This window comes from Sapajus apella, unplaced genomic scaffold (genome assembly GCF_009761245.1).
Source record: "Sapajus apella isolate SASKATOON/1434 unplaced genomic scaffold, GSC_monkey_1.0 scaffold75, whole genome shotgun sequence".
NCBI lineage: Eukaryota > Metazoa > Chordata > Mammalia > Primates > Cebidae > Sapajus > Sapajus apella.
In genome coordinates this window covers 7988392-8060480 of record NW_022437015.1, presented here as the reverse complement: position 1 = coordinate 8060480, position 72089 = coordinate 7988392, and the positions used below count along the sequence as shown (strand labels likewise).

General features: G+C 35.3%; 1 long non-coding RNA gene and 1 other non-coding gene across 2 annotated transcripts; one reads left to right on the top strand and one right to left on the bottom strand.

Moving 5' to 3' along the window:
- Positions 1-40845: 40845 nt before the first annotated feature.
- On the bottom strand, positions 40846-63956 carry LOC116532334. Its single transcript, XR_004260824.1, has 4 exons — positions 63944-63956; positions 62192-62201; positions 53810-53815; positions 40846-41017 (listed from the first exon to the last, which is right to left on the bottom strand). It is a non-coding gene; the product is annotated as an uncharacterized LOC116532334 (long non-coding RNA).
- LOC116532345 lies at positions 41026-41184 on the top strand. The gene has a single exon (XR_004260832.1). It is a non-coding gene; the product is annotated as a U1 spliceosomal RNA (small nuclear RNA).
- Positions 63957-72089: the final 8133 nt, after the last annotated feature.

Genomic DNA, 72089 nt, shown 5'->3' with positions numbered 1-72089 from the left:
GGTTTTTTTTCCCAGAGATATATGCATATAAATCAACATAAAGCAATAGAATCTAAAAACAGTTATGTCAGCCTATGTATGTATGTATGTATGTATGTATGCATGTATCTACATACATACCTACCTACCTGTCTACATACATACTAATCACTTTTCTGTGTATGTATCCAAAGGAAATAAAATCAGCACCTTTTAGAAATATCTGTGCCCCCATGTTCATTACAGCATTATTCAGAATAACCAATATATGAAAATATCCTTAGTGTCTGTGGAATTATGACTGGATAAAGATATTGTGTTATACATACAATTGAATATCATTCAACTTTTTAAAGGTAGATCCTGCCATTTCTGGCAAAAGAGATGAACCTGGAGGACATTATGCTAAGTTAAATAAACTAGACACAGAAAAAAAAATACTACGTGATTTCTCTATGCAGAATTTTAAAACAATCTAATAGAGAGTAGGACTGTTGTTATTATAGGTAGAGAGAAAATGGGGAGATGCACATCAAAGTGTATAAAGCTGCAGGCACATAGCATAAGTCTAGACAGATAACATACAGCATGAGGACTATAGTAAATACTATTGTATATTGACAATTTGCAAAAAGAATATATTGCAGGTTCTTTTACCACACAGAAGAAGATGACTATATGAGATAATGAATATGGTAAATGGCTTGACTGTAGTAATCAAGAATGTTTTGAATGCCACACTAAATGGCAGTCCCTAATCCTTGCAAAATAGTTCAGTTTTTTATCTCCTTGAGCAGATTTCTTTTAGGTGGCTCTAAAAATGTAGTCTTTTCTATTCGTCAACAGAACAGTTTATATTTTCAACAATTTTTAGATCCAGACGTTAGCTAGGGTTTCCTCAAACCAAGATGGTCTTATTTTCAATACTTGAGAGATTGTGCTGTTTTCTTTTAAAAGAAAATCTTCAGCTGAAATAAATTTAAAGGTGTTTCCTTGAGTAATGAATGATTTGTTAATCAGGCAAATTAATGCTCCTCCCAGAATCACAGTAGATTCAGAGAGATTCCAGGGATGCCTCATAGTCAAAACATATTTATAGACAAACAAAAGGGAGGTGACATACAGAAAGCAGAAGTGAGGTACAGAAACTGCTGGATTGTTAGTTACAGGTTGGTGTTTGCCTTATTTGAGCACAGTTGGAACACTCAGCAGTTTATGAGTGGTTAAAGTATGGTTGCTAGGATTGGCCAAGGCTGAACTATTGTTACAAGCACATGCTCTTAAGTTAAATTTTTGATATTATCTACCTATTAAGTTAGATTACAGATAACCCACAGGGACTCAAAAATAGAAGTAAGGAGTCCTTCCCAAGCCATATTTAATTCACTTAAACAATTCCCCCCTTTGGTCATTTTCTTAATTGTGAGACATTGACCAAAACTTTAGTCATTGATGTCACTATTATCATTGGTTTTGTAACCCACTGGGATACAGCAAAACAATTTTGGAAAAGTAGGAACAAGGACTGAGTAGAGGTACCTCCTTATGCTTGAATGTTCTTTTTAAAAGAGGAAAACAAAACCTGGTCTGTTCTAGAACCTGTGTGTTTCCTTAAAATCTTAGTTTCATTATTTTACTTTAGCACAAGTGATTCTATTTGTTTGTTTAGTCTGTTGGGACCTAGTGCTTCAGCTCAGTCCAAGAAAATAATCTCCTATATTTTTCTTTTAAAAAATTTCATGTTTTTGGTAAAGCTCTCACCTAATTGAAAGTGTGACAAAACTCAGGGCCTTAGCACTGCTGTCAGTTACCATTACTTTGGATTTCCATTCTTAGCATGTCATTAATAGGTTATGGTGTCCACAAGGTTGCATATTTCTTTCAGTTCTTGTCATTCCAGTTAAAGAGAGACCATTTTACATTCTAGAGTTGGCTGCATGCAAACATTTAAAACATTTGAGAGAATGCAGGACAACAGTGAGACTACTATTATGACTATTCAGAGGATAATACCAGGAGTTTGGAGTATGCTTCTTGCCCAGAATCCCCATAAACCAAACCACCTAAAATTAAATAGACCAAATAATGAGCTGATAAAGAGTCTACTCACTTAACTAAGCAGTCTTTTTATTGATCCCCTACAACTGAATCTCTATAACGCCCAATGTTTTCTCCATAGGCCATAAATGCAAGTAGCTACACATATCCTGCTATTTAGCCAGTAAGTAATCTAGAGCAACTCTATTATTTAGCACAACTTTCACAAGAGAATGTAAAGTATGTCATGTAGTCATAGATTTTACAGTAGAATTTGATATAGAGCCTATCATGAGGGATACATCTATAATCATTGCCTGTTTTATTCCAAACCATAGAAAAATGGCATAACAAATAATGCCCTTATAGGAGAGTGAACACCTTCTGGCAATGTTCAATTTAACACATGACGTGAGTTAAGAGGAGTAAACTAATATTCTGTTTCTCACCTTTGGGCCTTCTTTTTTGATCTATCAAAGAATAAAATTATCCACGAATAAAGCTGGCTGCAAAATCTTTCTCAAATAAAAGTATACCAAATAAGCATACCTAACAGACCCCTTTTTCACTTCTATTGTTCATTGAGGCATAAGCAAGAAAAAATATTCAAAGTGTCTCATGATGGTAGGGGAGTCTTGATCTGGCATCTTGAAAAAAGCTGTTCACATCAAGGATGCCATATTCTTCTGGGGAGAAATTTCTCTGGTTAGCTTTACTTTAAGAGTTCCAATGGGTATACAGTTCCAAAAGTGTGGAGAGAGCTTTCTTAGTTGTGAGATTATGAATGCAAGGCTAAAGGTCCCAAAGTTTTGTTGTAGTGTGGCTGGCAAAAGCAGTCTTTTTTTGATATTCACAGAAGATCCAATCTTCAGATTCTACATTGTGAAGAGGTTGATTGCTCTCAGTGAACCATGAAGAACTTTTCTTCACCTAAAGAAAATGCACTGTGGCATAATAATTTACTGTTATAACGGCACACCTCTGGCATGGGAGAGTTTTATACAACCAGAAAACGTGTTAAAAATGACAATCTAATAAAATCTCTTTATTTGGCTCCAGCCAAATGTACCTGGAGCTTTGATAGGAATTTGACAAACTAAAAATTGGTCATAAACTATTTTAGCAATTTATAACTTGCCACACCAATATATTTAATTTGAATTTTTTTCCATGATAAGCCTTGGAATACTGAACCTTTAATAACATAGGTTTGAAGGACTCAAGAAGGACAAGATAGCCAGCCTGGTTATCCAAGAGTCTATGCTTAGTTAACATTAGACTTATATCTTCTTGTATACCAGTTGTTTTTCCAATTTAGGTGCATAGTGCTGATAACTAATGGGTTATCATAGGTAATTTGACTTAGACCATAGATTTCATTCAAATTGTATATCTAAACAATTTTGGTATTGGCTGATTTAGCATGTAAACCTGGCAAAATGTTTCTTTGGTATTCAATTCATTTTTGTTCCACTTGGGTTAGCAGTTTTTTAACCCAGGCAGTCTTCTCAATAAAGTTCCAGGAATGCTTACCCAGTTCAAATGATAAGATTCTAAAATTATTAGAAACCTGCATTTAAGAGTGCTTTTTCAGGACCCTTTCTATCCTTTCATGAACCTCCTAAAAGACATCTTCTAGGATTTGAAGTGCTTGTGAAGTTTTCAGAAACTGCATCAACATTAAACAATTAAGTTAATATGCAAATGAGTTTACATGGTAATAAAGACAAAATTGACAAGAAAATTTGATTATTCCTGTAGTCTGCAATTACAACACAATAGCCTTAATTATGATTGATAGCATATACTTAGACATATTAGAATTTTAGAAACCCCATACAATTTTGAAACATATTTTAATAGTATCCACTAAAATGTAATCGGAAGGTGGTTAAACATTCTCTTTTATTTTCACAATGCTTCCTATGTAACTAAAAATGTCAAATAATTCTGTTTACCTATCTTTTGGATGCCTCATGGGCCCTCGGTCATCACAAAGTTAGAGGTCAGAAAAGACAATTAGGAAGCTAAAATTTGATTTTGGGAAACCTATCAAACATGTTAAAAGTTTAAAACTTGATATTATGAAATAAAATTCCAGTTTATCATAAGTCATTCATTTAGCCAAAATGACCACTCAAAAAGTTTTTAAAAGGCAAAAACATTTACTCATTGATAGAGAGAAGACAACTTTTCAAACAATCTGTCTCTTGTTCCCCCTCTTACCCCTTTCTTTGGTAGTTTATTCAAAAGGCAAATAAAAATCTTTCATTATCTTTAATATTACATGAATATCTTGTTCAGGAGAGAAAGTCACATTTCACCCTTGCATTAGTATACTATTAATGTCAATCCCAATTTTTAATAAAACCTTATAGACAAATCTATCAAATTTTTATCAGTTTGATCATAAAGTGAGATTCTCATAAACATTTTATACCCTTTTACAATTTTTTTTTTAAAGAGAAGATCAGGCTTCAAAGAAAATCTTGTTGTGCTTTTATTCCAATGTTCAATTTCAACTAAGATTAATCTTTACAAATCTTATATAACTTGTTCGAATCATTATCTTTGTCTTATCTAATTAAAAATAATCCTTTAACACACTAAGCTAGGCAAAAATTTACATTTCCATGCCTTTTTACAATTTTTTACTAAAAACAGATTTTAGTTTTCTTCCATACCTTGAATATAAAACTGCTCTTTTTTTTTTTAGTAGTTTCAATTGCATGTGACAATCGGAACTCTTAGCAATTTTCAGTTTTGGTGAAAAGCCTGGTAAGTTATTTTAACTATGTAGTAGTTTGGACCCTAGGTCACCAGACAGATAAGGTCCAGCTCTTTTCACCACAGCTAGGGGTGTGGCTAACTCCAACTGTCTCCAGGCCTTACCTAGCTGTAAAGTACGGCAGTTGAACAATGTTGAAAAATTGACCTTAAAGCATTTAGTAAATCTAATATCTGACTGCCTAATTGTCTTTATTTTACCAATAATCTTTAAAGCTCTTGTTATTTTCCAAAAACTACTAAAGTCACATGGAATAAAAGACAAAACAGTTTTTATGTTCTTTTAAATATTTTATTTAAGTGCTTTTAAAAAAATAAAACAATTAATTAGAGCTCTTTTACATAAACATCTCACATATAACACATATATAACTACAAACATAGACAGACAGAATAGGATCTGGTAGTTGTAAGATTTTCTGTTTACCAGTTTTTAAGTTTTTTAAATTTGATTACTGGCATTATATTGGAGTCCTTGGAGGAACAGAGCCAGGAAAGCATGTAGTTCCTAGAGCCTAATAAGCAGGCGCATCTGAAAGACAAAAATTGATCTCCAAAATTAAGGGTCCCATTTTTTACATCAAATCTTAAATCCCCCTATAAAAGAGAAATGGTTTTATCATATATTTTATTGCATGGAAACCCAGAACCAATTAACTAATTTTGAATTTAATCCATATCCCATGGGAGTCTTATTTATCAGCCAGGGACAAGAACAATGCCGTAAGTTCAAGGTGCCTAAAAGAATGCTTTGCTGGTCCAAATAGTCTTTGCCATTAGCCATTTGATTTTTTTTTTCTCTCATTTTAAAATTTTATTTTAAGTTCTGGGATACATGTGCAGAATATGCAGTTTTGTTACATAGGTATACATGTGTCATGATGTTTTGTTTCACTCATCAAGCTGTCATCTAGGCTTTTTGCCCCACATATATTAGGTGTTTGTCCTAATGCTCTCCTTTCTCTTCTCCCCCACTTGCCAGCAGACCACAGTGTGTGATGGCACTTTCCCTGTGTCCATGTATTCTCATTGTTCAAGTCTCATATATGAGTGAGAACATGTGGTGTTTCCTGTGTTAGGTTGCTGAGAATGATGGTTTCCAGCTTCATCCATGCCACTGCAAAGGACATGCATTCTTTTTTATGGCTGCATAGCATTCCACAGTGTATATGTGCCACATTTTCTTTATCCAGTCTATCGTGGATTGGCATTTGGTTGGTTCCAAGTCTTTGCTATTGTAAATAGTGCTGAAATACACATGTGTTCATGTGTCTTTATTGTAGAATAATTTATGATCCTTTGGGTATATAACCAGTAATGAGATTGCTGTATCAAATGGTATTTCTGGTTCTAAATCCTAGAGGCATCGTCACACTGTCTTCCACAATGGTTGAACTAATTTGCAATCCCACCAACAGTGTAAAGGCATTCCTATTTCTCCACATTCTCTCCAGCATCTGTTGTTTCCTGACTTTTTAATAATTGCCATTCTAACTGGAGTGAGATAGCATCTCATTGAGGTTTTGATTTGCATTTCTCTAATGACCAGTGATAATAAGCATTTTTTAATGTTTTTTTTTTTTGGCCACATAATTGTCTTCTTTTGATAAGCGTCTGTTCTTAGGCTTCTCCCAATTTTTTTTAGGATTTTTTTTTCTTGTAAATTTCTTTAAGTCCTTTGTAGATTCTAGATATTAGCCTTTGTCAGATGGATAGATTGCAAAAATTTTCTCCCAATCTGTAGGTTGCCTGTTCACTCTGAAGATACTTTCTTTTCCTGTGCAGAAGTTCTTTAGTTTGATTAGATTCCACTTGTCAATTTTGGCTATTGTTGCAATTTCTTTTGGTGTTTTTGCCATGATGCCTTTGTCCATGCCTATGTCCTAAATGGTATTGCCTAGGTTTTCTTCTAGGGTGTTTATGATTTTAGGTTTTAGGTTTAAGTCTTTAACATATCTTGAGTTAATTTTTGTATAAGACCTAAGGAAATGGTCCAGTTTTAGTTTTCTGCATATGGCTAGCCAGTTTTCACAGCACTGTTTATTAAATAGGGAATCCTTTCCCCATTGCTTGTCTTTGTCAGATTTATTGAAAAGCAGGTGGTTATTGATGCCTGGTGTTATTTCTGAGGCCTCTGTTTTGTTCAATTGGTCTATATGTCTATTTTAGTACCAATACCATGCTGTTTTGGTTATTGGAGACTTATAGTATAGTTTGAAGTAAAGTAGCATGATGCCTCCAGCTTTGTTCCTTTTACTTAGGATTGTCTTGGCTATACAGGCTCCTCTGTGGTTCCACATGAAGTTTAAAGTAGTTTTTTTCTAATTCTGTGAAGAAAGTCAATGGTATCTTGATTGGAGTACCATTGAATCTATAAATCACTTTGGGTAGTCTGGCCATTTTCATGATATTGATTATTCTTATCATTGAGCATGATTTTTTCTTTATTTGTGTGTGTCTTCTCTTATTTTCCTTTTTTATTTTTTTAATTTTATTTTATATGTATTATTGCACTTTAGGTTCTGGGGTACATGTGCAGAACATGCAGGATCGTTACACAGGTACGTACATGGCAATGTGGCTTGCTGCCTCCATCCTCTTGTCACATATATCTGACATTTCTCCCCATGTCATTCCTCCCCAACCTTCCTACCCCCTGCTGTCCCTCCCTTATTCCTCCCCAACAGACTCCACTGTGTGATGCTCCTCTCCCTGTGTCCATGTGTTCTCACTGTTCAACACCCGCCTGTGAGTGAGAACATGCAGTGTTTGATTTTCTGTTCTTGTGACAGTTTGCCAAGGATGATGGTTTCCAGATTCATCCATGTCCCTACAAAGGACACAAACTCATCTTTTTTATAGCTGCATAGTATTCCATGGTGTATATGTGCCATATTTTCCTTGCCCAGTCTATCATCAATGGGCATTTGTGTTGGTTCCAGGTCTTTTCTATTATAAACAGGGCCACAGTGAACATACGTGTGCATGTGTCTTTATGATAGAACAACTTATAATCCTTTGGATTTATATCTAGTAATGGGATTGCTGAGTCAATTGGAATTTCTATTTCTAGAACCTTGAGGTTTTGCCACACTGTATTCCACAACGATTGAATTAATTTATACTTCCACCAACAGTGTAGAAGTATCCCACTTCCTCTACATCCTCTTCAGCATCTGTTGTCTCCTGATTTTTTAATGATCACTATTCTAACTGATGTGAGATGTTATCACCTTGTGGTTTTGTTTTGCATTTCTCTAATGACCAGTGACGATGAGCTTTTTATCATGTGTTTGTTGACTGCATAAATGCCTTCTTTGGAGAATTGTCTGTTCATATCCTTTGCCCACTTTTTGGTGGGGCTGTTTATTTTTTTCTTGTAAATTTGTTTAAGTTCTTTGTAGATTCTGTATATCAGCCCTTTGTCAGATGAATAAATTACAAAAATTTTCTCCCATAAAAGAACTAGAGAAGCAAGAGAAAACAAATTCAAAAGCTAGCAGAAGACAAAAGATAACTAAGATTAGAGTAGAACTGAAGGAGATAGAGACACAAAAAACACTTCAAAAAATCAATGAACCCCGAAGCTCGTTTTTTGAAAAGATTAACAAAATAGATAGACCACTAACCAAACTAATAAAGAAGAGAGAAGAATCAAATAGACCCCATAATAAAAATGATAAAAGAGGATATCACCACAAATCCCACAGAAATACAAAGTACCATCAGAGAATACTATAAACACCTCTACACAAATAACTAAAAAAATCTAGAATAAATGGTTAAATTTCTGGATACACACACCCTCCCAAGACTAAACCAGGAAGAAGTAGAATTCCTGGATGGACCAATAATAAGTTCTGAAATTGAGGCAGTAATTAATAGCCTACCAACCAAAAAATCCCAGAACCAGATAGATTCACAGTCAAACTCTACCAGCAGTACAAAGTGGAGCTGGTACCATTCCTTTTGAAACTACTCCAAACAATAGAAAAAGAGGGACTTCCCCCAACTCATTTTATGAGAACATAACATCCTGATGCCAAAACCTGGCAGACGCACACACAGAAAAGAAAATTTCAGGCCAATATTCCTGATGAACATCATTGCAAAAATCCTCAATAAAATACTGGCAAACTGAATCCAGCAGCACATCAAAAAGCTTATCCACCATGATCAAGTCAGCTTCATCCCTAGGATGTAAGGCTGGTTTAATATAGGCAGACCAACCAACGTAATCTATCACATAAATAGAACCAATGACAAAAACCACATGATTATCCCAATAAATGAAGAAAAGGCCTTCAATAAAATTCAACATCACTTCATGCTGAAGTGACTTTTTTTTTTTTTTTTTTAGAATTCATATTGCTCTGTCATGGACTCTTTTCAAACTGATGTCTTATCCTTTTTAGTGCCTGAAACTAGAACCTGTTTGGACATTTTTTTTTTTTTTGACACGGAGTCTCACTCTGTGAGCCCAAGGTGGAGTGCAGTGGCATGACTTTGGCTCACTGCAACCTCTGCCTCTCAGGCTCAAGCAATTCTCCTCCCTCAGCCTCCTGAGTAGCTGGGACTAGAGGCAGGTGCCACCATGCCCAACTAATTTTTGTATTTTAGTAGAGACAGGGATTCACCATGTTGACTCATTGTGTCTTGAATTCCTGAGCTCAGGTGATCCACCCACCTCAACCTTCCAAAGTGCTGGGATTTTTTTTTTTTTTTAGAAAAAAAAAAAAAGAAAGAAAGAGAGAGAGAGAGAAAGAAAGAAAGAAAGAAAGAAAGAAAGAAAGAAAGAAAGAAAGAAAGAAAGAAGAAAGAGAGGAAGAGAAAGAGGGAGAGAGAACGATAATCTTGCTCTATTGCCCAGGCTAGAATGCAGTCTAAAAATGGGTATTGAAAACCTCTTTTATGCCAATAATTGTGTTTAACAATGGAGACAGGAAGGAATAAGGGAGGAAAATAAGAAACAAGCAGCCAACCAATATTTCATTTAAACCTGTGAAATGCTATGCAATTACTGAGGAATGATTTACTTCCAAATTCATAGTCACTTTTAGAGTAGGTGTGGTGTGGTACTGAGAAGAATGTATGTTTTGTGGATTTGGAGTGGAGAGTTCTATAAATGTTTATTAAGTTTACTTGTTCCAGGCCTGAGTTCAAGTCCTCGATATCCTTGTTAATTTTCTTCTCATTAATCTGTCTAATATTGACAATGTGATGTTAAAGTCTCCCACTATTATTATGTGGGAGTCTAAGTCACTTTGTAAGTCATTAAGAACTTGCCTTATGTATCTGGGTGCTCCTGTATTGGGTGCATATATATTTAGGATCGTTAGCTCTTCTTGTTGCATTGATCCTTTTACCATTATGTAATGTCTTTCTTTGCCTCTTTTGATCTTTGTTGCTTTAAAGTCTATTTTATCAGAGGCAAGAATTACAACTCCTGATTTTTCTTTCTTTTTTTTTTTTCCTCTCCATTTGGTTGGTAAATCTTCCTCCATCCCTTTGTTTTGAGTCTTTGTGTATCCTTGTATGTGAGATGGGCCTGGATGCAGCATACTGATGGATTTTGGCTTTTTATCCAATTTGCCGATCTATGTCTTTTGATTGGGGCATTCAGTTGATTTAAATTTAGAATTAATATTAATATATGTGAGTGTAATACTGCCATTTAATGCTAGCTGGCTGTTTTGCCCATTAGTTTATGTAGATTCTTCGTTATGTTGATGCTCTTTACCATTTGGTATATTTTTGGAATGGCTGATACTGGTTGTTCCTTTCTATGTGTAGTGCTTCTTTCAGAAGCTCTTGTAAAGCAGGACTGGCAGTGATGAAATCCCTGAGTACTTGCTTGTTCACAAAAGATTTTATTTTTCCTTCACTTATGAAGCTTACTTTGGTTGGATATGAAATTCTGGGTTGAAAGTTCTTTTCTTTAAGGATGTTGAATAGTAGCCCCCACTCTCTTCTGGCTTATAGGGTTTCTGCTGAGAGATCTGCTGTGAGTCTGATGGGCTTCCCTTTGTGGGTAACCTGACCTTTCTCTTTGGCTGCCCTTAGCATTTTCTCCTTCATTTCAACCCTGGTGAATCTGACAACTATGTGCCTTGGGGTTGCTCTTCTTGAGGAATATCTTTGTGGTGTTCTCTGTATTACCTGGAGTTGAATATTGTCCTGCCTTGCTAGGTTGGGGAAGTTTTCCTGGATAATATCCTGAATAGTATTTTCCAGCTTGGATTCATTCTCTTCGTCACATTCAGGTACACCTATCAAATGTAGATTAGGTCTTTTCACATAGTCCCATATTTCTTGGAGACTTTGCTCATTCCTTTTTACCCTTTTTTCTCTAGTCTTGTCTTCTCATTTTATTTCATTGAGTTGGTCTTCGACCTCTGATATCCTTTCTTCTGCTCGGTCAATTCAACTGTTAAAACTTGTGCATGCTTTGTGAAGTTCTCGTATTGCGTTTTTCAGCTGCATTAATTCGCTTATATTCCTCTCTAAATTGTCTATGCTCATTAACATCTCATCAAACCTTTTTTCAAGGTTCTTAGTTTCTTTGCATTGGGTTAGAACATGTTCTTTTAGCTCGCAGAAGTTTCTTATTATCCACCTTCTGAAGCCTAATTCTGTCAATTCCTCACACTCATTCTTCATCAGGCCTTGTTCCCTTGCTGATGAGGGGCTGCGATCCCCTGAAGGAGGAGAGGCATTCTGATTTCAGGTGTTTCCAGCCTTTTTGTGCTGTTTTTTTCACATCTTTGTGGATTTATCCACCTGCCATCTTTGTAATTGCTGACTTTCAGATTGGGTCTCTGAGTGGATGTCCAGCTTGTTGGTAACGATGTTATTTCTGTTTCTTTGTTTTCCTTTGGTGGATGCCCCTCCCCCACAGAGCTGGACCTTCCTGTGTTCAGCTGTGCTTGCTGTGAAACTCTCAACCATCAGCGTTTCCAATTGCTGTTTTTTTTTTGTGGGGGTGGGACCAGCCAAACCCAATCACCTGCTCCCCACCTCGGAGCCCCCTTTTTTTCTTTTCCTAATTGAACGGTCAATTCTCTCCCAGGTGCCCCAGTCGCCTTCCAAAAAGGCACCGGGATCTATGCAATTTCCTGTGGGGCGACCACGCTAGCTGAAACAGCAGCACTGAGATTCATGGTGCTTTCTTGTCCGGGAATCTCTTGGTCTGGCTCCCCATTGCAGTCCCCTTTTCAGTAAGCTGAATGGGTGACTCTGCCTTCCCGGAGCTCCAAATGCCAACTAAAAGGGCACCCAGTCCCGCATACTCCACACTGAGAACCGCCATGCTGGAACACCTGCAAAATAGCCACTCAGGCCAAAAGAGTAGCGCTGGCAATCCGTGGACCTCCTCCACCGGGAATCTCCTGGTCCATGGGCAACAAAAATTCATCTGGAAGTCTGGCATCCACTCACTCCCTGTGCCTTCACTGGGAGCTACAATCCTGAGCTGCTGCTAATTGCCCATCTTGGATCTCTCTCTTTTTTTTTTTTTTTTTTTTTTTGAGATGGAGTTTTACTTTTGTTGCCCAGGCTGGAGTACAGTGGTGTGATCTTGGCTCACTACATCTTCCACCTCCTGAGTTCAAGCTATTCTCCTGTCTCAACCTCCCAAGTAGCTGGGACTACAGGGGTGTGTCACCACAGCCAGCTACATTTGTATTTTTACTAAAGACAGGGTTTTTCCATGTTGGTCATGCTGGTCTTGAACTCTCGACCTCAGGTGATCCACCCACCTTGGCCTCCCAAAGTGCTGGGATTACAGAAGTGAGCCACTATACCAGGAATGCAGTGACTTTTTAAAGGTCCTTCTTTAAGTTAGTCTCACCAGATTCCTCTCTCTTGGCTGTAAAACCTTTCCATCTGGTAGGTTTGTTAATGAGAAATTTCACTTTGTATCTACTTTCAAATCTACACTTCCCCTCAGTTTTCTCCTTCATTCAGCAAAAAGTAAAGAGAATAATGCCTCACAAATAAGGCCGTGACCACCTGAATATAGACTACTAGTCCCAACTCTAACTCTACTAACTTCCATTTTCTGAGATTTATTCCTAGTAATCTGCAATGGCAAACAAGCACTCCAGGTTATTCTTATGTATCTCATACATTTCTAGAATATGTGATAGTGTTTCAAATTAGTTAGAAGATATTTCTTAATATAAAAAATTAAGCTATTTTTTCTGATTATGGTGATTTAAACTTGTTTTCAGAGCATCAAGTAGTGTTTCTTAAAATATGATACAAATGCTAATAACCCCAGAAACATCTTGAGGTGTCCTGAAAAATAAATGCCTAAATTTCACTGTAGACTTACTATCAGCCAAAATATCTGGCATTGAAACTTAGTGATCTGAACTTTTTATAATCAACAATGGAAATTTCTTAAAAATCTAATATTCAAGAACCCTTCTTGTGGACATTTTGACTATAATACTATGATCTAAGATAATTCCATTCACTTAGGTCTGATTATTTGTGTTGCTTTTTCATGATTAGATTTCTGACCATGCAAATAACTCCTTGAAGAACCTTTCTTATAATAACTACAGGACTTAAATCTTGCAATAAAATGAACAGTTTTATCCTGTTTTTGTAAAACACTATACTTTATAAATGTGAGCTGTAAAACTGTGGAACTAAATCATCAAAGGAATATTGGCTTTTCATTAGTTTCCTTATATTTTTACCTACATATTTTTAAAAATTGACACTGTGCTGGATTATAATTAGAGGTACAGAAAAATAAAAAGCCATAACCAGCAAGATAAGCTTCCTTTTAAGGACTGTTGTGAATCACTTGATGAGAAAACCATGGAAGAGCAGTTGGTCCACCTCTCTGTAACTCCAATTCTGTCTCTGTAGTCATTCTGTCCTTATATACATACAAACAGCTCAATTTAATAGATTGGCACAGGAAGCATTTACCAAAACCTCTTATGGCTTCTGTTAAGATTTGAATTTTTAAAACTGATTTGAGACTGGCAGATTAAATGTAAGAAAGGAATTTTTCATGGGATTTGAAGCTTTTGTTTACTGACTTTATAGACAAACGTAAATTCTACTGCAAATTGCATCAACCATTTTCTAGTAGATTTGCACTAAGTAGGCAGTTAGATCTCCATATGGCCAATCTAATTACGATGATAATTTTGGTCTCAACAAACAAATTGGATTGAGCATGAGTCTTATGTAATTGATTTCCTGGTTATCAGATATTCCAAAGGACACTATAAAAATAACACAACCAGTTATTTTCTTCCTAAGGCAATATTGACAAGTTAAAGCTTTGTAAAAATATGTGTATGCTCGTAATTATTTATACATATTTCACCCATACAATTTGTTTCCACTTTATATAATTTATACCAGCCAGAAATAAAAGCAAAAGTCCTTAACTAGTTAAAAAAAATTCCCTGATCCTAAACTCAAATTAAGCAGAAAATATTGGGGTAGGCTGCACAATGACACTTACCCTTAAATATTCCTTTTCTGAGAATAGTCTATAAAAATAAAACCCTGGAGAAAATATGGCAATTGTGAATAATCTACTTATATAATTAGTTATAAAGTAAAACTCAAAAATTAAAAGGGGTTGTGATTTATTTAGCCACACTAGAAGTAGACTGAAGAAAACCTACACGGGTGATATGTATCTGCTGACCATACCTCAGGGGAAAGGGGCTTCTTTCATAGATGTTTTACTTCACTTCTCATGATGCTAAAGACTTTTCTGGAAACATTAGTGATTGAGATTCATTAATATAATAAGAAAATTTTGTGAAACAGAAAAAGCCAGTTTAAGAAACAGCAAGATAACAGTAGCAGTCAATTTCATTTTAACACTGAATTGTTACAAATAGTTATCAATCAAGGATAAAAGATTTTTTGAAAAAATGAATATATACATATATATATATATATATATATATATATATATATGTCACCAGTGAAAGTGGCTGCAATATACTTCTCATTTCATGATGTTTTGCATATATGTTAGCATCAAGTATGGGTAGTGTGTCAATGACCAAGCTAAGGAGATGGACCTGGGCAGTGAAGGTATATTCCTAGTGATAACAGACAGAGAGTAGGGTACACATGGATGCCTGGCATAAGAGCAGGCCAGAGTGTGAAGTAAATGGCAAGCATGCATCAGGATTATGAAAACTATAGTAGTTCAGCAGTCAGGGAAGATGGAAGAGTTAGAGGCCAAGGAGTTATAGAATGCTAGTTCTGGCAGTTACCTAAAAACAACTTCTATTGGTATTACGTACTACCTTCACTATAAAGTGAAGAAAAAGGCAGAACTGAAGCTCAGAGATAGAAAGTAACTTTTCTAGGGTCACACAACAAATTGGAAACACAAAGATGACTGCAATCCATATATTTTGTTTTGTTTCTCAGGCCAGTGCTATTGTCAACACATGGCGCTATTTTCTATAGTTGATTAAAATGTAATTTTGCTCAGTGCCTGCTGGTTACAAACATACTGTGCTATAATCCAGCACAGTCAATAATAGCTAATGGCTCATATTTACTGAGCACATAACATTTGTTAGGCACTGGGCTAATTGCTCAATGCACCTAGTATTATTTAATCTTCACAAATACCCTGTATGTATGGCTATTTGTGATACATATTGGATGTATCACATATACATATGGAATAGTCCCATTCCACAGATGAAAAAATTGGAGCATAGGGAATAAAAGTGATTTTCCCTCGACTTCATGGATAATCAATGCTAAAGCTGGGCTTGCGAGGCTTCCTGACTTTCTACCCTTAACACCTAACTTCTTTTGTTTTTTGAAGTTAACCTCTACTACTGCATATAGATTATTCTGTGGCTACTAATGTAGAATATTAAAATTGGAGTCTGCATCCAAAATGAAGAAATGATGCCAGTAAGCACAGGGACAAAGAGCAGTAGAAGTTTCTGATGAGTAAACCCTGAAACTACGTGAAGTGAATTCTGTATGTTATACCTTTGTTTTAAAGTTGTTGTTTTTTTATTGTTGAAGATAATATATACTTAGAGTAGAAAATGTCAAATACAGAGAAAGGTGCATAAATAAAATATCCCTGAAATCCTTAATAATCTCAGCACATAGATGTAGATGTGAAAGTCGTTATCAGTGCAGAATTCATTTCCAGTGTGTGTGAGTGTATTTAAAAATAAACAAATGTGTATATGACCTTTCTTTATTTTTTCTAAACCCAGAATTATATATACAGGTTTATAACTTTTGTACACAACAATATGAGCATTTTCTGTATCTGCAAATATTCAAAATCATGATATTAAAGCTATTTGTTTTATTATATTAATAAATGTTACATTATTTAATTAATTATTCTATTGTAAATATTTAGATTGTTTAAATGATTTTTTTGGATTTTTAAAACCTGGGTTGTTGGTATATTTCTGATCATTTTCTTTTTTTTTTTTTTTTTATTATAGGCCTTCAGTGCTGTGATCCATGTGCAGAACATGCAGGTTTGTTATATAAGTATACAGGTGCCATGGTGGTTTGCTGCATCCATCAACCCATCATCTACATTAGGTATTTCTCCTAATGCTACCTCTCCCCCAGCACCATACCCACTGACAAGCCCCAGTGTGTGATGGCCTTCTCCCTGTGTCCATGTGATCTCATTTTTCAACTCCCACTTATGAGTGAGAACGTGGTGTTTGGTTTTCTGTTTCTCTGTTAGTTTGCTGAGAATGATGGCTTCCAGCCTCATCCATGTCCCTGCAAAGAAAATGAACTCATCCTTTTTTACTGCTGCATAGTATTCCATGGTATATATGTGCCACATTTTCTTTATCCAGTTTATCAGTGGTGGGCATTTGGGTTGGTTTCAAGTCTTTGTTATTATGAAAAGTACTGAAATAAACATATGTGTACATGTGTCTTTATAGTGGAATGATTTATAAACCTTTGGGTATATACTCAGTAATGAGATTGCTCGGTCAAATGATATTTCTTGTTCTAGATTCTGGAGGCATCGCTACACTGTCATCCACAGTGGTTGAACTCATTTACACTTCCACCAACAGTGCAAAAGCATTCCTATTTCTCCACATTCTCTCCAGCATCTGTTGTCTCCTGATGTTTTCATGATCGCCATTCTAACTGGCATGAGATGCTATCTCCTTGTGGTTTTGTTTTGCATTTCTCTAATAATCTGTGACGATTAGTTTTTTTCTCTAATGATTAGTGACGTATGTTTGTTGGCTGCAAAAATGTCTTCTTTTGAGAAGTGTCTGTTCATATCGTTCACACACTTTTTGATGGGGTTGTTTTTTCTTATAAATTTGTTTAGGTTCTTTGTAGATTCTGGATATTAGCTCTTTGTCAGATGGGTAGATTACAAAAATTTTCTCTCATTCTGTAAGTTGCCTGCTCACTTTGATAATAGTTTAATTAGATCCCATTTGTCTATTTTGGCTTTTGTTGCCATTGCTTTTGATATTTTAGTTATAAAGTCTTTGCCCATGCCTATGTACTAAATGGTATTGCCTAGGATTTCTTCTAGGCTTTTTAGGGTTTTAGATCTTATGTTTAAGTCTTTAATCCATCTTGAGGTAATTTTTGTGTACAGTATAAGGAAGGGGTTCGGTTCTGGTTTTCTGCATATGGCTAGCCAGTTTCTCTAACACCGTTTATTAAATAAGAAATTATTTTCCCATTTCCTCTTTTTGTCAAGTTTGTCAAAGATCAGATTGTTGTAGATGTGTGGCATTATTTCTGAGGCCTCTGTTCTGTTCCATTGGCCTATATGTTTGTTTTGGTAACAGTACCATGCTGCTTTTGTTATTGGAGCCTTGTAGTATAGTTTGAAGTCAGCATGATGGCTCCAGCTTTGTTCTTTTTGCTTAGCATTGTCTTGTCTATATGAGCTTTTCTGTGGTTCCATATGAAATTTAAAGTAGTTTTTCTAATTCTGTCAAGAAAGTCAATGGTAACTTGATGGGGATAGCATTGAATCTATAAATTACTTTAGGCAATATGATCATTTTTAGGATATTGATTAAAGCAGAAAAGATCTAAAATCGGCATCCTAACATCACAATTAAAAGAACTAGAGAAGCAAGAGCAAAAAAATTCAAAACCTAGCAAAAGACAAGAAATAACTAAGATCAGAGCAAAACTGAAGGAGATAGGGACATGAGAAACGCATCAAAAAAATCAATGAATCCAGGAAGTCATTTTTTGAAAAGATTAAAAAAATAGGAAGACCACTAGCCAGACTAATAAAGAAGAGAAGAGACAGGAATCAAATAGACACAATAAAAATGATAAAGGGGTTATCACCACTGATCCCACAGAAATACAAAGTACCAGCAAAGAATACTATAATCACCTCTATGCAAATAAACTAGAAAATCTAGAAGAAACAGATACATTGCTGGACACATATACCTTCTGCAGACTAGACCAGGAGGAAGTCAAATTCCTGAATAGGCCAATAACAAGCTCTGAAATTGAGGCAGTAATTAATAGCCTACCAACCAAGAAAAGCCCAGGATCAGATGGATTCACAGCCAAATTCTACCAGCGGTATGAAGAAGAACTAGTACCATTCCTTCTGAAACTATTCCAAACAATAGAAAAAGAGGAAATCCTCCCTACCTCATTTTATCAGGCCAGTGTCATCCTGATACCAAAACATGGCAGAGACATAACAAAAAAAAAAAAAAAAAAAAAAAAAAATCAGGTAAATATACCTGATGATAATTGGTGTGAAAATCCTCAGTAAAATGCTGGCAAACTGAATCCAGCAGCACATCAAAAATCTTATCCACCACGATCAAGTCAGTTTCATCCCTGGGATGCACAGCTGGTTCAACACACACAAATCAATAAACGTAATCCATCACATAAATGGAACCCACGATAAAAACCACACAATTGTCTCAATAGATGCAGAAAAGGCCTTTGATCATATTCAACAACCCATCATGATAAAAACTCTCAATAAGCTAGTTATTGGTGAAACGTATCTCAAAATAATAAGAGCTATTTATGACAAACCCACATCCAATATGATATTGAATGGGCAAAACTGGAAGCATTTCCTTTGAAAACCAGCACAAGACAAGGATGCCCTCTCTCACCACTCTTATTCAACATAGTATTAGAAGTTCTGGCCAGGGCAATCAGGCAAAAAAAAAGCAATAAAGCATATCAAAATAGCAAGAGAGGAATCCAAATTGTCTCTGTTTGCAGATGACATGGTTGTATATTTAGAAAACCCCATCGTCTCAGCCCAAAAACTCCTTAAGCTGTTAAACAACTTCAACAAAGCCTCAAGATACAAAATCAATGTGCAAAAATCACAAACATTCTTATACACCAGTAATAGACAAACAGAGAGTCAAATCATGAGTGAACTCTGGTTCACAATTACTACAAAGGGAATAAAATACTGGGAATACAGCTTACAAGGGATGTGAAGGATTTCGTCAAAGAGAACTACAAACCACTGCTCAAGGAAATAAGAGAGGACACGAACAAATGAAAAAAAAAAATCCATGTGCATGGACAGAAAGATCATTTTCTTCAGATAAGGTTCAAGAGAGAAAATCAGTGGGACAAAATGTATAAACATTAAGACTCTTGATTTATATTGTCAAACTGCTTTGTAAAACTGCTATACCATTTTAAATTCAAAAACTATTATTTGATAGCACGAATTTTTTGCTTTTACGCCATGTTTTACCTCTTGAATAATTGAATGGTACTCTGTTTGAGGGATTTACTTTATAAATATTAAAATAATAATTTCATTACACGATCATATTCATTTTCTCAAATATGTATTTAAAATCAAACATCCAAATGGAGAATAGTGAGTGTATTTGAGCCTCTAAGGCCACCATATTTTCTAATGAGAATAAAAATGTAGCTGATGATGAAGTGGATGATGATGATGATGATGATTCAGGTGAGTACTACTATTATTCATCCTGCAGCTAGGAAAACTAAAGATTATACAACTTATTTGTCAAAGAGGTGGGGATGAAACCATCATCAATTTTTTCTCCAGAGTATGTGAGCTGAAGCAATAAGTATTACTTCTCTCTTCATTGGTTTGCACATAAAAAGTCCTACATTGTCTTTCTACCCTTTTTCTGGATGCTGAATAGACAAAAAGGTAAAACGGACCCGTCAATCTAGAATAATTTCAGTTTTGAAAGTAGAGAACACTAGCCTTTTTTTCCCCATCAATCCTCAAGTTACGTCTACAACATGAATATTCTCTACTCAGTAATGCTACAAAATATGTCAACTAACGACCTCCATTAAACCAAATTACCCTAGTAAGATAAGACTGGGGATGTTTGATGTGGAGAGAAGAGTGGTAATTTGGTTACTTGAGAAATTCTGAGACAGGCTCAGGTTTACCTGCCTGCAGTGGGGGCAATAGTGAGCAACCAGAGGCAGTTTTTAGAATTTAAATTTTTATTTTTATTGATACATAATATTTATACATAGTTATGGGTTGCATGTGCTATTTTGTTACATACATAAAATTTGTAATAATTAAGGCAGGGCAATTAGGTTATCCATCACCTCAAGTATTTATCATTTATATGTATTGAGAATATTTAAAATCCTCTCTTGCAGATATTTTGAAATATATAATACATTATTTTAAACTATAGCCACTCTATTCTGTTATTGAACATTAGAATTCCTTCCTTCTATCTAACTGTATGTTTGTATACATTAACTAACCTCTCTTTTCCCCCAACTTCACCCAACACCCTTCCAAGACTATAATAAATGTCATCTTACTCTTTACCTTCAAGAGATAAATTTTTTAGTTTCCACATATGAGTGAGAACATGTGGTATTCATCTTTCCATGTCTGTCTTATTTTATTTAACATAATGACATCAAGTTCTCTCCACATTACTACAAATGGCAGTATTTTTTTTTTTTATGGCTGAATAGTATTACGTTCTGTTTATATGCCATATTTTCTTTATCCATTTGTTCACTGATGAAGGTTTACATTGATTCCATATTTTGGCTATTGTGAATAGTGCTGCAATAAACAGGAACGTGCAGGTGTCCTTTTAACACATTAATTTCTCCTTTTTGAATATATATCCAAGAGTGGAATTGCTGGATTGTATGATAGCTCTCTTTTCAGTTTCAAAACTAATCTTCATATTGTTTTCTATAGAGGTAGAGACCATTTTGAGGGCACTGACAATATAGCTGGCTAAGGGGGAAAGGCAAGTGGAAAAGGGACAGAAAGAAAAACGGAAGAGCACATAAATACATCTTGACAGTTTTCCCTGACACCTAAATAGTCACCTTCAAGTATCTATCTGTGGGCACACTATTTCCATTTCAATATCAAATGTTACATCAAATTTTATTTCTTATATTATTTTATTGTTATGATACAACCTACTTTGTTTTCCTACGCTTAGAAATTAGTAGGATGAATAAATGATATTATCTTTATTCACACACCACTCAATATTACTTGAATTCTTTTAACTTTAGCGTCCCTTAGCTCTGCTAAACCAGTAAAATATATATAGGGGGAAACATACTTTTTGAATAAGGGCATTGACATAACATCAATTGTAAACCACAATTATATTTCAGAGAGATAAGTAAATTATAACTTTAATAAATGCTTTTAACTAAGATCCTAAACAAACTGGAGGTTTTGCAAGTAAATATGTGACTCTGTGTGGAAAAAAAAAAATATGTAGGGAGTAAAGAAAACTATTGATTTCTGTTAAAGTGATTCAGTCACTGGTAAGTGACTCAGTGTGCTAAAACATGCCTGATGTTATGGTGTATGTAATGCTTTAACATTTCTTTTCATCATACCTTGGGAAGTAACACACATTAGGCTCTGTTGGTATGAGGAGTAAGACAAATTTTGTCTTCACATATAGATTACTTGGCACAACTAAGATGAATAAAGTGATAAGAATTTTATAACATCTGATACTTCAGGCACTAAGTTAGAATTCACTTTAGGCATTTTAGGAAGAATTCATATTATTGACAGTGATAGAATTTTATAACATCTGAAACACAATCACTTTAAGATGGATTCATATTATTGACCTTAGGTAACTCTACCCTTGAATGATAACTGAATTATCTGAAACTCCTTAATAAAATTGCCATTAACTATGTAGAAAATACAAATTGTTATTTTCTAATTAAACTTATTGTCAACTTATGAATTTATCATTAATGATTATGCACTTTTCAATGTTCTGATTAATGTGATGAATATTCTCATGTTAATAGTCTGAGAACATCACCTTCTGACAAGGTGCTACTTCTTAATGATATCATTCTGAAAACAACATTCATCCTTGGTAAGTTTATGAATCAGGGCAAAGAAGGCAACTCAATGAAAGCAAGGTTTTTAAAACTTAATGAAAGTGACAAAAATTCAATATTTGATTATTGGGTAGGTATTTTCTCAGATTTTCTGCTGATTATGCCTCTGTTATACTAAAAATAATTTCTGCAAAATAGACGTGAACCTCTCTAAATGAGCCACTTAAAAGGCAGGAAAAATAGTCTATGTCAAGTAACCACACATAGAAATGAAATGAATTAAACAACAGCTGTCTGTACAAAAAAGGACACAATTTTAAATATAAGTTTAGGGAAAGATAAACAAAATTATAATTTTACACCACTCTGGGATATTTCACTTTGTTTTTTAATTGTTTGTTCTACTTTTTTAAAAAAAATACAAAACCTATGGCAGAATATTATAGTTTTGGAGGCTTTAGAAGTAGATAATAGTATCATTCTCAAATTTTTAACTGACCTGCCAGAGGAAAATTTAGAGGGATTTTACTCCACAGGCAATCAGCACAGAAGTAGTTATTCATTTGGGAATTTACAGCACCACTGTAACTTTCAATAAGCAAAACATACATTAAAAGCTGCTGTAAACCACTCCAGGAGGCCTGCCGATGGCTATGATTAATTGCTGTGCATCTACATCTATTGCACATAGGTCTTAACAGAGCTATTTGTAAATTGTCAACACAAACTCATGCAACCTCAGGTTATCAATCAGAAAGGTATGCATTGGAGTTTGTTAATTATAGCCCCTCTGCTGTGGCACTAGGAAGTGTGTAATATTTTTCAATGGCTAAAAACTGTTGAACACTAGTGTTGAAATTAATTTGAAAGCAAAATGTTACAACGGAAGCTTACTTGTTTCTTTCTGTGTGTTAGGTCTCCCAAAGAAAAAAGAAGACTTACTTAAGTGTCTAAAGCTTCTTCTCTTACAATTTCCATAGCCCTTCCTTTGTTATACATGTCCTCATAAATTATTTTGTTGCAACAGTCATATTTTCAATGTTGTAGAAGCAAATTTAGCAAGAATGCTATTTGTAGAACTCACACTCATCCCAGGCTATATTCTTACTAACTAATCTCAAAGGTGTCTATCACACAATATTGGATCCAAATGAAAATGTTTTGTGTATTTTTCTTTTTCCTAAAAGATTGGCTACCTTTTATAATCGTTGGCTCATTGACAAACTATTCCAAGCCTCAACAGAAACAATAATCTTTGTATGTGGTATAGTAACTTTATTTGTAAGTATATTCAGATTCATTCTTTCATGTGACACCATGATATCTCAGTGAGAAAGGTAGGATAGGTAACACAGTTTATAAAAATAGTAACAATATCAAAATTAATAATATAGCAATTTACATAGCATTCTAATCATTATGACCATTCATTTACTCTGTATATAATGTCATTTATATAGCATTTACTTACATTTCAACAATATTTAAAAGCCTTATTGAAATCAGAAATGACCTGTTGAGGTTAAAATTCTTTACTCAGAAATGTACCATAATTGTAATCATTGTTAATCACCTAAGTTTCATAAAATCTAAATTTTAGAGATATGTAAGAGAAACATGAGAAAAATGTCTTAAGATTAGTAAGTCAATAAGCTTCTTTAATAATTGTTAAGATGCTGAAATTGCTTTTCTTAAAATACTTCCTATAATTTTACATTTTAAATGTAAAAAGTAATTGTTTAAGTTTGAGCTAAGTATCTTAACCCCTTCTAAGTATATGCTAAGGAATTTATCTCAACAAATACTTCTTTTTCTTTTTTTAATTGTATTTGGTCTCTGGGGTACATGTGCACACCCTCCATCCTGCAGGATTGTTGCATAGGTACATATATACCATGGCGGTTTGCTGTCTCTATCCCTGCCACCCCCCACCCGTCACCTACATCAGGTATTTCTCCCAGTGTTATCCCTCCCCAAACTCCCTGCCCCCCTACTGTACCTCCCCTCTCCTCCCTTCCAACTCCCCCACCTACCCCTGTGAGTTTTGTTCCCTTCCCTGTGCCCAAATGTTCTCATTGTTCATCACCAGCCTATGAGTGAAAACATGTGGTGTTTGCTTTTCTGTTTTTGTGTCAGTTATCTGAGAATGATGGTTTCTAGGTTCATCCATGTCTCTACAAAAGACATGAACTCATCGTTTTTTATGGCTGCATAGTATTCCATGGTGTATATGTGCCACATTTTATTTGTCCAGTCTATCATTGATGGACATTTGGGTTGGTTCCAAGCCTTTGCTATTGTAAACAGTGCTGCAATGAACATTCATGTGCATGTGTCTTTATGACAGGATGATTTATAATCCTTTCGGTATATACCCAGTAATGGGATTGCTGGGTCAAATGAAATTTCTATTTCTAGATTCTTGAGGAATTGCCACACTGTCTTCCATAATGCTTGCACTAAATTACACTCCCACCAACAGTATAAAAGTGTTCCTTTTTCTCCACATCCTCTCCAGCATCTGTTGTCTCCAGATTTTTAAATGATCGCCATTCTAACTGGCATGAGATGGTATCTTAATGTGGTTTTGATTTGAATTTCTCTAATGACCAATCATGATGAGCATTTTTTCATATGTTCATTGGCTGCATATTTCTCTTCTTTTGAAAAGTGCCTGTTCATGTCCTTCACCCACTTTTGAATGGGTTTGGTTTTTTTTCTTGAAAATCTGCTTTAGTTCTTTGTAGATTCTGGAAATTAGCCCTTTGTCTGTTGGGTAGATTGCAGAATTTTTTTCCCATTCTGTTGGTTGTCAGTTTACTCTAACGATTGTTTCTTTTGCTGTGCAGAAGCTCTTAAGTTAAATTAGGTCCCATTTGTCTATTTTAGCTTTTGTTGCCATTGCTTTTGGTGTTGTAGTCATGAAGTCCTTGCCTGTGACTATGTCCTGAATGGTTTTACCTAGGTTTTCTGCTAGGGTTTTTATGGTGTTAGTTCTTATGTTTAAATCTTTAATCCATCTGGAGTCAATTTTTATATAAGGTGTAAGGAAGGGGCCTAGATTCAGCTTCCTGCATTTGGCTAGCCAGTTTTCCCAACACCATTTATTAAACAGGGAATCCTTTCCCCAATGCTTCTTTTCGTCCAGTTTGTCAAAGATCAGCTGGTTGTACATGTGTGTCATTGCTTCTGAGGTCTCTTTACTGTTCCACTGGTCTATGTCTCTGTTTTGGTACCAGTACTATGCTGTTTTGATTACTGTAGCCTCGTAGTGTAGTTTGAGGTTAGGTAGCATGATGCCTCCCACTTTGTTCTGTTTGCTTAGGATTGTCTTGGCTATGCAGGCTCTCTTTTGGTTCCATATGAAGTTTAAAGTGTTTTTTCCAGTTCTGTGAAGAAGATCAATCGTAGCTTGATGGGGATAGCATTGAATCTATAATTTACTTTGGGCACTGTGGCCATTTTCACCATATTGATTCTTCCTAACGATGAGCATGGAATGTTTTTCCATCTGATTGTGTCCTCTCTTATTCCCTTGAGCAGTGGTTTGTAGTTCTCCTTGAAGATATCTTTTTCTCCTTTCTTAGTTGTATTCCTAGGTATTTTATTATCTTTGTAGCAATTGTGAATGGGAGTTTGCTCATGATTTGGCTGTCTCTGTCTGTTATTGGTGTATAGGAATGCTTGTGATTCCTGCACATTGATTTTGTATCCTGAGACTTTGCTGAAGTTGCTTATCAGCTTAAGGAGGTTTTAGGCTGAGTCGATGGACTCTTGTAAATATATGATCATGTCATCTGCAAATAGGGACAATTTGTCTTCTTCTTTCCTAATTGAATGCCCTTTATTTCTTTTTCTTGCCTAATTGCTCTGGCTAGAACTTACCATACTATATTGAATAGGAGTGATGAGAGAGGACATCCTTGTCTAGCGCCAGTTTTTAAAGGGAATGCTTCTAATTTTTGCCCATTCAGTATGATATTGACTGTGGGTTTGTCCTAAATAACTTTTATTGTTTTGAGATACATTCCACTGATACCTAGTTTATTGAAAGTTTTTAGCATAAAGGCTGTTGAATTTTTTTGAAGGCCTTTTCTGTGTCTATTGAGATAATCATGTGGTTTTTGCATTTGTTTCTGTTTATGTGGTGAATTACGTCTATAGACTTGCATATGTTGAACCAGCCTTGCAACCCCAGGATGAAGCTTACTTCATTGTGATGGATAAGCTTTTTGATGTGCTTTTGCAATCGGTTTGCCAGTATTTTATTGAAGATTTTTGCATCAATGTTTGTCATAGATATTGGCTTGTAGTTTTCTTTTTTAGTTGAGTCTCTGCCAGATTTTGGTATAGGGTGATATTGGTCTCATAAAATGATTTGGGAAGAATTCCCTCCTTTTGTGTTGTTTGGAATAATTTCAGAAGGACTAGTGCCAACTCCTGTTTGTATGTCTGGTAGAATTCAGCTGCGAACCCAACTGGGCCTGGACTTTTTTTAGTTGGTAGGCTATTAATTGCTGCCTTGACTTCAGACTTGTTATTGATCTATTCAGGGTTTCAACTTCTTCTTGGCTTAGTCTTGGGAGTGTGCAAGTGTCCAAAAATTTATTCATTTCTTCTAGATTTACTGATTTATGTGCATAATGTTGTTTGCAGTAATCTCTGATGGTGGTTTGTATTTCAGAGGAATTGGTGTTGATCTCCCCTTTATCATTTTTAATTGCATCTATTCAATTCTTCTTTTCTTTCTTTTCTGTTAGTCTAGTCTAGGTATTTGTCTATTTTCTTTTTGATCTTTTCCAAAAAACCAGTTCCTGGATTTATTGATTTTTGGAAGGATTTTTTGTGTCTCTATCTCCTTCAGTTCTGCTCTGATCTTAGTTATTTCTTGTCTTCTGTTAGCTTTTGAGGTTTTTTTTTTTTTTTGTCTTTCTCATCTAGCTCTCTCAATTTTGATTATAGGGCGTTGATTTTAGATCTCTTTTTGTTTCTCATGTGGACATTTACTGCTATAAATTTCCCCCTAGGCACTGCTTTAAATGTGTCCCATAGATTTTGGTACATTGTGTCTTTATTCTCAGTTTCAAAGAATGTTTTTTTTATTTCTGCCTTCATGTCATTGTTTACCCATTTGTCACTCTGGAGCAAGTTGTTCAGTTTCCATGTGATTGTGTGGTTTTGAGTGCTTTTCTTAATCCTGAATTCTAACTTGATTGTGCTTTGGTCTGAGAGACTGTTATGATTTCCATTCTTTTGCATTTGCTGAGGAGTGATTTACTTTCAATTATGTGGTAGTTTTGGAGTAAGAGTAATATGGTGCTGAGAAGAATTTGTATTCTGTGGATTTGGGGTGGAGTGTCCTGTAAATGTCTGTTAGGTATGCTTGGTCCAAATCTGCATTTAAATCCTGGATATCCTTGTTGATTTTCTGTCTTGTTGATCTGTCCAGTATTGTCAGTGGAATGTTAAAGTTTTCCACTATTACTGTGCAAGGGTCTAAGTCTCTTTGTAGGTCTTTAAGAACTCACTTTATATAACTGGGTGCTCCTGCATTGGGTGCATATATATTTAGGATAGTTAGCTCTTCTTGTTGCATTGATTTTTTTACCATTATGTAATGCCCTTCTTTGTCTCTTTTGATCTTTGCTGGCTTAAAGTCCATTTTACCAGAGACTAGGATTGCTACCCCTGCTTTTTTTTTCTCTCCATTTGTTTGGTAAGTCTTCTTCCATCCCATTATTTTGAGTCTATGTGAGTCTTTGCATGTGAGATGGGTGTCCTGAATACAGCACACTGATGGGTCTTGACTTTTTATCCAGTTTGCCAGTCTGTGTCTTTTGATTGGCATGCTTAGGCCATTTGCATTCAATGTTAATATTGCTGTTTCACCTTGATTTTGCCATTTTGTTACTGGCTGGTTGTTTTGCCCTTTAGTTGACATCAACATTGCATCATTGTTCATCATTGTTCTTTACCATTTACCATGTAGTATGTTTTTGCAGTGGCTGGTACTGGTTGTTCCTTTCCCTGTTTAGTACTTACTTCATTAGCTCTTGTAAGGCAGGTCTTTTAGTGACAAAATCTCTCAGCAATTGCTTGTCTGTAAAGGATTTTGTTTCTCCTTCACTTATGAAGCTTAGTTTGGCTGGATATGAGATTCTGGGTTGAAAGTTCTTTTCTTTAAGGATGTTGAATATTGGCCCCCAGTCCGTTCTAGCTTTCAGGGTTTCTGCCAAGAGATCTGCTGTGAATCTGATGGTCTTTCCTTTGTGGGTGACTCAATCTTTCTCTCTGGCTGCCCTTAGGATTTTTTCCTTCATTTCAACCCTGGCAAATCTGACAACTGTATGCCTTGGGGTTGCTCTTCTTGAAGAATATCTTTGTGGTGTTCTCTGTAATTCCTGGATTTGAATGTTGGCCTGCCTTGTTAGGTTGGGAAAGTTCTCTTGGATAATATCTTGAAGAATGTTTTCAAACTTGGATTCATTCTCCCCATTATATTCAGGTATGCTAATCAAGCATAGATTAGATCTTTTCACATAATCCCATAGGTCTTGGAGGCTTTGTTAAATTTTTTCACTCTTTTTTTTCAAATCTTGCCTTATCATTTTATTTTATTGATTTGATCTTCTATCTCTGATATCCTTTCTTCTGCTTGATGAGTTCAGCTGTTGAAACTTGTCTATGCCTTGTGTTTTTCAGCTCCATCAAGTCATTTATGTTCTTCTCTAAGTGGTTATTTTAGTTAGCATTTCATCTAATCTTTTCTCAAGGTTCTTAGTTTCTTTTCGTTGGGTGATAACATGGCCTTTTAACTCAGAGAAATTTGTTATTACCCACCTTCTGAAGCCTGCTTCTGTCAATTCATCAAATTCATTCTCCAACTTTTTTTGTTCCCTTGATGATGAGGAATTGTGATCCCTCGTAGGAGAAGAGGTGTTCTGTTCTTTGATGGTTTCATCCTTTTTTGCGCTGGTTTTTTCCCATCTTCATGGATCTATCTCCCTTTGATCTTTAAAGTTGGTGATTTCAGAAGGAGTCTCTGAGTGGACGTTTTTCTTTTGAGGTTGGAGCTATATCTTGTTTGGCCTGTAGAGGGCATTGCTGGGCTCTCTCATCTTCAGTCAGGTTGTTGGGTGGGTGGTCCTTCCCTGGAGTTTGTTTGCAGGTGAGATTGGCCCTGCCTTCCCAATGAAGTCTCTTCTTCTGCAGCTGGACCTTCCTGGTTGGGGTCGAGCTGGTGTATTTGCTGCCACGCTCTCTAGAGGGCTTCAGTTTGAGTTCTGTGGAGTTGGGGCCTGCTAGGCCTTATGGTCTGTTTCCCTGCTTTCAACTCTGCCTCCTCTGTGGGCCAGTCCATCTCACCGGCATTAGTCCAAACTTCTGCCCAGGTCCTTGTGACAACTTGCTGCACCCGGCAGTAGCCACTGCTCAGATTTGCATTGACTTCTCACAGTGCCCCATCATATGGTAGGGCTGTCATGGGCTGTGGGTTGGAGGAGGGATGAGATAAGCACAGGATCTGAATCGGAGCACCCAGGGAGTTAAGTCCCCTGACCCTCTAACACAACTGCATGTTTCAGGTGGGGATGCGCCACCTCTGTCTTGATTTGCCCCTCTTGGAAGCTCTCGCCCTATAGCTCCTTCCCCAGGCCTATTTTCAATGCCCTATCAGTCCCACCAAAATGAACCTGGCGCCTCATTTAGAATCATGAAGTCCTCTAGCCCTCTGCATCTCATTCACTGGGAGATGCATTCTGGTGATATCTTCTCCCGGCCATATTGGCACACCCCTCCTCAACAAATACCTCTAAAGTACTGTTTTATACAGAATCAAAGTTAAATATATTAGAATTAGCAGAATAAGTAGAAAAAATAATATATATATATATATTTCTTCTTCATCACAAATTAAACAAAATGGAAAGTTGTGTTTATGTCATATTTGAGACAAATAACATTTAGGAAAGCAACTTTAAAATGTTGATACAACTGTCAAAACTATCTCCAACCGTAAAATTATATCACAACAAATATAAATGTGACAGATGAAAAAATGCATTGGACAGTATCCAAAAAGTGGTACTGTATAAGAGTAGTTGTGGAGGAAGCCTGAACAAGTACAGAATGAACAAAATTTATCTTGGACTTTCTCCTGACCAATACCTCAGATCTATCACAAGGCCCAAATATTCCCCTGCTACATCAGGCTGTCTAGAATCTAGTAAACCTCCTAGGCCTTATGACTCCATGCAGTGTTTTGTTCTCCAAACTCATTCCCTTCTGCATTTCCCCACAAAAAAAAAAAAAAAAAAAAAAAAAAAAAAAAAAAAAAAAGTATCTTTGGTTAACTATTTGGTTAACTAAAATGATAATATATTTCTTCTGAGTCAACTATTAGCATTTTTACAGGAAAATTTTGGAGAAAGAGTTCCCTTAAGGGGTGATTTTAACAAGAAGAAGAAATGTACAATGTTTTTGCCCCATGAATTTCACCAACTGACCATTTGCTTGCTATACATACACCCTGTGTTGACCCTAATAATTCTTCATTGTCTGAAATGAAAGAATCTTCCCATTGGGTTAATGGTAGCAATCAAATAGAGCACATTCTGATTTTGGCACCCATTTGGAAACATGGTGATAAGCAATAAGTTTAACATCTGAAGCACATAAGGGTGATTTTTTTAAAGCAAAATCACAGCTCTTTCTCACCTTTTAAGTTCGCTGCTGAGTCTAAAAAGTGGTTATCTGAACCAAGACCAGTAACTCCAAATAACCATGAATTAAGAAAAGAAAATCACTGCAGATAAATACTCAGAGCATGCATAATATTTCAGGACTTAAGATTTATTTTCTTTCTAAAGTATTTTGTTCCATTTTGCCATTTAGTCCAGCTAAGACAAGATTTCCCAGACATTTTTTTCAATCCCTGCCAAACATGGCACAATGTCAGGAAGCAGCTGAGATCTAATCTGATTTCTACTATAGCAAATGTGTAGATGGCTGAGTTCTTAATGAGTCAAGCAAAAGGTCTTCCTTATAATTGACACACATAAGTATTGTTAATGGCTTCCTAGCTCATCACAAGTTCCTCTGTTAAGCTATTCACATGTGTAAATAAATCTAAGTTTCACAACACCATAAAAGTAGCTAGAGTGCGAGAAATGAAGAAAACACCTCTCTCTAAATTCTCTTAGCTCTCATCCTAGAGCTGCTGACTCAAGAACCACCAGTGCCCTCTCCTGGTCAGAAGGAAGACAATCTTTGTCCTATCTATCCATAAGAGAGCAGTCAACAAAGAATTATCAAATACTTTATGACATCGTCTCAACAAACATTTCATATATAGAAACAATATTAGGAAACAAGATTTTCATGAACTGTGCTGCTTATCTGAAAAGCAATACTACTGGCTACAAATCCTAGACACAAATAAAAGATAATTATTTTTAAAGAGTGCCTATATTTCAGCACTACAAAATTGTTCAAATACAAGATATTGAGAAATGATATGTACATGAAATTATTTATGTCATTTTGTATATGCCTATGTAGAGAAAAGTTAATAAGAAAGGAAATTTAAAACTGTGGATATCTTGAAAAAAGTTTTCTCATAACGGAGTTCATTCCTTCCATGCACAGTGTCTTTTCTTGTCTGCAGATGCTCAAGGCCTTGGTGCAACGAAGAAACTAGCAAGGAAACTGCAAATGTGTAGTAAAGGAGCTTAACACACTCACACAGACACACACAGACACACACCCCCACAAAGAAAAGGAACACTGTCCTCTTTGAAGTAGTTGTATTGAAAAGCTACATTCATGTGATGTGAAGCTTTGCAAAATTTATTTTTTGAAAGTAAAGTCAGAGCCAAAAATCCATTATTATTATTTTCTGGTCAAACCATGTTTTTAATCTATGGATGCATTATTCAGCTTGAGCTCCTATATGATTTAGCATGTTGAACACTAATTCCCATCTTGCAATTTCTAAATATTCAAATATAGTTTCTAGGATAAATATTTATAAACACAAAGGATATTCAAAAAGATTTATCCATTTGTCTGTTGATGGAAACTTTATTAAAACAATAAAATAAAAAAAAATGATTTATCACTTGTTCACAAGATAATTGTAAAACATGAAAAGAAATTTCAAGGGTGACTGAAGAGTTGCCAGTAACATGAGAACAAGTTGAGGGGCTAGCCATATTGGTTACCTGGAAGAGAGTGAAATTTAGATGTCTGAATTTTGTTGCATTTTTCAAAAATCATTCATATCTCTTCTCTGTCACAGCAAAGGAAATGTATTGTTGAACTTCAAATTGGAACCTGGGGCTCGAACCACAGAAAGCATGAGTGTTTGGCTACACACCTGGAGAGATTCAAGAGAATATTAGACAAGTTCTTTCTCATTCTCCATCAGTGTGTTAGGGAGCCTCATTGTATTCTCCTGAGGATTGAAGTCTAAGGTCCTCACGTAAACTTTGCTTGAGTGGATAGGGTGGGGCCACAGGATTTTCTTGTGACATTTGCCTAAAATAGAATGAATATTACATAAATCTTTTCTATCTTGCTGGGCTGTCATTTTCCCAGGCCTTTTATTAGAGAGGACAGACTTCTGTTAGAACATTTTTTGTTGTTGTTTGCTTCTGTTGTTGTTTCAAGGTATCACCTCTTCACATTCCGAGGTTCCTAATAGCTCTGCCTTCTTTTCTCTACCTTTTAGAGTCTTTTTAAGTCTCTCTCTCTCTCTCTCTCTCTGTGTGTGTGTGTGTGTGTGTGTGTGTGTGTGTGTGTGTGTAATGACAAGGGTTTTTAGCTCCACTTAGTGTAATGAATAATGAAAATTATGGGCAGTCCATATTGCTGAAAGTGAAAAAACACATTACTTTTGATATATCTAAGACATGCGTTTGGAGATGCTCAGTAAACAGCTGAATACATGAGTCATGAGTTCAGAGCAAGGTCTTGACAAGAGATATAAATCTAAAAGGCATAATATATATGACATGTAAGACCATGATCCTGGATGAGGTCACTAAGGGAGTTACTGTAAGTAGAAAAGAGACACCCAAAACTTAGTGCTGGGGCACTTCAATGCTTACAAGATGGAGAGTTGAGGATAATTCAAAAAGATCCTGTGAAGGAGCAATCAGAAAATGAGAGGAAGTCCAGGAGACAGTGGTTTCCCAGAAGTCAGGTGAATGTAGTATTTTGGGCATTAGAGAGTGATCAACTGTGTCCACTGATCTTGAAAAATCAAACAACAAGAGGACTGAAAATGGACTATGGCTGTAGAAACATGGATGCACTTTCGTGTAGTGCAATAACCACTAAAGTTATTTCATTGATGCCTTATTGGGTCCATTGTGTTGTTATTACTTTCATCAGGCATATTCCTCAAAATTGTATTCTTAGAGTAAAAAGGATATATCATATGGTTTGAATTTCTGTCCTCATCCAAATCTCATGTCAAATTTTAAAACCCATTGCCAGAGGTGGGGCCTGATGGGAAGCGATTGAATCTTGGGGGTTATTATTAATGATTTACCACCATCTTCCCTTGGTACTGTATAGTGAGTGAATTCTCAGGAGATCTGGTTATTTAAAAGTATGCGCCACCTCCCTGCCCTTCCTTCTGCTCCAACCATGTAAGACAAGCCTGCTTCCCCTTCACGTTCCAGGATGATTCTATATTTCTTGAGGCCTCTCCAGAAGCTAAGCAGATGCCAGCATTATGCATTCTGTACAGCATGAAGAACCATGAGCCAATTGTTTAATTGGCTTATAAATTACCCAGTCTCAGTTATTTATTTATAGCAGTGTGAGAACAAACTAATAAAGCCATCCACTCAACCATTCAATAAATCAATAGCATCACTGATAATGATAGTTTTTGCTTAAGTACTTTTAGTGACAGTTAGCTCACAACTGTGTAAAGTAGTCATTTCCATTTTTGGAGTAACTTACTGTTTCTTGTTTTGGATATGTATTTACTTTTCATTTCTATGCATTATTCACAGCTCTATTTTTGCACTTATACAACATAAAGAAATGTTGCCAGGTATTCACAGACACTTTCTCTCTCTTTTTTTTTCTCTCTGTGATTTCAACTTCCACCAGCTGTCACAAGGGTGGAAACTTAAAGAATGCCTACAGCCTCACAAGTAGTTTCAGGAAGACCCTGTTTTCTTCTCACCTTATCACCCCATCCTCACAAAGACTCTCCAAAACACACATGATAACTAAGCATCATTCCCCACTTACACATTCATACATGGTTTCTTTCCTCTAGGTCATAGTTCTGTCATTGGCTATCTATCACTCATCCTCCCTATACCCTATCCACTAACAAGCAATTGAGAGTCCCTACTCTGAACCTGTGGGAAGGCTTATGTTTCCAACTCTGTGATTACTTTATTTAATATGATGTTCTTAACCCAAGTGTACACTTGTAACAAACAGACAATTTCCCAGGTACGCCTAACAGTATCCTCTAAATGTCATGTTGTTCCAAATCCCATTCCAGGAGTCAGGACATAATGTCATAAAATGTTGCCACCTAACTCTAAAATAATATTGCTACAAGCTTACTCCAATGGGAATAATATGATTTCATCCTGGTTACCAAGCCTACCTGTCACCTATGGGTGAAACAATGTTCATAAAAAAAAGACACTTATGGAGGGAGAGTCAAGATAATGTGAGTGGAAAAATGTAACCAGATATCTGATTTTTCAAACTTTCAGAGAAACTTATCCAACAGTTATTAAGATGACACCTAAACCAGTCACACTTGAGTAGGGAATAACCAACTCTGATTTGGTTAATCAGCAGACCACAATCCTTTTAATAATCTCTTTATTCTAATAACATGATTAGAATGTCTTGAATCATTTTTATTTTTGCCTAATTGATCCCAAGTAGAGTGTACACAGATAACACAATTAAAGGTGGTTCCATGAAGAGAGAGAGAGTTTATATGGAATAAACTTTTTGTTCTTATCTACTGCCCACTCCTCATTGTTAGCTACTAAAAATATTTTAACTATTATATATATATATATATACACATATATGTACACACATACATATATTCCTCAGCCCAGAAAGGCATTAGAAAAAAAATGGGGCTGAGGAATATATATATATATAGTCAAAAGTTTTTAGTAGCTAACTGAAGTATTCCTCAGCCCAGAAAGGTATATATACACACCCCCAACTATTACACTATTACACTCATGCACTTGACCAATAAGCTGTCATGTTGAACTCTGTCAACTAGGTTTTTTTCCTAAAATTATCAGTCACTTATTATCTCTTACCCAGAGATGTTACTGGACACTTGGAATGTGAAGGTCTTAACCAATCAGGAACTACAGGTCAGCTACCTTGTTTTTTGATTTACCCAGAGAGCATCCATCACAGCAGCAGCCCCTATCTAAAGAACATAATTCTTAAAGAAAGACTGTGATAGTCTACATAATGGGCCCCAAAGATGTCCATACCCTAGTGAATCCCCAAAATTGGAGACAGGTCTCAGTTAATTTAGAAAGTTTATTTTGTCAAGGTTGAGGATGTGTGCCTATGACACAGCCTCAGATGACACAGCTTCAGGAGGTCCTGATGACATCTGCCCACGGTGATCCAGACACAGTTTGGTTTTATACATTTTAGGGAGATATAAGACATCAATCAACATATGTTAGATAAACATTTGTTTTGTCTGGAAAGGTGGGACAAATGGAAGTGGGAAGGGGTTGTCCGGGTCATAGGTAGATAAGAGACAAATGGCTGCATTCTTTTTGAGTTTCTGATTAGCCACTCCAAAGGAAGCATATACATTTATCTCAGTGAGCAGGGGGTTCACTAAATAGAATGGGAGGCAAGTTGGTACTAAGCAATTCCCAGCTTGACTTTTCTCTTTAGTTTTGTGATTTGGGGTCCCAATATATTTTCCTTTCATGTTTTCCTCATTTTATTTTTTACAACCTTTTGGAGAAAGCATTTTAGAAGGAAATAAGTGTCTTGTCTCAGGTTTCATCTGATCTCTAATGGCTAGGATGGTTTATTCCTAGACGAGTAGGTCCCAAATTATTAGAAAAGCTCATTTTTAGCAGGTTGTGAAGTCTAATGCCCTATGAAGAGAAAATAGGGGAAGAAAGGAACAAGGGCAAAAAAAAATAAATGAACAATCCTGGAAAATAAGTGTAGGCCACATTACTCTAAAGTCTACAAATCAGTACGCAGGCATGAAAGTGATTTATGTAAGTAAACGTGCTACTGATATTTTCTTCTGAAGTTTAAGTTGTCTACCTTCAATTCACAGGGCTTTATGAAAGCACGGCTTAAATTTCAGCAATTTTAAATTAGAAAAAAATGGGGAAGGAAAGAAGAAAAAAATGAAAACATTATTTTGAAGACTTGTGGCCAAGGAAAATTTGAACTTAGTCCAAACTATGGAAAATGATAAATATTGAAAAATACTAGGCAAGACTAGAATCTAACAACAGAGGTACTACAGTTTTGTGAAATGTAATTTTTTCTCTCTTCAGTTTTCTATTTTTACTAAAGATAAATCATAGTAGTACTGATATGCCTTATTATACTTGACCTGATTATTTGTACACATTGCAGCAAGAATAATCATTTTTTACATAGGCTTTTAAATTGGCTTTGATGAAACTTTGTTCCATAGAAGCAATCTTACATAGGACATTTTTAAAGCCGAGCCAAACCATGAATTTGTATCATCAGATAGTTGTGGGTTGGGTGATCCTCTCCTCTTAAGGTTCCAATATAAACTTGGAGCTCATGGGCCTCTCAGACAGCGACATTCTTTACTTAACACAGGTCAGGAGCTCTGTGCAGGGACTATAGATAAATATTCCTTCAGTTAGGGACTTTTCAATGTCTCTTAAGTTCAGAGATGTATTTTGTCAGTGTGGGGAGCAGGACAGGAATGAAGGAAAGGAGAAAACACCCTGTGCTTCCCTTTCAAGGTTCTACACATTTCATCAAGGCCATGTTAAAACCTCACTTCCTCCAAGAAGGCTTTCTAGATTGCTTAAGGTAAGGATATATGTCTCCTAGTACAATGTTTTTTTTTTTTCTTTAATATATAGGTCTAGTGTAAGACTGAATACATTCTAGTAATGCCAGCATTAACATCTCTATCTGTGTAGTTTTTCTCATTGGATGATGTGCTTGAAGAACAGAAACATATGCTTTATTATTTTTTCAATATACTAGAGCATGGAAGCAGTTTTAAAGTGCTAAGAAATGTCATACTTATAAAATCAGTTAAAATTAAGTTCACTAATAATAAAATATCAACATTTAACATGGCATATTTTGTTTTGATATATGTGTTTGTATCATCTTAGATTCCACCAAAAGTATCATCACCTCTTATTGTATTCTGATATACCCTCATTAGTTCATTGCATGTGTATTTTAATATCAGATGAAGAAAATGTAATATCACAAAGATTAACTTTCATTCCTCATATATCTGTGTAGCTCCAATACTTGAATTGAAGAAAAAAAAATCTATCACAGCTTAATAGCCATGAATTGTTCTAGAAAATAAGCATATTGGATAGTAATAAGCAGAATATGTCCAATATCTATAGTAAACACACGCCTCCTACCACATCTTGGGAATGGAGACTGAATATGTTATTTGTGTTGCTAATAAAAATAATTACTAATAAAAAGAAAAGACAAATGAAAAGACCATCTGCACTGCACAGAATATTATGTTGGAAGAAAACATTGCTTCACACCTTTAAAAAAACATTGTTATCATCAGGCCACAACAAACAAAACTCAAGAAAGAAAACTTATATGAGCTAAAAATGAGTTGAAGAAGAGCATTATTATTTTGTGCCCTTTACAAGGGGAAAGAAATCAGAAAAGCACAAGATGTAATAAAAGTTGAACTTTCGGTTAAAAAGATAAAATCTCTTACAATTTATTAAGATTAAATTAATTACTTGATAAAATTTTATTTTTCTAGCCAATTTAGTGTATGTGATTTTTTCTTTTTACATCAAGTCCAATCTCTAGAAAGACCGTTATAATTTTTTGAATTTATAAAACTAGATTATATAAAAGTTTTTTTCCATAAATCCTTTATTGTTTCTTACACAGACTATTCATTATATGCCTGAATTTTCTTGTTTTTCCTGAAACTCCCTCTTTCTTAAAAAATAAATAAATAAATAAATAAATCATTTTATTCTAGGACTAAGTTTACCATGCAAGATCCTTTCTCACATAAAATTATTTCTCTTTAACCTTCCTTACCAAAAAAATACATTTTCATTTTTATAACTTCCTTTATATCTCTCTTATTTCCTGGTTCCTTTTACCTGGCCTTATATATAACCTTTAAACAAGCTTTGAATTGGAAAAAAATTGTTCACCTTTATAAAAAGGACACATATTTTTGAAAGAATGTTTTCCTATAATAGATTTTTATTGGAAAATACTCAAAAAATAGAATATCTATTGTTTAGTTTATTATCTTTATATTCTAAGTTATGAGTTTACCTACAAGTATTTATCCCATTACATTTGCCTAATTATTTTATTTTAATCATTTACCTAAATTATTTATGCAAACTGCAATAGTCATAATTTAATGTTATGGAATCACCACTGCAAAATTATAACTGAGAAAGTAAAAAAATCGGATCTAATGACTCCATCTTGCTTCTAACCTCCAAGCTGTCTTTGTTCATTTCTGAACATAGGCTGAACTGACTTTGGGAAGAACTTAGTTTATAGTTCAGCTTTGAAACAAAGATAACAAGAGTCCTTTCCTAAAACAAACCTTTCTTCCTGTGGACTAGACTGCCTAAAGCCATAAGTTTAGAAGTTATGGTAATCTTACTGAATTCAAGATGTAGCTTTGTTCATTAAGCCAATATCAGTATTTATTAAAATTACATGAGCAAAGATCATTCTGTCTTGGTCTGAGTTTATAGTTTTGTAACCCCTATGCCAAATTTTGACACTTTAGGGTATTTGACAGGGCTAAGTATAAAATTGCTTTATTAATAAGTGCAAAGAAAACTGTATGCTGGCAATTCTTAAGACATTTATAATATTACTTTACCAATAATTTAAAATCTAACTTGTTCATTAAAGATAATACTTAACTTATGTAAACCTGAAAAAGCGTTTAAGCAGACTTTTTTCCTGATAAAGTATTTAATTCAAGTGTTTTTATTTTCTTAAGCCAATTCATTAGAACTCTTTTACGTATTTTCAGAAGTGAAACATTGTGTAGACAACATATACATAAATGCATTAGGCATGCCAATACAAGTACATCTTATAGCTTCATAAAACCTTTTTTTTTCCTATCTTAGAATTTAAAGTTCTTGATAACCTGTTTTACTACACTAGGTAGCTGTCAGCTAAATAGCCTTAAATCTACATATTAAAAATTTTCAAGTGAAAATAAAATAGCAAAATTTACATCATCAAGTATGGAGATAAATAGTCTGGTGTGCTAAAAAGAAATTAAAACAATAATTTCCAATTAAACATAAAATTATAGAAATTATAAAGACCTTTAAAATATATGCACATACATACAAAGATCCTATAGTTTTTATTTCAGAACTTTAACCATGAGATACATACAAATTCATCATCTTGCAAACAACCCATTGGATTTAAATGGTGGTTTTTACCTTAATGGAAAAATAACAGCAGATTTAAAGCAGGCAGAAAAGAAAATAGAGAAAAAAGAGAACGTCAGAATTTTTCAGTTTGCAGGTCAACCTTAGGGCTCTTTTTCCTTAATGGAAATGTGCACAAAGACCATTTTACTGCCATTTTACACTCTGGCAAGTAGAACTGCTATAAAACCTATGAAGTGCTCGATAAGGAGTCATTTTTCTTGTTTTCCTTTCATTCCTAGATTCTTTATTGCCCATTTTTTTTCTTAAAAGGAGGAAATGAGCTGTAGCCTAGGGGCCTAGGGTTTTCGTGTGGTGGATCAATATTCGCTTCTTGTGGCAGGACTCCACAATGTGTCATCACTGAGTTGTTTCCACCTTCTTACTTGTCTCACACTCTCTCCAGAGGTCTATGACCTCTGAGAGGTCTCAAAAAGCCCGTATCATCCCTTCTGTGTATTTCCTGGATACGGCTTTTTAAAATTAATTTTTGCTGGAGATTTTTCTACAAGGCCACTGCACATCATGGTGGTCAACCTCCAGACATCCCCATGAGATCGCCCATCACCCAGGGCACCTTTTGTCTGGTAGGAGCAAATGCTCTTTCTTTTTGGAGCTGAGAAAACTCAGTCACTCATTTACCTATAAAAACAACAATTCAGTTCCTTACACAAATGCACACAGACAAGCCAAATCTAGATGAATTTTGGGAGAAAAAGCAATAAAGATGACCCTTTAGAATGCATTTCTGAACTAGAATTTGACTCCTTTAATAACTTTTTAGGAGAGAAAAATAAAAACAGCAGCCAAGATCATGTCCTGTAAACTGTGTTCAGCCACCCCTACTTTGTAGCTCTTGTCTGGTATTACACACACCAAGATCAGAACCTCTCACAGTACAAGGTAATCTCTAGTACCCACAAAGCCAAAGAGGTCAGGTCATGCAATACAAGAAAGCAGAGCTTAAACCTAAGAAAAATCTGCCTATGACATTTGAAACTCTACAATGAAAACAGAACACCCCAAAAGGGGCAAGTGACACATTTGTTCTGAATTCTTTAAAGCGGTTTAAATCATTAGAAGCCTTTTCTAGATTTTTTGGTACTGCAGATGGCAAAGGGGGAAGAAGGTATAGGGTGGAAGAACAGTAAATTAAAGAACTTTTCCTATACCTACCTGGCAGGGGAGATACCATGATCACGAAGGTGGTTTTCCCAGGGGGAAGCTTATCCATTGCACTCTGGATGTGCTGACCCCTGCAATTTCCGCAAATGTGGGAAACTCGGCTGCATAATTTGTGGTAGTGGGGGACTGCATTTGTGCTTTAAAAAAAAAAAAAAAAAACTTTTCTTTTCTTTAACACAGCAAGCAAACACAGAAACCAAGCACTTGGCTTTATGTTTTGTTGTTTTTTGTTCTTGATTTTTTTTTCTCTTTTTCAGCTGCAAAAAATTTAGCCAAATTAGAGGGGCTTTGCTACCACTAATTTGGAATTCTCACTTGAATTTGACAAAGTCAGGCAGAGTTGGTCAAATTTGATGGAGAAAGACCAGAACAAACAATAAATAAATGCCAACAATATGATCACTGGGTGCTCTAATGGTAAGAAGAGACTAAGACCAGGTGGTTGTTAAACTTAAGCAAAAATGAAACCCAAATTCAACTACTTGCCTAGCGATTGACCTCAGGCTGAATAGTGCTTTCTGCCATACTAGCAGCAGGATAAAAAGAAAAAACAAACCAAAAAAAAAAAAAAAAGAAAAAAGAAAAAAGAAAAAAACTTAAGCTCGTCTTTCCTGCTGGAAGAGCGCTCAAACTATCTTAAGATGATATCTGCCTTCTATCATCACAAGAGCAGGAAATCTTGCCTTCCTTGTTGTAAGCAATAAAAATCCAAAATTTATGGGAGTTATACATCAAAAGAAACTTTAAATCTCCACCAAATTTTTGGAGATCAGTATTCTTTGGAGCGAATGCTCCCAGACCTCAGTAAATTGTATTTTTGCTTTTTAGTTATAAAGTTAGCTCATGCTGTTACCAAGCACCGATAGGAGATTTTTAAAAGTTCAGGGCATCTCCACTCAGAATCCCTCCATGGATACCAAAATGTGAACCTCAAATATCTGAGACAGGTCTCAGTTAATTTAGAAAGTTTATTTTGCCAAGGTTGAGGATGCCCATTCATTACTCAGCCTCAGGAGATCCTGATAACATATGCCCAAGGTGGTCAGAGCACAGTTGGTTTTATACATTTAGGAAGACATGAGACAACAATTAACATGTAAGACGAATATTGGTTAGATCTGGAAAAAACAGAACAACTCAAAGCAAAGGTATGACAACTTGAAGTGGGGAGGGGGCTTCCAGGTCATAGGTAGATAAGAGACAAATGGTTGCATTATTTGAGTTTCTGAGTATTTGGAGAGGCTTCTCCAAAGGAGGGAATCAGATATTTATGTCAGAGAGCAGAGGGGTACCTTTGAATAGAATGGAAGACAGAGTTGCCCTAAGCAGTTCCCAGCTTGACTTTTCCCTTTAGTTCAGTGATTTTAGGGCCCCAAGGTTTATTTTCCTTTCACATAGCTGTGTATTCATCTCTGGAACTGCTTGCTATTTCCTCAAGTAGCTAAATTTAACCTAATAATGACATACCAGATACTACAATTCATGCCCTATAGCTTAACAATATACAGCTGATCACTAAGCAATGTTACTTCTGTAAACCAATAGGAATTACTAACAAAACACTTTGTATTAATACACCTTCTGTCCCCTTATTTTGCCTTTAAATATCCACTCATAACTGCTGCTAATCAGAATGCACACTCAGAACCTATGTTTGTGGGTTGCAATACTCAAGCTTTGCCCCTATATATACCCTACTTACATTAATTTTGCCTTATCTTTTTCCTTTTAGATCAAGATGTCATTATAAACTTCTACAGTAATCATCACAAAATGATATTGCCTTACAGGTTTAAGGACAGTTTTCTAAACCAAAACTGGTAGCTGATATGGCATTTGATGGGTATTTTCTTATTTACTGCAGAAAAACATCAACTTGAATTCTCACTTAAAGAAACAAACTAAAATGCTTTCGCTGTGCATGACAAATATACATTCTAAAATATCAACCCAAAGCACCATTTTCCAGGGATGAATATTTATAAAATACTATTCAAGGAATATGCTGGATTAGACTGTGCACAGGTTTTAGACACATACACACACACCCCAACATATGAACAAAAAAAATCAGCTGATTTCATTATGAATTGATATATGCATGTTTGAAATTAGAGACTATTTTAATTACTAGGAGTCATGAATGTGGATAAGGAATAGATATGGAATATGCAAGGTTTTTCTTACATTTGTTATGGTTGACAATGGGAAGCAAGCAGAGTTATCTTTTAAAATGATAATAACAATTCATTCATTTTTAAACCTACAAATAAAGTCGTGCCATGCACTTTCTGTGGAACCATAAAAGAAACATCAATTAATTTCTAAAAATCAGCATTGTTTTCTTTTCCAAATACAGTACTACTGTCAGGTAATTAAATAGACATTGGCAACTGGGAGGGGGTAAAAGAGGAGAGCAAAAAGGCTGCCACCAAGACAGCCCCTGACCCACCCTACTTCATCCCCAAGACCACCTAACTCTACTCTAACAGATGGAATTTGTGGTCAAGTCTGTGCCCAGCACATCATTGAGAATAAGGAAATAGGGCACAGGTGGAAATGCACTAAAGTGGCTCATGCCCAATAACACCAAACCATGCCCTCGCGTTTACCCCAAGCTCATTATACTATCATTATAATAGAATCTGCATGCGGCTTTTCCTCCAAAGTGGACTTTCTGTATGAATCATGAGTAGAAACATGCAGCTTAATTTTAGTTATATAGCCATAAACTGTAAATCAAATTACATCATCCTGTTCATCAGACACAGCCCAAACCTCAACTCCTCCTCATAAACCCCATAAAAATACCTTGAGCTCCATAAAGAGCTCTCCTTCAGAGAGTATATTACTGTGCTTCAATAAACTTTGCTTTGAGATTGCCTGTTGGTGTTAGTTTGCAATTCTTCGCTCACTATTAGGAGAACCAAGATTGCTGGTCCAGAGCTCTGGTTATGTTGATCACCTCAGTTAAAAAATCCATCCCAACACAAAATTCCAAGTAACACTACCTTGACAATTGCTTTGGTCAGCTCAGGTTGCTGTAACAAAGTACTATAGACCAGGCAATTTAAACAACAAAAATTTATTTTTCAGCATTTTGGAGGCTAGAAGTCTAAGATAAAGGTTCTGGCTTATTTAACTTCTGATAAGGGTAGCATTCTGGTTTGCAAAAGGCTGCCTTCTTGCTGCATCCTCACATGACTTTTTCTTAGTGCATACACATGGAGAAACACACACACACACACACACACACACACACGTAAACACACAGAGAGAGGGAGAGAGAATGTGCACATGCCAACACCCTGGTGTCCCTTCTTATAATGATATTAATCCTGTCCAATGAGAGCCCCATTCTCCTAGCCTCATTTAACCTTAATTCCTTCCTTAGAGATGCCATCTTCAAATATAGCCACACTGGTAGTAAGAACATCAACGTAAATTTTTTGGGGGAGGGATGTACAAACATTCAGTCTATAACAGTAACTGTCACTTAACTTCCATATTCTACATTAATCAAGTGATATCCAACTAATTAACATAAAAAGGACACAATGCAAAACACTGCTTAGAGAAAAATCATTAGATCATATTTAAACAATGGGATGGAAAACAAAATAGTGATGTAATTTGAATACAACATAAAAAGCATATGAAATTGAGCAACGCAGATTTGAATTTGAAGTAGAAAACCCTAGAGGCATTCTAAGTTTTAACCAGAAAAGCCACATTGAATGAATTCATATTCTGTATGTTCACAGGTTGAAACATGTAAAAACTGTGTGCATATATGTAAATATATATATATACCTATATAAAGGTAAATATATACCTTTACCTATATATTTATACATATATATTTACCTATATAATAGTAAATATATATATATATATATTTACTGTCATATAAGTATTCAGTCTGTAACATAGTCTATATATATATATATATATATACCTTTATATAGGTATTCAATCTATAAGTCTTATATATACCAATATAAAGGTGTGTGTGTATATATATATATATATATATATATTTACTCTTCCAAATATTCTATGGATTTCTGTTTATATATATATATATATATAAAAAATACATATTTATATGTATCATATATAATATTTGGAAAAGCAAAACTTTTGCATAACTGTGGACATTGCATACTTCCCTTTAAAATGATTAGTAATTAAATCGACTTATATAAAATTGAATATGGGTTTATATATTTTAGTATGCATCTGATAAATAATGTTGAAAGACAATCCAAAGCTTAAAATTAATCTGTGGAATGAAAAATGTATAAGAAAGATTATTAAATATTTCTTTATTGATCAATAGTTATATGGAAAAATTAATACATTTTATATGCAAATTAAAAGCATCTCTGTGTGTGTGTGTGTGTGTGCGTGTGTGTATACACATATATTTATATATACATATATATATACGCATAAAATATGCTATGAAATGTTAGACCTCTCATTTAGGGCACAGGAATTTCTTGCATGTTAAAAAGTGATCAAAGAACTTACTGATAATGTGAATGAGACAAGTAAAATTGACAGCAATATTAATTGTTATAATAATGGACTATGAATAAAAAATAAAAAGGATAAAATATAATAAATGCTTTTTAACCTTGCACGCAATGTGCTTAGGGACTTCTTGCAGATTAGCTCATTTGATCATCACAACAAATGTGTGGTATTTTAACCAATCTCACAGTTGATCGTGAGGATCAAAAGGTAACATATGAAAATAGTTTAGGAATCCGAAAAGAAACAGAGCAGTAGAATATGTATGCTATCACAAAGTGTTCCAAGGCTAACAAACTAAATATAGCTATGGCATAAGGATTTCCTATTGGCAACATAAGTATCTCAAATGAAGTAAGTTATTTAATTAATTCTTATTAGTTAAAATTAACTTCCATTATTAAATTACTTTTATTACCCATACCCCACAAGTACATGCAGATACTCACTTATCTATATAAAAATTCTGTCTTCCTTTCCCAAGAGTTAATGTGTTTATTTATTAATAGGGAAGGTTTTAATTATTAAGACAAAATGCAGTTGTTTTTGTTACTATGGAGCTCTGAAAAATAAGATGCAATGGAATACTGTTCAGATGTAACAAAGAATGGAAACATGTCTTTTGCAGCAACATGAATGGAACTGGAGGTCATTATCTTAAGTGAAACAAGTCAGCCACAGAAGGACAAATATTGCATGCTCTCATTTACAAGAGGAAGCTAAACAATGTGTACCAATGGATGCGAAGTGTGAAATGATAGATAATGGAGACTGGGAAGGGTGAGGGGTTGGGAGGGTGGTGGATGATGACAAACTACTTAATGGGTACAATGTACATTATTCAGATGATGGATACCCTAAATGCCCTGATGTCTCCACTATCTAATTTATGTATATAACAAAATTGCATTCGTAGCACATAAATTTATACAATTTAAAAAAAAAAAGGCAAATGTAACTGTGCTTTCTTATAAAATGGGATAGTTTCCATATATTTATAAAGGACAAGTAGCTTATGGAACATTTCATCATAATTGACTAGGAAAATACATACTTCAAAATACTAAAATAAATTTGTATTCTCTGTGGGATGTTAAAAATCAATAGTTTCTATGACAGTCAAAGTTTCACTTCTCTACAGAGAATATATAAATTTTCCATATTGTAAATGACCCCTTGACAGATGCCTTTCTCAGTTTGGCGACCACTAAAATTACCGTCTTCTTATAGCCAAATACAAAATAAATAAATAAATAAATCACAGGAGAATAACAGTCTTTGAATACTAATGTCTTTATCACTGATAAAATAAATAAACCTACTAGAGTTTAATAAACAAGCTTGAGTTTATTTATAAATCTACTTGAATTTAATAAACTATCAGAATGGGTTTCTTTGTATCAAAGCGTAAACTATTTCATATGATTCCTTTATTGGACTCCCAGTGATTTGTAGATGTACAAACACCTCCTGTAAAAAAGAAATAAGACTGGCAGAATTTTTGAAAATACAGAAGGAAAAACCCTCAGAAATAAGATATATACTAGTGTTGGCCACAGCACCAACGTGGCTACCAAAGTCGTATTTAATTTCAATTTTGCTTAAAACTAGCTCCACTTGGGAGCATGTCATGACTATGAAATAATCATTTCTTTCCAGGAGCAAACTTATTCAAACCAGATAAAATTTAACTAGGATAGAGAGCTTAACAGAAATTAACGAGCTTAACAAGTTCATTGGTACTGAGCCTGATTTTAATCCATTTTTTGATTTCACATTATTCAAACATAGCACTTGATCTCCAGTGAAATATGTTACAGAGGCTACCTAAATTATGCTAATGTTGTCCTGGAAAATATTGTGACTTTTGTGGAAGCTAATAAATATTCATATCTCATCATGACCCCTTGACAGATGCCTTTCTCAATTTTGTCACTTACCAAAATCATTGTTGTCTTATAGCCAAGTACAAACCAATCATGTGAGAATAACAGTCTTTATATTTACTCTTTCTCTTGTTAGAAAGTCAGAGTTCCTTGTGTTTATATTAACGTCAATAAATATGTACAATAATTTTTTTTGCAATAAACAGTAAGGAAGTCATAGATTTGTCATTAGAATTTCTTGGCCCTACCTCACAAATTGGGTGAAAATAAAATGAGAGGACCTGAGCTAGCTTTGGCAAGCAACCCATCTGCTAATTACCTGGCACTTGATATTTAGCCAATCTCTTTCTTTTAAATAATCTGAAAACATTACTGTGTGAGAAATGCAAGATGATTTATTATCACCATTGTCTTAATTCTTTGGTATTACTATAAAGGAATATTCAGAGCTGGGTAATTTATAATGAAAATAGGTTTATTTTGCTGAGCGTTCTGCATGCTGTGCAAGAAGCAAGGCATTAGCACCTACTTGGGTTTTGGTGAGGTCATGATGCTGCTTCCACTCGTGGTAAAGGGCAAAAAGAAGCTGGCGTGCAGAGATCACATGGTAAAAGTAGAATCACGAGTGGGGGTACTAGATGTTTTGTAACAATCAGCTTTTGCAGGAACTTGTCATGGGAACTAACAGTGACAACTCACTCATTAATGCAAGGATGGCACCAAGCCATTCATGAGAGATTTCCCCCACTCTCGTTCGGCCCCACCTCCAAAATTGAAGATCAAATTTCAGCAATTTGAGCATGTACAAGAACCTCCTGTGGAAAAGCATTGAGGTTTGGGAGGTTAAATATCCAAACTATGGAATTCCTTCCTGTCTCCCCAAAACTTATGTCCTTCTCACAGTGCAAAATACTATTGTCTCTTTCTAATAGTCATCAAATTTTTAACTTGTTCCAGCACCAACCCGAAAGTCCAAAGTTTAAAGTCTCATCTGTGACTCAAGGCAAGTTAGTTCCAGCTATGAGTGTGTAAAACCAAAAACAAGTTATTGACTTTCTAGAGCCAATGGTGGAACAGGCATTTGGTAAATAGTATTATTTCAAAAGTGGAAAACTGGCCAAAAGAAAGTGGTAATAGGCCACATACAAGTCCAGTCTTAAATCTTAAGTCTTAAATCTCCAAAATGATCTCCCTTGACTCCATGTCCCACATTTTTAGATTCCATGTTCCATATTTTGGGTACACTCATGTGAGAGGTGGGTCCTTAAGACCTTGGGTCTTTGCTGGGTGCAGCCCATGTGACTGCTCTAACAAGTTGGAGTTTAATGCCTGTGGCTTTTCTAGTCTGAAATTCCATGGTGCCAGTGACTATAATTCTGGGGTCTGGAAGGCAGCAGCCTTGCTCCTACAGCTCCATTAGGCATTGCCTTGGTAGAGACTGGCTGTGAGGGCTACAACCCCACATTTCTACTCAGAATTGCTTTAGTGGAGTCTGTTGGTTTCTGCCACTGCAGCAGGCTTTTGCCTGGACACTCAGGCTTTCTGCTATCTAGATGGAAGATGCCAAACCTTCACTAATCTTGCATTCTATGCAACTGAAATCTACACCAGAGTGATGCCGCCAAGACTTATGGCTTTTGCCCTCTGATGCAATAGCCTGAGCAGTACCTAGGGTTGTTTGAGCCTTGGCTTGAGGTAGAGCAGCGACAATGCAGCAAGAAACATCATGAGGGGACATAGGAGAGCAGCACTTAGGCCTGGCCCTCAAAACAATTCCGTCCTTCTAGACCTCTGGGCCTTGTGATGGGAGGGGTTTCCTTGAAGATTTCTAACATGGCTTCAGGGCCTTTTCCCCATTGCTCTTCCTATTAGCACCTGTCTCCCTCCTGTTAGCTGTTCATTGCCTGAAAAACATTTTTCTTCTCTACCATATCACAGGGCTACAGATTTTCCCAATTTTTACACTCTACTCCTCTTTTAAATTCCAACTTTGTATCATTCCATTGCTCCGTTATCTTATTATAAGCTGTTAAAAGAAGTCACAGCAATTCTTTAACCCTTTACTATTTAGAAATTTATTTCACAAGGTAATTACCCCAAGTAATCACTCTTGGCCTTCTACAAAGCCCTAGGGCATGGACAAAATGGAGCCAAGTTATTTGCTACAGCTTAACAAGAGTGACCTTTGCTCCAGTTTCCAGTCAGTGTCTCATTTTCATCTAAGACTTTTTCAACCTGGATTTTACTATTCATGTTTTTATCAGCATTTTGGTCACAACCACTTAACCAGTCTCTAAAAAATTCCAAACTTTCCCTCATCTTCCTGTCTTCTTCAGAGTCCTCCAAATTCGTCCAATCTCTGCCCGCTACCCAGTTCCAAAGTCACTTTCACATTTTTGGGTATCCTTATAGCAACACCTCACTCCTCAGTGCCAATTTTCTCTCTTAGTCCATTATGTTATTATAAGGAAATACCAAAGCCTGTAACAGTTAAAGAAAAGAAATTCATGTGGCTCAGGGTTCTTCAGCCTGTACAAGAAGCATGGCACTGGAATCTGCTTGGCTTTAGGTGAGGGCTTCAAAAGCTGTTTCCACACATGGCAAAAAACAAAAGGGAGCTGTTGTGCAGAAAGCACATGGTGAAAGCAGAAACAAGGGAGAGTGCTAGACTTTTTTTTAAACAATCAGCTTTTGTGGGAACTCTCATGAGAACTAGTAGAGCAAGAACTCACCCATTACGATGAGGATGACACCAAGCCATGCATGAGGAATTTTCCCCCATGACCCAGACACTATCCATTAGGCTCCTCCCTTCAATATTGGGAATCAAATTTCAACATGAGGTTAGGTGGGTCAAATATGTAAACTGTAGCAGCCGTATTACAGACATTTTCAAATTTAAGTCACTTAAGGCCAAACAACTAGAAACTGGCAAAAGTAAGACATAAAGTAGTTTCCTGATTTTAAGTGTAGTTACTATGAATTTTACAGCTCTGCCACACATTTTTAATTTGTCCATAAGCTCTTACAAATAAGGACTATAACTTTTTACTCTCACCTTTTCACCCTTCTTTCTAACCCCATCCCAGCAAATAATATCTACATATTATAGGCATTCTAAAAATGTGTATGCAGAATGGCTACTAAAAGTACTATAGAATTCTATGCCATGGTGAATTGATTTTTCTAAATTTCAAGGTGGCTTTCTTGAAAGTTATTTTTATTTAGGAAGATAAATTCAATAAATGGCAGTTTTGGTTTAGGCCTCTCAATTTCTAATTATCCACTAAAATTTGTAGGGAGTGGTGGTTCTTAAAACACACACACACCCCAAAACCAAAATACTGCTTTGGTCTATTTCGGTCTTGGATAGACATTTTACTGGTATGGGATTTATAGAATAAATATGAAATTACAAAATGCTGAAAAAGTGAGGAACAAGAAAACGTCTTCGCCAAGAATGCTTCTAGATCTGGAATTTATAAATAATCATAAAATGACATGTTTCTTAAAAAAATCTACTCAATGAATTACAACTCATGGTGACAGATAAATAAGTGCTCAACTTATTTGAAACAAGAGGTCAGAAAAAGTGTTGAAAAACACCAGACTGCTTACAAAATAGTTCAATCCTTATTAACTGAAAAGATATTATGTTCCAGAAACTGCTTAAAAGAGAGAAAGAAACGAACCTGATATAGTCCCTGAGCAGTTCACTTAGTAGAAGAGATAAAACATAGGCACAAATTGCAGTATTATTGGACTTTCGTTTCTGACCTAGTGGGGATGGGAAGGGACCCAGAGGATGTAATGCATCCTATTTGCTGTGATAGTTTCAAAGTAATGGCAAACATGTTTCTAATTCTACTATTGTGAGGAAACAGATTATTTACAGTTTTTAAAATTGAGAGTATATAATAATACAATTACCGTTTCATATTGTCTTGCCCTGGGATAATTTATAATACAAATATTGGGAGTTTGTACACTCTAAGAATATACAAGGACAGTGTATCCACCAAGGAAAACATGGTTTTACTCCAGCTTCAGCAATGCTTTGTCATTGCTAAGGTCATAGCCTCAATGTGTGTAGCTATTTCCCATCCAACTAATCAGAAAACACTGTCTTCAACTCATGAAAACCTATAACCACAGACAATTCTCTTGTACCGAGCTATGTAAAAAAAACGTTGCTTTATCATTCTGGCCTACGTTCCTTTCCTGTCATTCATGGAGTTGACTGAGTCTCAAGTAAGGTTAGAAGTCTACTCTCCAATTCCCAATTCATGAGATTAAAAAAATCATATGTATTATGATAGGATACAAAACTGACACACCAACAATTTGCTTTACATAATATTATCTGATAATATACAATATTATAATCACACTCCATTAACTCATCACAGTCTCTTCTGATTGGATAATAAACGTTTACATTCCTTCCTTATTACACTACATTTTTTTCTGACTTGTTAAAATATACTTCCTGCAGCAAATCCCTGCATAATATTTTCTTCACTCAATTTACCTTTGTATTTATTCACACTTTTTCTAAATATTCACCCAAATTTAATTATTTTTTAAAATTTATGTATTTTATTTATAATCATGTTTATTCTACTATTACTCCATTCTTGTGTTAGGTCAGTTTACCCTTAATTCTAGGCAATAAATTCTCTGGCCTTTATCCCAGCATGCTCTTTCTTCATTCCTTAGGTGCCACTTTCTTAAAAACCTCCCTTACTTATGCCTTTGCTTTTTCAAAAGTAAAATCATATTATGTTTTCTTTTTAGTCCAAGAACATTTTTCCTGACTTTTATCGTTGACAGTTTCTCTAATCTTTCACCGCCACTCATCTCTTTACAAATTCCTTAGTTTTTTTTCCTATAATTTGCCCCATTGGGAGCATGGAACTCAGATGCAGAATTCCAAATACGTCTTTGGGTAGGGGTGGGCCCTTCCATTGACAGTAATATAAACGTGTATAGGAAAGATATTTTACTGGACACCCATTTAGCAGATAGCGCTAGTGAAAAGGCTGAAGAGCAGCAGTGTCTACGTTTAACCTAGTGATAAAATTTGAATGGCATGGATTTACATGGATGAATTTCAATTTTCACTATAGTTTTATTAGTGTATTTGTATTAGTCTTCTAGGGCTGCCATAACAAAATTCCACAGATGGGTTAACTTAAAATAAATTTGCTTCTCTCAGTTCTGAAGTCCGGAAGATCAAGGTGTCAGCAGGTTTGGTTTCTCCTGAAGCCTCTCTCCTTGGCTTGAAGATGGCATATTCTCTCTGTGTCCTTTCCTCTGTGCATGTACATGCCTCATGTCTCCTTGTCTTTCTATAAGGGCACCAGTTTTATTGAATCAGGGACTCACTATTATAAAATCTTAATCTTATTTACTGCTTTAAAGGCCCTATTTCCAAGTAGAGTCACCTGAGTGTTTAGGGATTCAACTTATGAATTTCAAAGGGTTGTAATTTAATCTGTAATAGTACTGTAGCAAAGTTTTGTGAAATGTTCAGCATACAATGATCAGCAACATGCACCTTAAGTAAATATTACTAATAATGAATCGCTGTAGATTATGATTCAAACATATTCAAGATACTGCTTGTAAATTTCATCGTTTTCACATGTTTTTGCATTTGAATTAAGTAAGTTGGAGAGCAAGGGCTAAGTTAACTGCTAGAAGAAATCCTGTAAAGTTATTGATATCATTTCCTAGGTTCAAACTACAGATTAATATGCAGATTAACTATAATAATGCATTTCCACGTAGAAAATCATCTAATATGTGTGTAAGAAGGTGCTGAATTGTGCTCCCCCCAAAAAGATACTTTGTTATGCTAACCCCCCCATTACTTCAGAATGTAACCTTATTTTGAGACGAGGTATCATCTAAAATAGTAATAAAGATAAAATGAGGTCATTAGGTCATTAGATTGGGTGCTTATCCAATATGACTGCTGTCCTTGTAAAAAGAGAAAATATGAACACAGAGTAAGACACGCAAAAAGAGAAGATGATGCGAAAACACAGGAATAAAACTGAGAACCAAAGAGACAAACCTGGCACAGATTCTTTCCTTATGGCTGGCTGTAGGTACCAGCATTACTGATAATTTGGTTGTATACTTCTCGCCTCCATAAATGTGAGGGAAAAAAAATTAAGTCACCCAGTTTCTTGTACTTTGATATGGCAGCCCTAACAACAACAAAAAAAATGCACACAAATGTCTGACATTTTATTTCTTCAAATATTATTCATAATACAAAAATTTTCTTGGCTAGTGTACTCTAACTCCATACCTACTCTTTGAAGAAATCACTAACATCTAATAGTACTTTTGGGAAAGAACAAACAAAAAATAACATTTAACTACTTCCTAGAAATACAGAATGTATTAATAAGTACAGAAGATCCTTAATAAAAACATATTTGCCTTAAAGACACTCTTTAATGCAAAGCTATAACTGTCAGCCAGGGATAACTGCACTAAATAGCTTTAAGGGACTCCCAAATTATTTTTCCTCTATACTAATGCTTTGCTTGAGCTCTAAAACAATTCACTGATGGAAAGCACTAAAATGAAGTAGGTTTACATTATGGGTTGAATTGTATTCTTCAGAAAGGATATAGTGAAGTTCCAACAACAAGTACCTCAGAATATGACCTTATTTAGACACAGGATATTTATAGATGTCATCAGGTTAGAATGAAGTAAATAGGTTGTTGCTAATTCAATATGAGTCCTGTCTTTATAAAAAGCAGAAATTTGTACACAGAGACAAATATGCCCAGAGGGAAGATGATATGATGACACACAGGTATAGAATTGCCATGTGATTGAAGTGATACATCTACAAGCGAAGGAATATCAAGGATTGTAGGGAAACACCAAAAACAAGAAAATACAAGAGTGTATTTTCTCTTAGAGCTGTCAGGGAGAGCGTGGTGCTGCCAACACCTTGACTGCATACGTTTAGCCTCCAAAAGTGTCAGACAATATATTTCTTGGTTTTAAGCCAACAAATTTTTGGAACTTTGTTATAGTACCCCAGGAGACTAATGCAGGTGACTTGTAAAGGAAAATGTATAATGCATCATATTCAAATAGTATTTTTTCCCTTCACATTTCTATTTTAGGTTCAAGGGGGTACACATGCAGGTTTGTCACATGGGTAAATCGCATGTCACTAGAGTTTGGTCTACAAATTATTTAATCACCTAGGTAGTGACCATAGTACCAGATAAATGGTTTTTTAAATCTTTACTCTCCTCCCACCTTCCACCCTCAGATAGACCCTGGTGTTCATTGTTCCCTTCTTTGTGTTCATATGTACTCAATATTACCTACCATGTATAGCTGAAAACATGCAGTATTTGGTTTTCTGTTTCTGTGTTAATTCACTGAAGATAATGGCCCAGTTGCATCCATGTTGCTGCAAGGGACATGATTTTATCCTTTTTATGGCTGTGTGTTATTTCATTTTGCATATGCACCACATCTTCTTTATCCAGTTGATGGGCATTGTAATGGTTAATACTGAGTGTCAACTTGTTTGGATTGAAGGATGCAAAAACTCTTGTTGCTGGGTGTGTCTGTGAGGGTGTTGCCAAGGAGATTAACATTTGAGTCAGATCCACCCTCAAACTGGGTGGGCACAATCTAATCAGCTGCCCGCATAGTCAAAATAAAAGCAAGCTGAAGAACGTGGAGAGATTAGACTGGCTTAGCCTCTGAGCCTATATCTTTCTCCCATGCTGGATGTGTTCTGCCTTCGAATATTGTATTACAAGTTCTTCAGATTTGGGATTGGACTGCTTTCTTGCTTCTCAGCTTACAGATGGCCTATGGCAAAATCTCACCTTGTGATAGTGTGAGTTAACACTCCTTAATAAACTCCCCTTTATATATACATCTATCCTATCAATTCTGTCTCTCCAGAGAACCCTGGCTAATACAGGCATCTAGGTTGATCACGTGCTTTTCACAGTGGCTGGACTAATTTACATTCCCTTTCCTCTATATCATGGTGGTTTTGACTTGCATTTATTTAATAATTAGTGATGTTGAACTTTTTTTTTTTTTAGAGGGAGTCTCACTCTGTCACCCAGGCTGGAATACAGTGTTGCAAGCTTGGCCCACTGCAACCTCTGCCTCCTGGGTTCAAGTGATTCTCCTGCCTCAGCCTCCTGAGTAGATGGAATTATAGGCTGGTGCAACCATGCCTGGCTAATTTTTGTATTTTTAGTAGAGACAGGGTTTCACCACGTTGGTCAGGCTGGTCTCAAACTCCTGACCTCATGATCTGCCTGTCTCAGCCTCCCAAAATTCTCGTACTGCAGGCAAGAGCCACCACACCCAGCCAATGTTGAACTTTTTATGTTTTACATGTTTGTTGCCAACATGTATGTCTTCTTTTTAGTAGTATCTGTTTACATCTTTTACCCATTTATATTTAGGTTGTTTGTTTTTTGTTGATAATTTGCCTAAGTTTCCAGTGGATTCTGCATGTTAGTCTTTTGTTGGATGCATGCTTTGAAAACAATGTTTTTCCATTCTATGGGTTATCTATTCACTCAGTTGATAGTTTTTGTTTGTTTGTTTGTTTGTTTGTTTTTGCTGTGCAAAAGCTCTTTAGTTTAATTATATCCCCCTTGTCAATTTTTGGTTTTGTTGCAATTGCTTTTGGAGCTTTGTCATTAAATCTTTGTCAGGGCCTATGTCCAGAAGGGTATTTCCTAGATTTTCTTCTAGAGATGCCAATGAGTCATAAGTTTGGTCTCCTTACATAATCTCATATTTCTTGGAGGTTTTGTACACTTTTTTATTCTTTTTTTCTTAAAAAAAAAATAATGCCTGATTGAATTTATTAGAAAACCTTGTCTTTCAGCTCTGAGATCTTTTTTCCACAGCTTGTCCAAATCTGCTGTTAACTCTTTCAATTGTATTATGAAACTCTTGTAGTGAGTTATTCAGCTCAATATCATTTTGGTTCTTGAATTGGCTGTTTTGTCTTTCAGCTCTTGAATCATTCTACTTGATTCCTTAGATTCTTTGGGTTGCATTTCAACTTCCTTCTGAATCTCAATATCTCCACTGCTATCCAGATTCTGAATTCTATATCTGTCATTTTAGCCATTTCAGTTGGTTAAGAACCATTGCTGGAGAGTTAGTACAGTCATTTGGAGATACGGAGACACTCTAGCTTTCAGAATTGCCAGAGTTCTTGCACTGGTTCTTTCTCATCTGTGTGGGATGACGTTCCTTCAATCTTTGAAATTGCTTTCCTTTGGATGACACTTTTTTGTCTTTTATATTCTTTGATGTTCTTGAGAGTTTGACTATGGTATAAGTTTAATTAGGTTTAAGTTTAGTTGTTATAAGGTTAGTTTACGGATTTCATTGACTGGCTTCGATTTTGGACAATTTCAGGGGGCCAAGGCTCAGCTTAGCATACCTGATCTGCATGTTCTAATCCCGGGTTGCTGGTTCCAGGTACATGGGTTTTGTTTTCTGGCCCCTGGAGGGTAAGCACCTGCAATGCTGGAAGGAACCCAAGAGTTCTAACAACACTAATGGAGGATGCCTGCAAAAGTGCTTCATCAAGGATGTGGTTGTGGAGTCGACACTTGTGGCATGATGGGACAGTGGTGTCTATTGCACATGTGCAGGTGGCAGTGGGACAGCATCATCTATACATGTGCATGTGCCAGCTGTGGTGGAACAGTGGTGTCCCCACATTCATGTGCCAACAAAACAGTAGTGGGAGGCTGCAGGCAAGTACAGATTGGCAAAGTGGTGGGGGTAGGCTGCAGGTGGGTGCTTGCTGGTGGAAACCTGTCTGCAAAAGTTCTCTTACACTCATGAATGAGCTATTGTGATGGCCACTGGGAAGTAAACTGACTGGGCATCTGAGGCTACACTTTAAAGCCAACATGGCCAGGCAACAGGCAGGGGAGAGGTTGGCAGACAGAAGTGTGCTCATATCAGAAAGGTCTTGTCCCACAAGCAAGATAGCCCTGTTCTGTCAAGATTAAAGAGTCAACAAATGCCAAAGCCACCTGAAGAAGCATGACAAACCTTGGAGATGGCCATCTTTGGCCTGGCTCCACTGCAGCCATTTTAGCATCAAACCCCCTGGGTGGGTCCTATGCAAGCTGTACTCCTGTCCCTGCCAATTCTCCGTGCAGCTTTCCCTGCCAGCTCAAATGTCCATGGGTGTCATGGGTCCCCTGAGACTAGGATTCCAGAGGTCCATGTTAAGAATGGGCCACTCCATACCTGTTTGACACACCCCTTCCTCAGGAATCACTTGGAGCCAGAAACAAGTCCTGGTGCTTGGGAACATCATATATTGTTCCCAACTTCCCCAGTCGCTTCAGCCCAGGGTCTGTGTCCTCCATCTGTTCACTCTCAATGCATTCCTTTTAAAGTTCTGCTCAGTGTGCTGATCTTCTTGCTGGTTTGATCTTGGTGGAAGAAAGTCTTCCTGGCTGTGTTTAACAGGCTATAATAACTCCCTTTCTCTCGTAAAGTCAGTATATGCTTTTATGTGTGAATTTAATAGAATGCTAAATGATAATGTTGTTACCGTTCTAACTAGCAATTTTATTCAACATCCTTCAGTGAACTATATCCTCGATACAGGGAAGCACCCAGTGGGAAAAGATCCATAATTGTAACTGTTTCTAATACATTCCTTTATATATTTTTACTTATTTATATGTCCCATTACGTGTATAGATTTTGTTTTCTAGACTCATAAGGATTATTCTATCTCTTGCTGTCTTTATTTGGGAACTATTTGTTATCATAGATATCTCAACCAAAGTGAAGATTTTTTTTTTTCTACTTAGTTTGGTAGATATAAGTTTGACTCTATCAATAGATAGAGCAAATTAAAGTTATTATTAAAAAGTGTACCAGAGCTCTTATTAACCCCTTTATATCAAGTATAGAAATTAGGCATGAGTATTAAATCAAACACATATTGAGTCGGGTACTGTTCTAAGAGATTCGTATACATTATATGCTTTAATCCTTACAAGAATTCAATATGAGAAAATTAAGAAATGAAAAGTTAAGCAATTTACTGAAGACCACACAGGTAGGATTCAAGCCAATGCAAGAATAAAAATTAACCTAACCTGAATTGATATCATGTCCCCTAGATAACAAATTGTGCTGATGCTAGAAAATTTGATAAGCTATATTAAATCAAAAATAGTTCTGGTCATTGATGAAAATAAATTAGAATTGAAGAGCTCATCTTTATTTTTGCTCACTGAACCAACATTCATTCTTTCTTTTTACCCTCAGGATCAGCAATAACTAAGCAAAACTTTAATCAGTATCTGAATGAAACTTAAGGCACTTGAGTTGAAAACTCAAAGAAAAGACGAATACAAATCATTCTAATTCTACAGAAAAAGCTGTGGTTTCACAAGTAGAGATAAAGAAGGACTTGATGGAGAAGTCTATATGCAGAGGGAGAGAAGATAAACTAGAAGAAAGGAAGCATTCACACGGAAAACACTGCTTTTGTAGAACTAAATTGTTGAGGTGTGTGCCTCCTGTGACACAAAAATTACGAATTGATGCTTATTACTTATTTATTATTCAAATGTTTATTACTCATTTTGAGATTCACCTACTCTAACTATATGCATCACCATTCTAGCCCAGTCTGTCTTTGGCCTGGGAAAGATTGTGATAAAAGAGATGCTTTAAGAAGGAGTAGTTACAATGGAGATAGGTATCAAGGAACTGCCACATCAATACTTTCACGACTATATTTAGGTGTAAAAACCACTGGTTAGTAGCAGCAGCATCAGAAAGAAGATTCTCCAGAAAGAAACACTAAAATGGAATTTACCTCTTATTCCTTGTCTTACTTTATTTAGCTTCTTTAACAAAATGTCATGGAGTGGATAATTTGTAAATCATAGAAATGTATTTCTCACAGTTCTGTAGTCTGGGAAGTCCTAGATGAAAGCTTGGAAAGATTGAGTGTCTGGTGATGGCTGCTCCCTGCTTACAAAATGACTCCTATTGCTGTGTCTTCACAAGGCAAAAAAGAAAGAAGGGTAAAAAAGGGACAAGCAAGTTCTCTCAAGCCCTTTCACAAGGGTATTAATCTCATAAAGGAAGACAGAGCCCATGTGGTCTAATCAACTCCTAAGTGCCACCCCTTAATGTTATCACACTGGGGATTAATTTTAAAATAAACATATTGAAGGGACACATACATTCAAACCATAGCACCAGAACAGGGGTTAGTAAGAGATGGCTTTCAAGATAGTAATTCATTTACTAGCCCAGAAAAATATTTGGGTTCATCATTCACCAGACACATAAAAACAAGGACCTTTTCTTCCCACAACCTTTTCTATATCAGATAATAGAGAGTCATGCTGAACAGAGGTACTCCAAATTCTAAAATAAAGCATATTCAGAGCTGACTAAGCTGTTAGATACAGGTAAGTTCACATTTTGTTTAAAAACCTATGTCCCTATCTCCTGCAGAAGGCTGCTGAGCTTTGGATTGTACTACACGATAATTCTCCAGCTACTTTAGGTTTCAATGCCCTACTCCTACAGTAAAGTTGGCCTATGTGTACACTTAGTACCATGGATTCCTTTCATGTATTTCAGATTGTGCTTAACCCATCTGGTAGATGCTGATTTTTTCTCTTTAAGGTTTTTGTAGGCTTTAAAGTTCTACTCTCTTTACTGAAGCATATTCATTAGCACATTGTTAAAGCTATATTTTGGAAAATCTTGGCTCCTTTACTTACTTTTCCAAGCTAATATGTATACCTATTACCAATAGCTGTGATGGCCTTCAGAAAGCATCAACTTCGCTGTTTTATCTAGTCACATTGGCTTCCCTTAAAGTCCAGGAAACCAGTGACTTCTCCTTTTCTTTGTGTTCAATTATCTTCTTTCTATAAAGCCATCCACTAACTTCCTGCTTCATATGTGAACAATGCCTGCGGATTTCTATGTCTGTGAAGAGTAGAAACGAATGACATATTATTTGAAACCTCCCAAGCTCATATTTCAAGCCCCATGTAAACAGAGGCTTATATAAAAGTTGTCTTTCATTTTAAACAACATATTCTTTGATATCAGAGTCTGTGACTTACACTCTACTGTGTCTTCTACATCTAGCATGAAGTTTGGATTATAGTTCAACATAAAATTATTGACTACACTACTACAAGCCTAAAATAAAATTAGGTTGATCAAAACATAATTGCATATTTCTTTTAAAATAGTATAAAGCTTTGAGGAGCTATCACCATACAATTATTATATTAATTTTAAACTTCATTTGTGATAATTTTAGAACACCACATATTTTACTGAGATATTTATGTTTTTATCACAAAAGTAATGGAACGATTTTGAACAGAATTTGTCCTTGGTTAATATAGTTATGGAAGACAAGAACCAGATACTATGTATCACCTCATATCACAAACAAGTATCCACAAAAATGTGAAAAGTAGGCAAAATGTAAGGTACTTGTGGGTGGAGGAAGGATCTGTGATCTCAACTGCCTCTCAGGAAAGAAAGTGAGCCTCATTTTAGCCCCAGGTAACAGTGATTCTACATAAAAATAACAAATAAAAAGGCACATGAGCTAGGTAAAGGAAGACAGATAAAAGAGCATGGTTCCTTCCTCTCAATTATTTAAAAGCTCTAATTAGAGGCCTAACCAAGTCCTACTGTTGTTAATAATGCCCTATTACAGAAAGAATTGTCTGTTTTTCCGTTATCTCCTTCTATTTTCAATGGATAAAATGAAGCCTCTATCTGATATCTTTAAAGAATTCTGTCACACACGAATGTTCATTGCAGCACTGTTTACAATAGCAAAGACCTTGAACCAATCCAAATGCCCATTGATGATAGACTGGACTGGGAAAATGTGGCACATATACACCATGGAATATTATGCAGCCATCAAAAACAATGAGTTCGTGTCCTTTGTAGGGACATGGATGAACCTGGAAACCATCATTCTCAGCAAACTGACACAAGAGCAGAAAATCAAACACCGCATGTTCTGACTCATAGGCAACTGTTGAACAATGGGAACACATGGACACAGGGAGGGGAGCATCACACGTGGGGTCTGTTGGGGGGAAATAGGGGAGGGACAGTGGGGGGCGGGGAGTTGGGGAGAGATAGCATGGGGAGAAATGCCAGATATAGGTGAAGGGGAGGAAGGCAGCAAATTACACTGTTATGTGTATACCCATGCAACTATCTTGTATGTTCTTTACATGTACCCCAAAACCTAAAATGCAATTAAAAAAAAAAGAAAAGAAAAAAAAAGAATTCTGTCCTTCCAGTCAGCAAAGTTTCTTTCTACTTCTCTGAGTTAACGGTTCTCATGTTTAAAACTTACATGTCTCCAATAACCTCATTCTAACTTTATAAAATTAGTCCTTGCTGACCTGTCTTCAATAAAGTAATCAGCACAGTTATATTACTTTACATCAACTTTTGAAGTTTTAATCTTTTATTGGGTTTCATTGCACATAATAGATTTTCTATAAATATCAGTTGGATAAAATTGTTCTTACCTCAATAATCATGTTTAAGAAAATTGGTCATGACAACCTTAATTAAGTAGCTGAGAGAGAGCAAGTATTCACAGTAGAGTAGCCCCTCTTCATTCATAAGGAATACTTTCCAAGGCCTCCAGTGGATGTCTGAAACTGAACATAACATTAAATTCTATATATACTATTTTTTTCTATACCTACATACCTATAATAAAGTTGCATTTATAAATTAAGCATAATAAGATATTGACAGCGATAACCAATAATAAAATAAACAAATTATAACAATATGTCAGCATCATTACTCTTGCTAGTTGGGGCCAGTGATACTGTAACAGTCAATCTGTTAACCAAGATGGCTATTAAGTGACTAGTGGGCAGGTAGCTTATAGAGCACAAATATGATGGACAAAGGGATGATTCATTTCCCTGGTGGAACTAAGGAGAACGGCACACAATTTTTTTTATGCTACTGAGAATGGCACATACTTTAAAACTAATAGCTTGCTCATTTTTGGAATTTTTTGTTTAACATATTTGGAATATGTTCAATTGCCGGATAAAGAGTCACTACATTACTTAACTTTCTACAGTTAGAGAACAAATGTTTATCAAAATACTTGGTCAGAATTTTATTGTGGGATCAAGATTCATTCATTGATCATTCATTAAATATTTATTTAGTACCTATTATGTGCCAGACTTCCTCTGGATGCTGACGCCACTAGTAAAAAAAAAAAAAAAAAAAAAAGAAAGAAAGAAAAAAAACAACACTGACATTTTTGTCATCATGTGTCTTAAGTTTTAGTGAAGAAAGATAATGATAAAGAAAATTCATGAATAGACATAAATATAAATAAGACTCTCTTAATAAAGATGAGATTTGAAAGCAGCAATGAAAGAGTGTATTATTAAACCCATGGTTTTTGGAACAAATGACTTACCATTTGGATAAAAATAATTTCTTCTCTCACAAAACTAATTCATTAATTCATTCACCCATTTATTCAACAAATATCAGTTGAGCATCTAATATATGCCAGTCACTGTTTTTGGCATTAGGGACAGAACGGTGAACAAAAAAGTTTGGTTCCTGCTCCCATGGTGCCAAGAGTTTAGTAAGGGAAGAGAGAAGATAAACAAGATAAATAAGTCAAATACCATTCTATGTAGTTGATCTACGAGGGTACACTCAGGAAAACAAAAAACATACTAGATATCTCAACAGATAAAATTTAATATAGGAATCCAGTTAATCATGTGTTGGAGGTTCAAAGAAAAAAACAAGAACACTGAGGTGATGCATAGATAGTAACTGTAGAAAGCAGCTGTTAATCCTACAGCTCATAAAACAAAAGGAAGAAGTTAGGTATTTCAGAGCCAACTAGTGGAGCGAAGAGACTCCATAGAATTGGAACACAGAATTCTGGGAAGGGAGCACTGCCTAGCCAAGGCTGTTATGTCAGGAGCTCAGGGACAAGACCTAACTGGAAGACCTGGCGTTCAGTCTTCTGGGATAAGGCACTGTATGGCTTAGTGCAGAGGACTTTCAAAGATTGTTTATTAGGGGTTACTGACTAGCTAGTGCTGCTGCATAAGCAGCTCTTAGTAGAGGTTCCACAAACCTGTGATTGAGATATTTGTGGAGAGGGTTCTCCCAAGATTTGTCTGGGACCTCTGAGGTGATAGAATTAGGGTAGTTCTGGAAGTTAGAAAAAAAATCTAAAGATTAGATTCCTGTTGCAGTCAGAGTGAAAAATTATTGCTGGGATGATGCTGACAGAAACAGCAGACAAACAGGAAAGAACAAATCACTTACCTTTTTCACCCCTCTTGTCTTCAAGTTCCTTTCTAGTATAATGTATCAGTAGAAAACAGGAAGATAAGCAAACATTTTGTTAGCCATCTAACAAAAGAGACGTAGCTTTCAGAGTCAAAGCACCAAGATCGCAAAGCAGAGCAAAGAAAGGTAGGTTTAGAGCATAGAAAAATAGGTTAAAAATAGTCTGGTTCTTCACTACTCAGAATTTATATGTATCCTTCTACATATATTTGAACTTCCTTTCAACCCCAAGAAAAATGTTATGCTTTTGTGCAAAATATGCAAGTATTCTTCATACAAACAAAAGTTATCTCATGCTCTCTCCAAAACTAAAGACACACATTCCCAACAGTAATTGTATACATCTTTGAGCAATAGTCACTAACACATCTCTAGGTTATATTAATTATTCTTCTAATTCTGTTACAGTACTATCAGAACATTCTAAACCCTAAAAACTAAATTATAAACTAAACACAGACAATAACCCTAATTTAAAGTCATAAAGGGAAAGTTAAGAGTGAGGAAAAAAAAATCAATGTGTGAGTGAATGCACATTCCCATAATAAAAAAAACAAGGAGGAAAACGTGCATAGCAGACACAGTTCTCTTTTCGGAAACTGTAAGACCATGCTTGATATGTATTACAACCTTTTCCTGATACTTTTACCATATTTCTTTTTCATCAGGCCACATCTCAACTAAATCTTGTCTTTTTTTATTACAGTTGTTTACCATTACATTATACTGTAAAACATGGAATTTTAAGAAGCAGCCACTGGGTTCCAAACACAGTCTTTCCTGCACCTATTAGATAGTGCCAACTGAATTTCCTCTTGTTAGTATCAATTACCCAAGGCAATGAAGTAACCTCTTTCTTTGCCTGTTGTTTTTGTGGCATGAAGAGTCAAATCAAATGGCTAAATGGCAGCCTGGATTTTCAATTTAATTAATCCATTGTTATGTCTCTAGATGAAAATAGTTTCTTCTTTTGAATTAAGAACTCCAAATAACCAATGTTCAAAGTTATGGGAATAGGAAGGAAAAATTCTGTGACTGTTTTGGGTATATTATTAAGAAGAATAATTTTCACTTACTTCTCTTGCTTTTCAGATTCACGTGTTTTGTCTATGAGGGAATGTGTACCACATATTGGTTGCCTATTAAAAGTATTATTGCCTTCTGTAAGATAAAGTCTTTTCCTATAAGGATGGATTATCGAAAATGATATTGTAAATGAATACCTGATGCATAATTTGCTATGTTATCAAGGCATCTATTTATAGATGATACAGTACATTTTAAGACTTGTGAATTACATGGTCATGAGCTCATTGGTACACTTATTTCATTGTGAAATAAATTCCTTGATCAGAAGCAATGTTGTACAGAATATAACTGATAAGACATTAAACTCTTTTGAACATCTAATAAATTTAATAAGCTTTATTTTAGAATAGTTTTAGATTTACATAAAAGTTACAGTTCTACTACAGACACTCTACCCAAATTCAACTTTACCTGCAATTTATTTATTTTGAAACAGGGTCTCACTCTGTCGTCCAGGTTGGAGTGCAGTGGTGGCATCACAGCTCACTGCAGCCTTCCCCTGCCAGGCTCACATGGTTCTTCTGTGTCAGCCTCCTAAGCTACTGGAACTACAGTTTTGCACCACCATGCCTGACTAATTTTTTTTTTTTTTTGTAAAGATGAGGTTTTGCCCTGTTGCCCAGGCATATCTCAAATTCCTGAGCTCAAGCAATCCACCCCCTCAGGCTCCCCCGATGTGCTGGGATTGCAGGCATGAGTCACCCTGCCTAGCCTTACCTATTATTAACATCTAACATTGGTATGGTACATTTTTTTTCAATCAATAAGCCAATATTGATAGTTTATCATTTGGTAAAGTTTATATTCAGATTTCCTTAGTTTTTACCTGATTTTTTTTTTCAAGGATCTCATCTAAAAAGGTACATTACATTTAGTCATCATGTCTCCTTAGACTACTCTAAGCTATGACAGTTTCTCAGTCTTTCCTTGCTTTTGATGAATTTGAAAATTTTGAGGTATACTGGTGAGATATTTCATAGTACATATTTTGATTTGGATTTGTCTGAAGCTTATCTCATGAATAAAAAAGGGTATATGTTTTTGGAAGAAAGATCACAGAGGTAAAGTGTCATTCTTATCACATCAAGGTGCATATAATTAATATTATTTATCACTAAGGATGTTAAACTCAGTCATCTGGCTGACGTAGTAGTGTTTTTTAAATTTCACCACTGTAAAATTATTTTTTTCTTGTCCTTTCCATACTGTGTTCTTTAGAAGGAAGTCAATATGCATATCCCATCTGTGTGGAATGAGAAGTGATGTTCCATCTCTTTGAAAAGTAAGCATCTACAAAACGTATTTGGAATTCTGTAAAAAATGTGGTTATTATTTCCAAATATTGTTCTATTCAATTAAGTTGGCTCTTGTGCTACTTGGCTGTATGTCCTTTCACTTGCTTGTTTGTTTAACACTTTCTTTTTTCTTTTTTTTTTTTTTTCTGAGACGGGGTTTCACCACATTGGTCAGGCTGGTGTTGAACTCCTGACCTTGTGATCCACTCGCCTCAGCCTCCCAAAGTGGTAGGATTACCGCCCTGAGCCACCGAGCCCAGCTGTTTAACACTTTCTTATTTTCTGGAACTGCAAGCTACTCTAGGCTTATCTTTTATATTTCCTGCCAAAGTATCATTGCTTTCAGACTCCCTCAGCTGACAGACAAGTGAAGAGCTGACAAAGCAAATACATGTGTATATACTAAACCAGGCATACATACATATGCATGCATATCTATAAATATTTTTATATACCTATCTTAAACTAAACAAAGTCTACTGATGGCTTCAACTATGTTGCATTACCACATGAATCCTTCTATCCTTCTCTTTGATTGTTTGTAATCTCTCATTCAAACAGTAAGAAACTTGGCTTCTGCTATGCATTTATTTAATTGTTCAATTCTAGCATACTAATAGAATGATTTCCAAATTGTTAATACATACTCTCATAATAAATAACTGTATTATTTAAAGTGCTATGTACAACTCCTTTTTCCTTTAGACTTATATTCTCAAAACCATTTTCAAAGTTACTTCAGATCAGAATCTCCTTCCCCACTTCCTTCAGTGAGTTTACACTTTGCATTTGTAACATGAATAGATTACTTTATCATAAACTTCATCCCATCCTAGGCTCCTTGACCTCCCAAATTATTTTTCTAAATGTGCATATATTAAGGTCCATTCTGTGCTATACATTTTTGAGGATTTTTAAAAACTGCATAATGTCATTCATGTATCCAAAACTATAATATTATATAGTGTAGTCTCATCACCCTAAAATATCCACTGTGCTTCATCTATCCACCTCCTCCCTAAGCCTTGAGCAACCACTGATCCATTTTCTCTCTTTATAGTTTTTGCCTTATCCAGAATATCAAATAAAAGTAATCGTACACTATGCAGTATGTTTATGCTAGCTTTTTAAACTTAGAAATATACATTTAAGATTCATCCATGGATTAATATCCAATTTTGAAATATCAGTAAATAGTATTTTAGCATATTTATATCCCACGGTTTGCTTATTCATTCACCTATGGGAGGAAATCCTGGTTGCTTCCAGTTTTTGGCAATTATTGATAAGACTGCTATACATATCCATATGTATAAGTATTATGAAAGTTTTAAATCTGTTGGATAGAGTATAATTGTTGAATCATATAGTACGATGGTATAAAACATTAAAGGAAACTGCCAAAATACTACATAAAATGGTTTTATCATTTTACATTCTTACCAACAATGAAAAGTTGTTGTTGCTCTGAATCTTCTATAGCAATTGGTATTATGTTTTCTAACGTTATGCATTCTAGTAAGAACATAGTAGTTTTGTTTTTTAAATTGGCATTTCTCTAATGACAAATGACATTAGGCATACTTTCAAATACTTATTTGAAAGCTGTAAGTGAGATGTCTATTTAGATCTTTTGCTAATTTTTAAATTGGGCTGTTTTTTTCAATGTTGAGTTTTAGGAATTATTTGTATACTCTGGACACAAGTCCTTTATCAGCTATATGATTTATAAATATGTTCTTTCAGTATGTGGCTGGTCTGTTTTTTATCTTAACAGTGATTTTGGCAGAGCAAAATAATCTTAATAATAAATGGTCTCAATTTTAGTAAAGTCCAACTTATTGTTAACTTTGACAAAGAGTATTTTTGTTATTATACTCAAAAATCCATCAAAAAACCAAGGTCACCCATATTTTATCTTACTTTCTTGTAGAACTTAAATATATTTTTATTCTACATTTAGATGTATATTTTAAATTATTTTTTGTTGAAGATGTGAGATATATATTTAAGTTCTCTATCTCTCTTTTTTTTTTTTTTTTTTTTTGGTGTAGGCATTGAATTTTTCCAGAAACTTCTGTTGAAAATATCCATTCTTTAGCAAACTGCCTTTGATCCTTTATAAAAACCAGTTGACTATATTTGGATGGCTCTATTTCTGGACTATATTTTCTGTTCTTTTAATCAATGTGTTTATTCTTTTACCAATTGCATCCTGTCTTCACTATGGTACGTTTTATAGTAAGTCTTGAAATTAGGTAATATAAACTCATCAATTTGTTTGTTTGTTTTTTTTTTAGATTATATTGGCTATTCTAGGTTTTTTTCTTTTGTGTATAAATTTTAGAATCAGTTGTTCAATGTATGAAAAATTTCTTGCTAAAATTTTTATAAGAATTGTATTCAACCTATAGTTCACAATTTTTAAAATAGCATTTTGACAATATTTAACATTCCAGTCCACAAACACAAAATCTGTCTCCAGTTATTTAGATCTTCAATTTTTTTCATCAGTTTTTCATTTTTTCTACAACAGATCATTAAGATATTTTGTTATGTACTTATGTATACATGTCACACCTTTTTTTCTCTCTCAAACCTTCCATTTTATCTTCTCCAGTCTCACTTTCAAATAATGACCTACATGTGTCTAATCTAAATATATTTTTTCCAATAGATATGGGAAAATTTAACATGCAGAAAGAAAGATGAGCATTTATAAATCAATGTCATGGAGTAGACTACATGGAATTGGATCTAATGCACAAGTTGTGAGGTTGGCTTTAACCAAGGACGTGAGCAATTCACTCAGAGTAACAGGAGAGATGCTAGAGCTAATGAATGCAGATGCATGTAGTTGATAGACATAGTAATAAGAACTTATAAAATACCTCTTCTGATTGCCTAAACGTTCCTAATGAAGGAGGAATCCATTCCAGTGCTTACTAGCCATATATGGCTAGTGGTTACCATGTTGGTCAGGACAAGTCTAGAGTGTAACTACTGGAGTGAGTGGCTGAAGTAAAGTGGGGAACAAAAATATTGGAAAGAGAGGAGATGAAAGACCCACAGGGCCAGGGTGTTAGATATAATTTGCATGTATATTGAAATCATTAGGAATTATAAAAGAAGCAATGTTAGACTTAGTGTCTAACATTATATTTAACATTAATGTTAGTGTCCAGCATTAATTAGTGGCTCTAACTTTAACATTAACATTAATTAACTATCATTAATTAGTGTGTCTAAAACTTAGTGTCTAACATTAGTGTCAGTAATCTGAGTGTTAAAGGTTCACAGAATGAGAGGGAGTAATCTGAAGGTCAATAGATGACTGAAATAAGTTTCATCAATTGGTGTTACAGTCTAATGACCTGAGAGTCAAAGAGTGGCATCTTTCTGGAGGAGAAAGGGACAAATGTCTGGGGAGGCAATATGAAATAAGGAAGTCACCTGTTATACTTTTGGGCCTTGTGGTATAAGAGATACTAAAGAGAAAAAATGACATTTACTGAGAAAACCGTAGGAAAATAAGTGTCTTAAGAACAGATCTAGGTGTTAGCAAAAAAGATGAGAGTGTTATTAGGTAAGATGTTGTGAACATTGAATTTTTTGCATGACCATGGCTGTAGGAATACATAATGAAATATTTTCAGAAGATGAGAAGATTGTTTTATAAGATCTTATAGGTGGAATGTTCAAGGCTAGTCCTGGAGATGAAGAATGAGTTAAAAGACTTGGGCTTCTTGGAGTGAGGTGCATAATACAAAAGAAAAGGCATGCTGAGATTTCCTAATTCATCTCGATTAGTCTTGATTAATAAAGATGGAGGTCATGTTCTCTATATGATACCAAAATTACAGACTGTAAAGGTCTTTGCCTTCAAAGAAAGAGACAAAGAGATTAACCAATTCAATGTACCAACACAATCTTTTTCTCAGTAAATGTATTTTGTTTTTCCATTTGTGGGCTTATCTTCGGTCAATATCTGCAAAGCAAACTTCATTGAGAAACATTGAAACCTAGAAAAGACATTTCCTTTTATAAATTGTATTGCCTGACATATCAGTCGGTTTTCATTGAATAAATCAAACTGAGCAATAAACTAAGCTTAATATTTATCTTGATGTCTTTTAATATGTTAGTTTAGCCAAAAACTGTCAACTGGTTAAAATTTTATCACAGAACAAACATACAGACAGACAAATGCAAACACTGCTGAACACTGAATGTGAAGCAGAGACTTCACTTGCTAGATTGGCTCTTTAGCAGGATTGAAAACTTGATTCTATCCAAGAGTACGGCTACAGTTGGGAAAATTAGAGTGAAAGAAATCCATTTTCAATGTTGGTTACATAAATGTACTTAAACACATCCAAAAATGCTCTATTAATTGCAAATTGCCTAATTATTTATAAACAAATGAAAATGAACAGGATTGTGTAAAATTTCTAACATTATCTTACTCTCTAAAAATTTTAACTCTCCTCAAATACTGACCTATTATATATAAGGCAATATAGTAAAAGTAGGCTTCTACTCTGCAGATATATTTTACTTGAAATTGAGGAAGAAATACTGAACCATCATTCAACCATTCCTAAAACAACTATTGTTTTTCACATTTTTGCTTTGAGTCCAAAATTCTGGAAATTATTTTTTTCAAGTGCTTATTTTTCATTTATAGCCACAAAAGAGTTGGGAGTTTTCTAGAGGAGGTGACTAATATCTAGAAATGGCTAATGCTATAGAAATGTCTGCTTACCATTCTCTTATCTCCCCATAATCACCTTCAAAACATTTTGGGATTACCTTATTGCATTGTAAATTCTCTGACATTTTGTTTGCTTGTTAATATTACTAAGTGAATTATTTATATAGGACAAATATATTTAACTAAAATCCCAAAAGCTCTTATGTAGAATGATTATAGTTTCAATCTTTCCAAGCTTTTCTCAGTAAAGTTACTAATATATATTTTTAGGTCCCAGAGTGACTGCAGCCCTGAATCTGATGATGCTCAAGCAAAGCAATCATTTGGAAGAAGGCATGGATAGGACAGACATAAGTATTTTCAGCCATTACAGGCAACTATCACAGTCCTTGCACACATTAGCACTAATTTGAGTTCCTCCTAATTTATTCGTGAATCTCTCCCCAGATAGATGCATGCACTCTTTCAACTATCTTATTTGGATAAGAGCTTATAGCTACTTTTCTACTATCTTCCAGACTGACAGAGACAGGTGTCAGAACTTCTGTTGTACTGTTTTAATCTCTTCATGTTTTTAGCCCTTGCATAAGCCCCTGGCTAAAAAACAGAATTGGTGTGGATGTTTTCCTTTTGGAAAACTGTAACTGACAACATGCTAGGCAGGTGAGAGTTTGCAGAATGCCACAAACTATAACTGAAACATGGGACAACACTGATAGAACACTTGCATAGCCAGTGAGATTTATTCTGACACTAACTTAAAATTGGTAAGAAATAGAGTCCTTGAAATAATGAAGCCAAGCAACTTGTCCCAGCTCTAAATAAAATTGTGAAAGAAGTAAATCCTCTCTTCATTTTGACCCGTGTCTTCAACTTTGCCTCCTTCACTACTTCCACTATGAACTCTTACTATCACAAATTGTCACCAATGAATGCCCAGGGCTCACTTGATACTTTGTCACAGAGGAAAGCTGCCTTACAAGACTGTTGAGAGCAATCTCTTCACCTTAAATTCCTTCACTTTCCTTTCTTTTCTTTTCTTTCTTTTCTTTTATCTCTCTTTCTCCCTTCCTTCCTTCCT